Below are 65310 nucleotides of genomic sequence, written 5' to 3' on the forward strand. Positions count from 1 at the left end.
TATGGGATAGACTTGTCAGCACCTATGAAGGATCTGCTGACCTTATCAAAATCAAGAAAATTGATTTGAAAAGAGCTTATGAAAACTTCTTCTCTCTTCCTGATGAAAGTCTTGAGAGCACCTATACTCGCTTTAAAGGGCTGCTTAATGATATGACAAATGTCGGCATTACCCATGATAACTTTGAGGTATGTCATAAATTCATCGACTCTCTTCCTCTTAAGTGGCAAAACTTAAGACAAACTCTTCGTACTATGAAGAAAATCCAAGATTTTGATCTTGAAGAACTTTTTGGCACTCTTCAATTTGAAGAAAGAGCATTGGCTCAAAATATTCGAGCCTCTGCTGAGGCCAAAAGACATGATGGCCCTTCTTCTTCTTCTGTCAGCATCTCCTCTCATCCTATTTCTGACCCTATTGCTCTTGTTTCTACTGAGCCCATTGATCTCTATGATGGTGCCAGTACCTCTAATCATCCAGCATCCATTCAGACCCTCATTAATGAGCTGGATGATGAAGAAAAACAAGATTTGTTTAATGACTTCATGGGCTTTGCCCTGGTTGCTGGAAGAAGATACTCTAGAAGGTATAATAATCGCAAAACGGTTACTCCCCTCAAACCTCCTGTTGATAAATCACAGGAAGAGTGTTGGAGGTGTGGCAGGAAAGGCCACTACCCAGAAGGAATGTAGAGTCTCCTTACCCAATCCTGCTGCTCCCAAAACTAATCCTTCCAAATCTGCTGATGAATATAGGAACAAATATTATCAGCTGGAGGCTAAGGTGGCTGAAACAGAGGATGTCAAAGTACCAGCAAAAGGTCTAATCGCTGAAGAACATGATTGGGCTGACTCAGATGATTCTGATGATGACGATTATGTTGATGCCATGTGCCTTATGGCACTTGCTGACAGTGATGCTCTGACAAAGGATCAAGTCTCCTCTAGTCAGTGGGTGAACGTCACTGTTAAAAAGGTACACTCCCTTCTCTCTTCTTCTAATCAAGACAAGACCAAAATTATTGAGTCCTTGTCTTGTGATCTTCAGTTCGTAGAAAGTCTACTTGTTGAACTTCAATCTAAAATTAACTCTGCTGGAGTAGAGCTAAGTGAAAAATATGAAAAACTTGTGAAATTGAAAAATGTTCATGTTGAACTTCAATCTCATGAGTTGATGACTCGGAAACTTCAACTTGAGAATGAAACTCTCAAGGCTGAAGTTTCTAATCTAAAGAAGATTGTGACCTCCTGGTCAAAGGCTTCTAAATTTCATCATCAATGCTTGAGCGAACAAGTCCCTGCTCAAGTACAGGCGGTAATTGGTGGCAATTTTGATGTTGCTGCCTCTATCGCTGACTCCTTTAATGATGATGTAAAGCCTGAAATCTCTATTCCTCCATCCTGTTCATCTTCCATCTCTCAAGAAGATATGAAAAAGTGGTATTTTGTCAAGGGACAAAATGACTACCATGCTGAGATGGACTCAAAGGCTACAGCATCTACAAATGTTCCCTCTTCCTTAAATGCTAAAAGTACCAGTACCTCAACCAGTACTTTTGACATGTTCTCCCATCTCCCTATTGTTGGCATGATGCCACACGAAGGGAGGATTCAAAACTCTCCACCAAGAACTTTTAAAGGGGATATCTCAAGTGATGGTTATGTACCCATTGCTCCTCAGCCTCTATCCACAAAAGGTGTTGAGCCCTTTAAAAGAAGCACTATTGCTGCTCCATATGACTATGGTACCCCTCTGCGGATCAATCATGTCGATTAGCAACTCTCTGGTGCTCAATCTTCATCTCAACTTGAACCTTCCCATACAAATTCAATATCTGATCATCAAATGAACAGAAGGGTTAGGTTCGCTGATGTAAGACACCAGCAAGTACTTCCCATAAAGGCAGTACATGCTGATGCTCAAACCAATGCAGTATCTCAAGCAATGCCCTTAAAATCAAATCTAAGGCATGCATGTTACTCCTAAAAGAGAAAGACAGCCTTCTCAAAATAAATCTGACACTCCTCAGCGAGGACACTTTCCTCATCAGCAGGTAAGACATATAACTCCTCAGCGAGGACATTTGCCACATCAGCAAATGAGGTCTATCACTCCAAAAAGAGGACAAGTGCCCTCTCAGCACAGTCTCTCCTCAATATCCAACAGGGAGTATCTACCTCATAGGCAAATGAGGTCAGTCACTCCAAAACGTCAAGACAGATCCACAACTCCTAATCATGAGAATCAGTCTCAACAGGGTTCCTCTACTCCCTATCCTGCTGGAAAGCAAGCATGGACCATGATTAGAGGACATCAGTTTCCTCAAAATAATCATGGTGAATCCATACTTGGCCCTGTTCCTCAAATGCCCCCTTATAAACTTAGACAAAGGAATAAGTCCAAGTCTAAGCAAAAGAGCAAGGCCCCCTCTTCCTCCACTCCACAAATAAATGAACTTACTCAGCGAGTAAATGATCTTTCCTCTCAGCTGAGGGACTTTCTCCTTCAAAATCAAGGCAATTCCTTTGACAAAAAATGTTATCTTTGTAGCAGCAGAGGACATGTTGCCTCTGAATGTGTTTTAAACAGCCCAAGAGATGCTCCAGCGGTTGTAAGTTAACCAAACTTCTCTTCAGCTACTGAAACATCTTCCTCCTCTACTAGGATCAGTGAGAATCTTTCTACTGAACCAGTTATAAGTGACACCTCCTCTGTCACAAATGCAAGCATTACTGAATACATTGCTGCTCAGCGCTTTGAAATTCCCCATTCTCAAAGGGTTATTTCAAATGCTTGGGGGCAACCCTCAATGCTGGTTGAGTACAGCGCCCCTGATGTAGTGAGCAGCTTTGCATATCTTCATAGTAATGAAACTAGCATTATGCCCACAAATGAAGATGATACTACCCCTGTCTCTGTGGGAGATCACATTACTCTTGAGGAGGCTCTCTCTGTAGAGCCAACATCCTCCATTGAAGAACCTTCATATAATCCTGCTGATATAGAAATGGATGAACAAAGTGAACTTTAAATCCTTTCTTTTCATCCATGCAGGGCTCGCTAGGTAAAGGAGTGTGGTATTTGGACAACGGTTGTTCAAAACACATGACAGGTTCTAAGTCTCTACTGGATGACTATACTGAGGCACCTGGTCCTACAGTGGTGTTTTAGTGATAACTCCACTGGACAGACTGAAGGGTATGGTCTTCTTTCTAATGGCCTCATAAAATTCTCAAAAGTTGCTTATGTAAATGGATTAAAGCATAATCTCATCAGCATAAGTCAACTATGTGATGCTGACTACAAGGTAATCCTTGATAAACATTAAGGCACTGTAGTAAACATCAACAAGGAAGTCGTCTTGATTGCACCAAGAAAAAGGGATGTATATCTTGTATATTTCACTCCTATCAAGACTGATAGTGAGACTTGTTTCTTTGCTAAGTCAGCATCTGAGTTGAATTGGTTATGGCACAAACGTATGTCGCATGTGAATTTCAAAACCATAAACTCACTGGCCAAAAAGAACCTTGTTCGTGGCCTTCCTCCTCTGTCCTTTGAAAAAGATAGGCTTTGTGGTGCTTGTGAAAAAGGCAAATGCCATAGAGCTACTTTCAAAACCAAACAAGCCAACTCTGTTAAGGGTTGCTTTAACCTTCTACACATGGACCTTTTTGGTCCAGTAAATGTCCAAAGTTTAAAGGGTAGCAAATACACTTTAGTAATTGTAGATGAATATTCACGATATACTTGGACAATTTTTCTTACTTCTAAGAGTGATGCTGCTAATGAAATTATCAATTTCATTAAGAAAATGGAAAATCTCAACAGCATAAGGGTCAAAGAACTCAGAAGTGATCATGGCACTGAGTTTAGAAACCATACTCTTGAAACTTTTTGTGCTGATCAAGGGATCTCACAAAACTTCTCTTCCACTAGAACTCCTGAGCAAAATGGTGTTGCTGAAAGAAGAAATAGAACTCTTATAGAGGCAGCACGTACTATGCTCAGTGAGTCCTCTCTTCCCAGTAGGTTTTGGGCTGAAGCAGTCAACACTGCTTGTCACACTCAAAATCGATGTGTCATTGTCAAAAGGCGTGACAAAACAGCATATGAAGTTTTAAGAGGAAAGAAACCTCAAATCAACTACTTTCATGTATTTGGATGTCCTGTCTTTATTCTTAATAATAAGGATCATTTAGGGAAATTTGATCCTAAAGCTGATGATGGTTACTTTGTTGGATACTCTTCCATTAGCAAAGCTTTCAGATTATTCAATACTCGTATTCAAAAAGTGGATGAATCCATTCATGTCACTTTTGATGAAAGCTCATCTGCTCTTAAGGATATCCAGCCATCCTCTACTGAAGAGATCTTCAATGATTTCATTAACCCTCCTATGGAGGATGCTGACTCATTTGTTGATACTTCCTGCTCACCTTCTCTTTCTCATCATCTCTCTGAGGATAATTCAGCAGACCCTGAGCTGGAGCAAGTTGCTGCTCATATCTATACGATTGAGCCAGTTGAGCCCATCTTAAGGTCTATCCATGCAGCATCAGCCAAACCTAGATCACTGGCTGATGATGTGCAAGTTGAAGACTCTGCTAATGAAGAGTTTCATGATGCTTTAGCTAACACTGAAGACATGGTGTCTGCTGATGACCCCATCATTGATAACTTAAATCAGTCAAATGGCTCCACTGATCAAACTCCTCTTGATCCTTCCATTACCATTGATTTCTCCTCTTATTCTTCTCCTGTTGATCCCATGCAAATATCTTCCGCTGCCACTCTAAGTTCATCAAGTGTCCCATCACTTAAATGGACTTCAAGTCATCCTGCTCACCAAATCATTGGTGATCCTCAGCAGGGCATTGTGACTAGATCAGTGACTAGAAACACATGTCTATATGTTAACTTCTTGTCAATAGTCACTCCTAAGAATATTGGAGAGGCCATGGTTGACCCATCGTGGGTTACTGCCATGCAAGAAGAACTAACTCAATTCCAAAGACAGCATGTCTGGTTCTTAGTTCCTCTTCCTCCCGGCAAAGAACCCATTGGAACTAAATGGGTTTATAGAAATAAGATGGATGAAGATGGTGTTGTTATACGCAACAAGGCTAGGTTAGTAGCTCAAGGGTACCTTCAAGAAGAAGGTGTCGACTATGACGAAACCTTTGCTCCAGTGGCTAGACTTGAAGCAATACGTGTATTCCTGGCACATGCTGCTTATCGAAACTTCACTGTATATCAAATGGATGTAAAGAGTGCTTTCCTAAATGGAAAACTCGAAGAAGAAGTTTATGTGGAGCAGCCACCTGGTTTTGAAGATCTAACCAAGCCAAACCACGTCTATCGTCTTTATAAAGCATTATATGGTCTTAAACAAGCTCCCGGAGCTTGGTATGACACTCTCTCTGAGTTTCTTCTTTCTCATGAGTTTCAGCGAGGATCGATAGACAACACACTCTTTATCTATAGAAAGGGTGCTCATATTCTCTATGTACAAATATATGTCGATGACATCATATTTGGATCCTCCAGTAAGAAACTTTGCAATAAATTTAGCTCACTAATGTCTTCTCATTTTGAAATGAGTATGATGGGTGAGCTAACCTTCTTCCTTGGTTTACAAATTCGCCAGCTCACTGATGGCATCTTTATAAACCAAGAAAAGTATATACGAGACATGCTGGCCAAATTTGGTATGTCTAATATCACCACAAAGTCTACTCCCATGTCTCCGCCAAACAATCTCCATGCTGACCCTGATGGTAAGCATGTGAACCCGACTTTCTATCATGGAATGATTGGCTCACTGATGTATCTCACAGCGAGTCGTCCTGACATTATGTTTGCTACTTGCCTTTGTGCAAGGTATCAAGCATCTCCCAGGGAGTCTCACCTACTCGCGCTGTCAAGCGTATCTTTAAATATCTCAAAGGGACTTCCTCTTTAGGTCTTTGGTATCCCAAGGAGTCTAACTTTGACTTAGTTGCATACTCTGACTCTGACTATGCTGGCTGCATGTTAGATAGAAAAAGTACCAGTGGTGGATGTCAACTGTTGGGGGGCAGGCTCACTAGTTGGTCTAGTAAGAATCAGCATACAATTTCCATCTCCACTACTGAAGTAGAGTACGTGTCTGCAGCAAGTTGTTATGCACAAGTCCTTTGGATGAAAAACCAACTTGCTGACTATGACCTAAATTTTTCCAAGATCCCCATCATGTGTGATAACACTAGTGCTATTGCTATCACACATAATCCTGTCCAGCATTCCAAAACTAAGCATATTACATTAGGTATCACTTCATTCGTGATCATGTCATGAAGGGGGATGTTGAAATTTACTTCATTCCCACTGATGACCAACTTGCTGACATATTCACTAAACCTTTAGATGAAAAGAGATTCAAGGATCTTGTCAGCAAGTTGGGAATGTTAAATGGTGATTTTACAAGTTCAACAACATGATCACTCATGTTTTGCTGCCCATATTCCTCTTATGAAGATGAGCAGCGACTTCTTAAGTCAAAGTCATCAGCGAGCTCTTCCTTTTACTCGCTGATCCCTGTTGCTTTGGGAAAAAGCTATATAAAGGCAATGGAAAGCCAAAAGTTTCCATCTAGTCCAGCAGCAAACGGCTGCTGGTAAAGACGTCTAAAATCCGTTGATCCCTGATGCTTTGGGAAAAAGCATAACAAAAGTAATAGGGTGCTGAAAGTCCCTATCTAGTCCAGCAGCAAACGGCTGCTGGTAAAGACGTCTAAAATCCGTTAATCCCTGATGCTTTGGGAAAAAGCATAACAAAAGTAATAGGGTGCTGAAAGTCCCTATCTAGTCCAGCAGCAAACGGCTGCTGGTAAAGACTTATAAAATCCGTTGATGGCTGACAATTTGCCAAAAGTTGTTTAATGCTCATCAGCATTCACCCCTTCTGTCTTTGTGGTGCTGATTAAAACTTGGTAACCATTATTTCTTCAAAATTATACTCCTCAGTGGATGCCTCAATTCATCTGAGTGTATTCCACTACGTATTTTTATTAATATTATATTGTATATGTCTCAAACAGTTACCTCGATTTCCTCCCAAATGGGCTACTTGTTCACTGTACAGCCGTATACACTCGAGTGTATTCGGCGTATTGGTACATGTCTCATCAAACTACTTATTTACGTTACTCACATACGTATTTTTGATTAATAAATAAAACGTGTATTTGCACTATCATTGGTACAATATAAGCATTATTTTTAATTTTAAATATTTTAATACATCAAATATCCTCATACTACGTATGTGAGAGAAAAAGTGACAGTTCACTTTTGCAGACGTAGGGTCCACTTCCATACCATATATATTTCCATTCGTGTCTATATCCAACCTTTTACGTTTCATTCTCTCTAAACTCCTCAAATCTCTCTAAACTTCTCAAAGTTCTTCAAATCTTTCAAATCTCTCCAAAACAAATAATCTTCTTCAATATCAATTAATCATTCTTCTCAAATCTTCTTTTATAATATCTCAAATGGCTTCTCCATCTGCGCAATCTCCACATATTGAAAAGATTGATTCTGAAAGTGTTCCTGCCTATCTCACTTCCAAAGTTTATGATCCTGAAGGGATTTCATCTTCTCCTCTTGTTTCTTTCCAAGCATCCAAGCTGACAGTTAAAGCAAATAATTATCTTGGATCTCAAGGAGTACCCAAGAACGTAGAAGGGTACCACTCTATGATGGATTTCATCATGGGGTGTGACGTTAGGAGGGCTTTGTACAGAGACCCTGGTGAGATGCCTCTTCATCTTTTAAGAGAGTATTGGTGGACGTGCACATATGATAAGGTGAATGACACTATTATTGGAACGGTACTGAAGAGAAAGTACAGTATTGACATCACTGTTAACTCACTGAGGAGGGCTCTTCGCCTCCCTCAACAATCTGAAGAGCGTCCATTTGTTGGTGTTGTCCCAAGCCAAGTGTGGAAGGATTGGCTAGCCTCCATTGGATATGGTACAAATATGGAGCCTAGTACAAGCTGTGCACAACAATCCTCAAAAGAAGTTTCTGCCGGGGATATGGAGGTTGCTGTTCACCCATGTCATACAATGTCTCGGTGGGAACAGTGGCTCATTCGATCAAGCCACTGCTGGCCAGATGCAGATTATCTATGCTCTGGCACATGGACGTTTCTTGGACTTTGCTGCAGTTATTTTTGAAGATCTAAAAGGCAAGGTCACTATTAAAAATAGATCGAGTTCAGTGCCTTTTGCTCGATTTCTCTCACTTATCTTCAAAAGTGAGTTGGGAAATGAATATATCATCGCTGGAGCTAACTACATCAACTCTCCAAGGATCGCCAACACTGTCTACAAGACTCCAGCATGCGATCCTGAGCTATTTGAAGCAAGATATGCTGAGCTCACTCCTGCAATGTATCAGGTACTACTCACTGTCTATCCTGAGCAGTATGCCCCTAACCCTGCTGGAGCTGGTGTGCTAGTAATCCCCCCAGCAGCCTCCAAAACTCCCAAGAAAACCAAAAAGAAATTGCAAAAACTCTCTTCCATCTCACCTCCTACTGTTGTCCCAACACAGCAGCAGCGAGTACCAAAGGGCCCAACCACTAAGGTTAGGAAGTCCTCACGGCCCAAGGACATTAGAAACCCAGTCAGCCCATCAGCAGTCTCCCAACAGACTGCTGACGAGAATATGGGAAACAGTGAACAGCCACCTCAAACTTCTGTAGGCGAGGTTGGTGTAAATATTGGGTCAACCCAGCCCACTAGAGTTGAGTCAACCACTTCTATAATTCCTCCCTCTTCTCAGCCTTCTGAGTCGCTGAGAGCAGCCAGATCATAGGTGTTGCTAGAGTCAGCAAATTCTACGGCCGATGATGAGTTGGTGCAACAACACACTGACTCTGAGGCACCCGGTTCCCCTAACCCCTTAAATTTCTAAATTGAAGCAAGGCTGGTTGAAGGTGAAGGTGGTGCTGAAGTTGAAGCCCATACTGAGAATGTTGTTGAAGGTGGTGGTGTTGGTACGAATAATGAAGAAACAATTGTTGGTGAAAACCCGGAAGGCACAAATGACTATATGGATGAGGGTGAAGGGTTTGATGTAAAAGATGCTGGATTTGATGTGGCGGATGATGAGATGTTTGATGATGAGGAAAGTGAGTTTGAACTGGAAGAGTTCACCATCGATGAATTCCAGCTGGACTCCTCCACCCATGCTGATGAACAACTTGCAAGTGACTTGGAGGAGGATGCTGACGAGGACACTGCTGCTGCTGCTAATGATAATGCAGCAATTGTCTCTCCTGAACTGGCTGCTGCTGATAACAATGCAGCAGCCCCTATAGAAGCTCAAACAGTAGCAGCTGCTGGAATAAGCACAGAGATTATGGTTGATGCACCTGCTGGTGGGGCAACACCAGCAGTGATTGCACTTGACAATGTGCCTGCACTGGGGATGCCTTCCTTCAGCATGCCCTCTTTCTTCCCCGGCATGTTTGAAAGTCAACCTGCTCGCAAGTCTGCTGATATTCCATTGACTGCCAAAGAATTGGGCCTTGCTTACAATACCCATTCTTCTGAAAGGCTTGCCAGAATTGAAGAAACTTTGAACGATATATCCAAGGCTGCTCATCTAGCTATTGAAATCAAAGATCATGAAGATGACGCCTTGGTACGTACACTAAAAAGTTGGTATGTCAGGCAGCAGGAAAACAGTGCCAGCATCGAAAGCATTAAAGAAAAGTCCATCTCCCTAGCTGCTGATCAAGAAAAACTGCGCACTTCTCTCTCCTCTATCAAAAAAGATCAGCAGATTATTTTGGGGACAAGTCGATCGCTGTGCAAATCTGGAAATGCCACCAAAGTAATGGCTGTGAAGGCATCTACAAGCAGCACCTCAGCAGCTGCTGAAGTTAAAAAGCTTGCTAACTTGGTATCTCCACTTATCTCCCAAGTGGAAGACAACACCAAGGCCATCCGCGCCTTGGATACTCGTGTGGCCAATCTTCCTCCTCCTCAAGTATCATTCACTGAGGAAGATCGTAAGTGCCAGCAAAAGTTGGAAATAGAGGTTGCTGAAATAAAGAACCTGCTGACCCAACTTCTTAACAAAAAAGATGCACCTACAGTAGTAGTGGAGGTAGTTATCAATGATACTACCTCCAAGGGGGAGAAACTTGATGCTGCTCTCTATGATCTTGTCTCTGAAGCAGTTAAGAAGGCTGCTAATGATTTCATTGAAGAAGCTGCTGACAAGATCATCGATGAAGATGACAATACTGGTACAGCCACTGAAACTACCAATGATGAAAGAGCAATAATGGTTGTACAAGAGATGGAAAGTGACGTTGTTTCCCCTGCTGGTGCTGAGGGGGAGCAACAATTAATGGTGATTGATGCTCCCCAAGATGATACAGTTGCTGAAGAAGTGCTCAGCCCTCGTACTATTGCAGCAGGTCAGGAAGCTGCCAGACAACAAATATTAGAAAGAATGGGGGCTGAAGCAACAACGGTTCCAACCAGTAGGAGACCAAAATATTATCTCAATGCTGACAATCTCTCCATCATCTCCCCAGCAGGCAATCAATTCCAAGTGATTGACATTCTTGCTCTAACTGCTGAGGGAAAAACTCAACAAGAGGCACTGGAGGAGCTTGATAGAAGGAAGGTGAACAAAGAAAATGAAAAGAAAAACTTGGAGCTCATTGCCAGGATGGCCCTTGCTGAAAGAGATGAGATGGATGGTGAGCAGAGAATGCTGCTACTCACTGGTGGGCCTGAGGCCTTGTATAGGCAAAAACAAGCCTATGTTGAACAGCAGGTCAAGGAAAAGAGGGAGAATTTTGAACGGGAAAAAGCCAGATGGTTGGGCATCATGGATGAAAGGAAAAGGCCTGAAAAGATTGTTGCTGTGGAGGTCAGAAAAGCTGCTATGGGAACACAGACAAATCTAAAGTTCAGAAGGGAAGGTCTTCCCACTCCAGTAAAACTAATGAATGTGAAGCTGAAGAACCTTGGGGTGTCTGAATGGTTTGAAGTCTATATGCTGATTAAAGATAAGAAGGCTGCTAGCTATGATCACCTTCAAGACATGCTTAAGAGATTTTTTGAAAGGGTACTGGAGTATGAAACTAAATTCAAGGAAGATCTCCCCCTTCTGAGAACCATATTCGGCACTCCAGCAGCTGTTTCTCAGACAGCAGGCAGAAGGGTACCAAAAAGAAAGCAGTCTAGCAGACCTCTGTCTGCTGACCTCCATCCAATTCCCACCGATGCTGGCTTGAACCTAAGGCTTCCCCCGAGAGCTTACTTTGAAGAAGGAAGGGTGTTGGAGCAACCTGCTGGCATCTTCTTCAACAATTTTGCCAATGATCAACTATTCTTTCGCCTTGAAGAAATGGAAAGGGCTTTTACTGGATTTCTGGTTGGGTTAAGGAAAAGATTTGCAAAAATGGCCAGTGCCAGACCAGTAGTCAGCAGAATCGAAGAAGAGCTGATGAAGCCCCACAGGTTGAGTGATCCAGTGCTGAGGATAGCAAAGCAAGAAGAAGCATTTGAGATTGAAGCTGCTATGGCGTCCTCGAGTACTTTTCATATGTAAATTATAAATGATGTAACAATCCTTTTGTATGAAATAAAGATCCTTTCTCTTCCACTATCTCTATGTTTTCTTAAGTAATTTTCATCCAGCAAGTCTCCTCAGCAAATAGGGGGAGATTGTTAAGTCTGGGATTCGCTGAAGAAGACTTGCTCGCTGACACATGTCGTCAGCAAGTCTTTAGCAAGTCATCAGCAGACGAAGAGACGTCTTCAGCAAGTTGAATACTCCAACATGGTGGTCATGGCGGGAAGAATTCAAATCAAATGAAGACAAAAAGGTCACATGGTGGTTAACCAACTGTAATATGCCTTGAATGGCAAAGATACATGTTGGGACCAAAGCAAGGGTTCTCTCTCTCTTACCCGATTTGGTATAGAAGACAAGGGCACATGATTCAAGTACCATGAGCCAATTGGATGTCGACAACCACCATCAAGTCACAATCAAAGCAGGCTGTGTTGCCCCAAGTCTTCTCCTATATAATGCAACACAGTCACATTGTATCAAGTGTGTCAGTCACCTTGAAAGTGTGTATCACTTGTAATTGCTCAAGTTTTTAATGTGTCTAGACTTAGCAATTATCATTGTTTTTTTGTATTCTTGTAAGTCAAGTGTATAAGATCAACCATGTATTCATCGTTTAATCATTGATACATATGATTATCCTTGCATTGATGTATTACAATTGAACTTAATATTGTTCTTGTTATTTACTTGCTTGCTTACTTTCTTGTCTGTTTAATTAAAACATAAGTTGTGCATTCGTGGACCATTAATATATATTATAAATGTTTCTGAAGGATCACGAGCCAATTCTAATGTGCAAATCGTGTGAGGTGAAATGTTAGAATTGTAAAATGTACTTAATATAATTTGAAAAGATGCAAGGGTTCCATGTACTAAAATCCATCATATCTGATGTGTTCAGCAATGGTTATTAAAGACAGGACAGGCTCAAAATTTTTGAAAACGACCCAAAATAAATAAATAAATAAATACTCCCTCCGTCTCATTTTAATTGTCACGTTGACCAACTTTGACCGTAAATAATTTTGTTTGTACTATATGTTAGTTGATGAAACTTATATGGACGAAAAGTATATTAAAAATTTAATCCATTCATATATTTATGTCAAGGGTTACATGACACAAACAAAGTTATTTACGGTCAATGTGACAATTAAAATGGGACGGGAAAGAAAGTTGTTTCTTATATTACCAATACAACAAAAACAAAAAATAAACTCTGTTTGCGTGTAATCTATATCTACGCATTTCTAGTTTAGAATCATCACTGCCGGAGTTAGTCATTTCTAGTTTATTATCTTGTTACAGGTGAAAACATATTTCTCAAAACCTTATGATCCTTTTCAAAAAGCAGATGATTAACATCTCGAAGCAACAACACCCACTACAGGTTCAACATACACTGTCATAACATGGAATGACTGGATCACTTTTTATACAATCTATATGGGTCTAACCGAAACTCCGTGAATAACAAGCCCAAGACCCACATACCCATCGTCTACACAAAATTTCAGTTCGAGACTTGGAATAACACCCTTTGTAGTATCACTAGTCTGGAATTCGTATACTTGTACTTCCATCCAATCGCCGCTCTTCTGTCGTGGAATGCCTTTTACTATTTTGGGTCTAAACAATGGGTTGTGGGTGTTTTCACCAACCTTCGGTCTTATAACTGGGGTTTGTGGACTAACTAAATAGATATGCCAATACTCACTTTTATCCCAATTATCTGAACCCGCATATTTGTCTCTCACTGACACCGGCCTCTGTAAGTTTGATCTGCTCGTGTCGTCTATTTTGTAGACAAGGTAACATGCATACTTTGTTAGAGGTGATAATACTTGGTATTTTATTTCATTTTGAAATAGAGCTCTATCAATTTGGTGGATCATAAGCATTTCATCAAATCTGCAACAAACTCAGGAAAATCAACTTGTATGTGATAAAAATGCTCGAAGTAAAAACATTTTAACTGAAACAGGATTTGAGAAGTTTGAATGTTAGATGTCATCTGGTGTGTTTAATATGTTGATTACCCCGGATTTTGTTCATCTCAAATGTATACATCAATTTCTTAAACTGTAATTTTGGCATTAAAGTTAACATGAAAATTGGTGGAAAGATGTAAAAAGAACCTGATCAACCTATTATTCGCCGTTCTTGTGGGAACCTCTATAATCTGTTTGGGAGAAGAGCTCCAACTAGTTCTCCTGATCTTGTTCACTTTAAAAGCCGCTCTTGCTGATAACATTAGACATTTCTTCCCAGTTTTATCGAGAAAAAACAACTGTATCAAATAGTAATGTAGATATGTAAGTACAAATTGTCTAGTAGTGTCAACTAATATGGCTTTAGTTCCCTCTAGAACAAAGCTCATAGGCCCTCACAACGTACAGCAACATGTATGTATGGTGATTAAATCAAAAATAGAATTATGTTTTAAAAATTTTGAAAACGGAAGTGATGAATTTCATTAATATCAACTTTAATTACCTGTTGTCCATTTTTAAATAGCCGTTCGAAAAATGAACCATAGTTGATTAGGAACCCTTTGCGAAAAATTTTGTAGAGCTCCCTCTTGGTTTCCCATTCCACTCTATCCTTTGACAGCTTGATTATGTCTTGATGATCGTCTGGCAATTGTTGTTCCCAATATGTATCGCCACCTGAACTTGATAAGGGCGGTTCAATGTCCACCTCCTGCTCATCATCCAAGACTTGACTTTCTTCGTCTTCATCTGAGAATTGACTTTCTTCGTTGTCATCTGATGAGGTCGGTTCAATGTCCACCTGCTGCTCATCATCCGAGACTTGACTTTCTCCGTCTTCATCTGAGACTTGACTTTCTTCGTCGTCATCTGAACACGAGGATGGTTCAATGTCCACCTGCTTCTCATCATGTGAGACTTGACTTTTTTCGTCGTCGTCTGAACATGATAAGGGTGGTTCAATGATGTCCACCTGCTTCTCATCATCTGAGACTTGACTTTCTTCATCGTCGTCTGAACATGATAAGGGTGGTTGCATATCCACCTGTAACAAGATAATATAACCAAATTTGTCAGACTTAGTATACCATTGAAGAAAAATGTTGTAGATAGAATAGTTATTGGGTAGAGGACTTGTAAGGTAGATACATTTTCCGTGGGTTGAAACTCGATGCCTTCTAGTTCTAGCCCTATAGCATTCACTTCAAAAATAATATCAAGATCAACAGGTGTGGCCCCGTCGCTAGTAAACTGATATAATTCAATCGTGTACCAGCCATCTTCTCTCTCATCGGCAAGATGAGGAGTCCAAGCTTTTGTCTCCTCACGTAACTTGTATCTGAGCTTAACAACACGCTTGAAACCATCATCACTTGCATTGTACCTTTTTTTGAACACAAGGTTGACAATGTATGTGATATTTGGTGATAAGAATCGAGTACTGACTCGAGTTTTAAACACGAAGTCATCATCTGCAGAATATGTACCAACTGGAAATCTGCGTAATATTAAAGCAACAAATAAACATATAGCTTAATTAGCAAGCAACAACGTCGGTTAAAATGTAAATCAAGACAACAAGTGATGATCACCTTGAATTATATTCAGTCGAATACTCATAATCTTCTCCTGCCTCTCGAATCAAACATGCATCCATAGATATCAATACATAATGCTCTTCCTTTTCATTTATTGACAACCACTGTATGTGTGACAATCTCATGGGTTAAAATGTAAATCAAGAGAAGCTAGCAAATTAATGGTGACCGATTCTGTGGTCTGGACCATCTATTCATAGTAATATATGTGTTTGTGTGTGTGTGTGTGTATTATATATACCGTTTTGCCTGCATCAAGAAAGAGCCCATTGGAGAGAACTAATTTCAGTTCCTCGGATGAATTGAATCTCAGGGGTGTTCCAACAGCCTTAAGAATGTTTACATACTCCTCTGGAAGATTGAGATCAAGCCGCTTCTGAAATTGAAGAGCCATTTCAAGTCTTTCAACAACATGAGACATTGTTGGCCGCTCTTCATGAGATTTCCGCACGCATCTGAAAGCAATCTCTGAAAAAATCTCCAAACAAGTGATATCCATTGGCTGCAGGGTGAGATCTTGGAACAGAATCTCGTGTATTTTCTTATTTTTGTAGCTTTGTTTCCATGTCCGGACTAAATTACCAAGACCTTGGCTAAAGCATGGTCTTCCACATAGCACTTCAAATAAAACTATGCCGAAAGAATAAACATCTGATTCTTTCTTTAACACACCCGTCTCCAAATACACTGGATCCACATATCCAGGGGTACCTACAACATTGGTCAACAGAGCCGTGTGCTCCTGATTAGCCGGTCCTACTTTTGCCAGTCCCATGTCGGAAACTTTAGCCTTCCATTCGTCATCCAGTAGGATGTTGGAACTCTTCACGTCTCGATGAATAACTCGTTGGTGCGTGCCCTTGTCATCATGAAGGTAGCTAAGTCCCTGTGCAGCGCCGAGACATATTTTGATACGTTGTTCCCATGTGAGATCAGGGGAACTTAGATGGCGATCGAGGCTTCCATTAGATGCAAGCTCGGTAACAATTACCTTTTCGCCAGCCTCGTCACAAAATCCCAGGAGAGGGATGAGATTATCATGTGAGTATCGGAAGAGCATCATTATCTCCCTCCAAAATTCGGGATTTCCTTGTCCAGACTTGCTATCTAGTTCTAGACGCTTAATAGCAACCCGGCTTCGCCCCTTAGAGTGAGAAAGTTCTCCCCCGTAAACCTTCCCAAATCCACCAAACCCGATATGTTTGTTACTAAACTCATTGGTAACTCTTTTTATCTCCTCCAGTGAGATTCTGAGGTGTTCAAACTCTTTCATGAGAGAGTCCATCAATTCTTTGTGGATGATCAGATGACAATATAATTAATAGGAAAAATGTGAATGTTTAGAACTTAATTGAAAGGTGTGTATGTATTTTGTGTTATACTTCTCAATATATAGTGGAGAATTGAAGTAATTAATGTCTAAATTCAAACCTCTCTGTGATCTGCTGAAATTTCCTGATCACATGATTTTGTTAACTTATTTTTTTGTTTTAGTCTTTATATGTATGTATGTACACATGCACTACGTAAGTACGGTATATTGATTTCTTTTCAACTTTTTTAACTTTTGCATATCTGCGTTGGTCTTTACGGCCCCTAATTCTTTTTTTTTTATTTGAATAGCGGCCCCTAATTACTTAATTAGTGAAAACTACTCGTGTATACACAAAAAAAAAAAAAAAATGGTTTGGATTAGTAGTAAACGTCATGGCCTCTGAAGTCAGAGGTCATGGGTTCGAGCCTCATCCCATGCAAAAGTTGGAGGGCCTTTTCTACCATTTAGGTAAAAACTGAAAGCTTAGGTAGATGTAAGGTCTGCCTACATCATAACCTCCCCCATATACCGTCGAGGTATTGGGGCTCAAAACCGTGAAAGGTGGCATTGAGCAGTTTTTTCTTTTCTATCCGTGTATACACAAAAAAATATAACATTTTAATTAAAAATATTATAAAACTAATTTTTTTTTAATAAATTTATAAAAATTAAACTAGTATTATACCCCAATAAATGAAAAAATGCTTTCAAGTTTTATTTAAAATTGAAAAAGACATGTAACTTTGATTGACATGAGGCCATATGAAACGAATGACTTCTTTCAACATATTGATCCAATTTTACTAGTTTTTCTTCAGAGTATAACATCTAAATAAAATTTATATTTATTTTATAAATAATTTAAAAGTTGTAATTATGAATGTCAAATCTTTGACTAAATGCAATTCAACATAAAGAATATTTACGTGAAATATAACTATGTTATTATTTTTATCAATATAAATTTGATAAATCATATCAAAAAAAAAAAAAAAAAACACTATAACTTTAAAATTAAATAGGATTTAGGTAAATATGAATGTATCTAATTACAAGAGAAAAAATGTTAAATTAATAAATCATGTTTAATCAAACACTTTTAAAATATTCTTCAAAAAGTTGTAAAAGAAAAAATATTTTAAAAAGAGAGTTAAGAATTGAACGAATGTGATTACAATACATAAAATCTACTAAGTAAATATTTTGGTAATATTTATTAACTTTTCACCGTTGTTTCTAGTTGGTAAAAGTCATGTATAATAATTTAAAATAGATACTCATAGTTATTGTAAGAATTTATTGGTAAAAATAAAAAAATTTGATGTAAGAAAATAAAACGATTTGCAATTGGGAAGGTTTGAACCCATGCCAACAAACGAGTTAGGATTTATAAATGATGCCAAAAACAGTCTTTTTATAACTGGATAATTTCTTCTTAAAGGGTGTTTGGGAATGCGTTTTGAAGTGATTATCTGATTATTACGTTTGTAAAGCGCAAATAATCTAAAAAAGTGTTTGTATGAAAAAGTGATGATCTGCTATGATAACGCAGTTTTGAAGAAGCATGTACCTATCTGCTTTTTCCAAACGCGGTTTTGAAAACACATAATCTATTTTGAAAACGCAAAATTTGTTTTGTAATCATAATAACAAACACCCCCTAATCTTATTTACTATCTATAATCTATAATCCTTATAAAATATATTGACTTCCTATTTTAGGAAATTCAGCAATCTTTTCAATATCTTCATATTGCCCATAATTCACACATTACATCTAATTCTATATCTTCAAACACAATCAGACAAACACCATACCAAGATCTAACACACAATCTCTTTTTTTTTCTTCTTTTCTCCAGCCTATTTACACACATGTATATCGATTCTTCCCCCTATAACTGTTTAACTGCCGAAATGCGCGAGTACCAACCCTCATTTTAAAAGAAAATGATTCATGTGGATAAACATCAATATAAAGTTTTAAAATTTTGAAATATCAATTTTATTACACTGTAGTGTACATTTAGGTAACTTAAAAGTGGAAAAGGAAGAAGAGTCCAGAGAAGTTTTTTTTTCTAATCACCTCAAAAATGAAAGGAAAATTTTGAAGCAAAAACAATTACACTTTCTCCTCTTATCCTCTTAACTTCTTTCCTTTCCACAATTTTATGATTTGTTCTCTCTTTCTTATTTTTTTCTTTAAAGTAAACTATTACTTGATTTTTCCACATCTCATAGTTACTTGACCAATAACTATTGAATATGCATTAACGCCAATGAGATTTCTTTCTAATTTCTTGTTCACATATTTTATAGTTTTTATTAATTATACACTAAGTCTAGAAAATACATTTAATAAAAAAATTATTAATAGAAAAAACACATCACGTCAAAATCTGATCATTGTTTAACATTTTCTCCTTCTACATTTGAAAAATCTTATCATTGTTTGCCATATTAAACGAATTGCATAGCCATGTCAGGCTTGAGAATAACTTAATAGGTCATTGATTATCTTTATTAAAAGAATTAAGTAAATAAAGTCATTACAATTATATTGAGTCATTATCCAACTGATCTCTGGTCAAAAAATTTATAACAAGTGGTATATGTATATTAATTACATTTAGTATAGTGTTTTCATATGTAACAAACACTACGTCAATTTCTCCTCGTGTACATGGATATATATGTTCAAAAACAAACTTTTTGTTTACATTTTTTAACAAGAAATTTTATTAATGCAATTGAGCAATTGCAAATTAAGCAAAACCTATCACTTTCTCTTTAAATCACTAAACCAAAAGCTAATAGGTAAACTTTAGTTTACTTACTTACAAAGTAGTAAAGTTTTAAAAATATAAACCGTAATGAATTAGATTTGATTAAAAGACCAAAAGAAGCAAACAAAGATGACAATTTTCATAATTGGTCGAAAGCCATAAATTTCACAGTTCACATTATATTTTATATATAACTAATTTTATGCATCATTGTCATTCTTAATTATTTCTATTCTCTTTTTTTATGTTTATTTATGCTTACTAAACAGCTAATACGCTTATTGAAGATATAGTCAATAAACATGCACATAATAATTTACATATACAATGTCAAACTCGATGACCGGCGATTTTGAAATTAGGATACCCTATTACCCTTATTTTATTAATAATAAAATTCAAGCTTTTATGTTCATTAAAAAAAGACCCCTATTGGAGATTAAGAAACCTTAATTATTTGATTTTTATATGCTTTGACTTTTTCAATGCTGATGAGTACTGTATATATGGGTGTTTAATTGCTATGTTTATAATTTTTTTCTCTCAATTTTGATCGTTGGTTATGTCTAAGTGTTATGTACATCACAATTTTAGTCGGGTTATCGGGATTTCGAGCTAAATAGCTTTTAGGTTCTTTTTAGGCTGATTATAAACCCATAAACCCAATTAGAGCGTAAGGCTACTCCCATCGTTACAAAAAAGACAGAGTCGGTCGGGGCTAAATCTTATTTAATTGATAAGTGGATTTTATTTAATCTTTTTCCTAATTTTACATCTGGAATATCTGTATATCACCATCCTATGAAATGAATTAAGATTTTTGGATTTATAAACATAAAGGTATAATCATTTCATAATTGGATGTTCTGTGAGCGGTTTCTTTCCCCCAGGCCACAAAAAGAAAAAATGGAAATTCAAAAATAATAAAAATTGTAAAATGTGAGTGTGAGTGGCTAGTGGCTACTGTTCGGTCAAAGTCCATCAACTAACAAATCAAAGCAAGACATGAAATGGTACTATGGTAGTGCATGTGTGCTACTGTTCCAGAAAGCTCACATAAGTCTTGCCCTCATGCTTTGGCCCAATAGGAATCAATAGTCTTACCCCGTTATGAAATTCCACGTCCACACGGATATGAATTGGATTGTGGAGTTCTTGGCGTCAACAACTAGTCTCACAATTTTTATTTTTTATTTATTTATTGTTTCGATTTTGTCAAGAACCATACCCGAACCTAATTAAGTCGTATTTTACACATTTAAGTTCCATTTTATAGATTTGTTTGTGATCGATTATGAACATAAAAGAACAAACATAAACAAACCACTTTTCTTTCTGAATGAATATGAAGACAATTCTTTATTTGCAATTTGTTCGTGGGACGGGGTTAAGCGAAATGAAAAATACCTTAATTGTGTTCGTTCAATTCGTGTACAAGCTAGACATGAGATCACATTCACATGCAACATCTAGAGATATCTAAAGAACTCGGGTTCATGAGATGTTGAAATATATGAGATCATATTCACATGCAACATATGAAAATATCTAAAGAACTCGGGTTCATGAGATGTTGAAATATAATAATCTCATTGAATTCTTCCTTTAAGAACCTTTGTTTGACACATAGGCAAAAAAACTTAAACTTACCATCCCTATGTTTATAGCATATAATATCCGACGGAGAACTTCAAATAAGACCATGCCATATTAAAAGAGTGTATGTACTATGTAGCCTCATATTTTTAATTATTCGTTTAAGATGAAATATAATTAAACTAACTTCTTCCACTAACCCAAACACACACAATACATGATTTGACCAACCTTAATGGGCTGTTATGTTTTCAAACACGAGATGGTTTACCTCCCATTATAAAGGTATATAATGGTGCCTTTAAGAAACCGTAGAAAATCGTATAAAAAAGAAAACGAAAATTAAATAAGGTAAAATTGTAATTTGCTACAAGCACACGGGTTTTAATTGTAACTCGTTTATAACATAGCTCTAAGTAATAATGTGCAACTTTAAGCTTTTGTTAAGTCGTAAAAATGAAAGAAAACTTATAGAATTTGTTTAATTGTATAGCAGATAACCATCATACGGGAAGTATATATTGACACAGTGAGTATGGTGCTCTGACTTTTCTGGTCAAAGTGGCTATATACGCATATAAGAGTATACTCACATATGGTGAATGTTTTATGCCGAATTGGTGGGTGTGTTTATAGAGACGTTCTTAATGTGTTTAACCTGTGTGCTTGTATTCTCACAATGCATGACAAAGACAATCATGGTATGTCGTTGGATTATCGTTGTAATCTTCATGGTTTCCTTTTGAGAAAGGAAATCTATTTTCATAAAAACCAACTTGGTGGTAATGACGACTATTGGTGGTGACGACAATGCGGAGTAAATGAGTAATATGGTTTCATGAGTGTAAATGATGTAAAAAGATAATAGAAATATTTTTGAAGATAAATTTCATATTATGTAAATTAGTAAGATAAAAGTTTAACTTTAAATTAATACATTAAAGAGTGATTTCTAGTAACTCTTTTTTGTTAAGGAAAATTTAGTCATTATAATTTTATTTTATTTTTGTAACAATTTATAAAATGGAGAAAATGAAGATGGGTCTCACTCCCAACTTAGTGAAACCTCATGTCTAAATTTTTAATGTTTTTTAATAAAACTGGGGGCTATTTATATATTTTATAAAAAAAATTAGAAAAATTATACTATGAAGAACTATTTCACCTGGATGTGACAAACCCACCCTCATTTTTCTTCCGTAGAAATAAGATAAAAGAGTGAATTTGTGAATAATTGGATGGGCGGAACTATTGAAAATTGGGTTATGACCCCACCAATTCATTCATTCAGTCACCCCAGCCGATGGAAGAAGCAATTGGCCCTCCCTGCAACTGCTCAGCCATTCAAAACCCATTATTATTAGCTCAGATGAAGGTTAGTTCTCATCACCTTTTCTATTACATCTTTAAACTAGCTTTAATACTTAGGTTTTATATTATTACTTCACGCATTGTTCTTCTTATCAATATTGGTTGTTCAGTTTGGTTTGTTTTTCATTACTTACCAAAAAGCAATATATATATTTCCAGGAAATGACATGTTTTACTTTATAAATATAGTTACATAAATACAAATATAAATAAATGTACTACAACAATACAACAACAAAGCACAAAATAGCCATACAATTCAGATGAAACAATGTACAGAAAGAAAACAGTGACCTAGAACCAAAGCAATCAACAGATGTCTGGAAGTCCCTCTTCTAGAATGTCACGATAGAATTCAAAGACGACATAGTTCTCGAAAGCTCATGACTTCTCAAAAAGCAATTGATATGGGCCCTTTGTAGACTCCAAAAGTTGCCAAAATATTTCAGTTCGAGACTCGGAATAACACCCTTCGTAGTATCAGTCTGAAATTCGTATACTTGTACTTCCATCCAATTGTGGCTCCTCTGTTGTGGAAGGCTTTTTGTTTTGGGTCTATTCAATGGGTTGTCGGTGTTTTCACTAACCTTTTGTCTTATAACTGGGGTTTGCGGAGCGACTAAATAGATATGCCAAAACTCACTCTTATCCCAATCATCCGAATCCTCATATTTATCTCGTACTGCCACCGGCATCCTCTTAAAATATGATTGGTCTTTTTCTAATTTGTAGACAAGGTAACATGCATATTTTGTTAGAAGTGATAGTACTTGGTATTTTATTTTGTTTTGACATAGGGCTTCCACATGTTTTTTGATCATAAGCACTTCACCAAATCTGCAACAACTCGGAAATCAACTTGTATGTTATAAAAAAAGTTATAAACGAAAAGATAATAAGTGAAAGGATTTGAGAAGTTTGAGTGTTAGATGTCATCCCATTTTAATGTTACCCCGTACTTTATACATCAATTGCTTGAGGGGTAATTTGGCATTCAAGTTATCCAAAAAACTACTCATGAATCATAAATATTTTCTCATGAAAATCCAGGATTTAAAATTCTAGGTGGTAACCAAGTAGGTTAAAACCCCTTGTTAACTAGACAAGAGCTACAAAAATGTGTAACCTTATCTTAGCACACCCAACAAGAAATATTGTGGAAAGACATAAAAATAACCTGGAATATTCTGATTTGACCCAACTAGTTTTCGTCCAGTTCACTTTAAAAGCTGCTCAAAGCGACATCTACAGGTTTAAAATACACTGAAACAACATGGATCAACTGGATCACTATGAATATAATTTATATGGGTCTGTACTCAACTCCTTGAAGAATAAGCCCATGTAGAATCCTGTTTTCGCAATGTGTTACTTCAAGATCCCAAATAAATCCTTCCGAAGTATCAGTAGTCTGAAATTCGTGTACTTGTACTTCCATCCAAAGGTCGTTCCTCTGTTGTGGAAGGCCTTTTAATTTAGGTCTACTCAATGGTTTGTGGGGGATTTCATCAACCTTTTGTCGTATAACTGGGGTTTGCGGACTGACTAAATAGACATGCGAAAACTCACTCTTACTCTGATCTCCATATGTCTCTCTCACTGTCAACGGCAACTCAAAATCTGATTGGTCTTGTAATTTGTAGACAAGATAACATGCATATTTTGTTGAAAGTGATAATGCATGGTATTTAAAGCTGTTTAAGTACACAGGTTCCACAGTTTCTTTGATTGTAAGCATTTCTCCAAATCTGCAAACAAGTGAACAACTCAGAAAATCAACCTGTAAGTGACAAAAATGATCGTAATGGAGAAGATAATAATAAATGAAAAAAGATTTGAGAAGTCTGAATGTTAGATGTCCTCCGGCGTGTATAATCTTACTCCATTCTTCTCTTCTTTTTTTCTTTTTTTTTGTTTTTTTTTGTTTTTTTTTGTTTTGTCTCAAATGTATACATCAATCGCTTAAACTCTAATTTTGGTATTCAAGTTAACCACCCAAAAAAAAGAAAGAAAAAACTCATAAATTATATATATTTGTTCTTGTGTTAATCACAAATAAAACTTAATTCTGGCATTCAAGTTAAGCAAATAAAACTCATGTATCATATATAAATATTTCTCTCATGAAAATCCAGTGTTGAAAATCCCAAGTTCGTTAATAAGACAAAACCAACAAAAATGTTTACACTCTCTTAGCGCGCGCATAGATGGAAGAGAAAAGTTGAACATTTAACAAGAAAAATGATGGAAAGACATAAAAAGAACCTGGAATCATCTGATTGGATCCATCTAGTTTTCATGGTCTTGTTCACTTTAAAAGCTGCTCTTGCTGGTAGCATCAGACATTTCTTCCCATTTTTATCGAGTGAAAACCACTACCAATCAATTAATAAAATGTAGATATGTAAGTGCAGATAGTTTACAAGTATCATATGGCTTCAATTCGCTGGTAGGACTAAGCACATAGGCCCCACAAAAGGTTTTGAAAACGAAAAATATCATTAATAATAATTTAATATTTACGTTACCTCTCCATTAGGAACCCTTGGCGAAAAATATCATGAATTTATGTTTTAGAAGGTTTTGAAAACGAAATTGATAAATGTCATTAACATCAACTTTACCTGTCCATCATTGAATAGCCTTTCTAAAAAAGAACCATAGTTGATTAGGAACCCTTGGCGAAAAACTGAATAGAGCTCCTTCTTGGTTTTCCATTCCACTTTATCCTTTGACTGCTTCATTATTTCATGATAATCATCTGGCAATTTTTGTTCCCAATATGCGTTGTCATCTGAATATGATAAGGGTGGTTGCATATCCACCTGCTTCTCATCATCTGAGACATGACGTTCTTCCACCTATAACAAAATAATAATACTCTTAACCAAATTGGTCGGACTTAGTTTATATATTAACCAAATTGAAGAAAAATGTAGGAGGTTGAATTATTTGGTAGAGGATCTGTAACCTACATTTATGGTGGATTGAAACTCGATGCCTTCTAGTGCTAGATGCTTAGCACTTTCTTCAAATATAATATCAAGATTAACAGGTGTCCCATCGCTAATAAACTGACATAATTCAACTGCGTACCACCCATCTTCTCTCTCGTCTGCAAGGTAAGAAGTCCAAGTTTTTGTCTCCCCTTCTAACTTGTATTGAAGCTCTATAATACGCTTTGAAGCACGAGTAAATCTCCTAACCGTATGTTTATAGACAAGCTTGACCGAGTATGTAGTATTTGGTGATAAGAATTGAGTTCTAACATGAGCTTTAAATTTGCACTCATATGCAGAATATATACCCACTGGAAATCTGCAAGAAGCAACAAATAAACAGCAAACTGAAGAATGATCGATATTCATTAATCATATATGTAATCTACTAATTAATTAGGCAATGAATTAGCAAAAGAAAGAGGACAACAAATCACCTTGAAATATAATCACGCGAATATGTATAATCTTTTCCTGCCTCTCGAATCAAACATTCATCAATAGATATCAATACAGAGTGCTCTCCCTTGTCATTTATTGAAAACCACTGTATGCGTATACGTACATATTACTAGTTAGTTCAAACTCATGCACAGATTACGTCTTCCTGGGATTATCGATCTATCCGTATTTTCTACTTCCAGAATATTGTTGTTTCAATATGTGAGATAGCTATCCATCTATATACTATAACTAAAAGAGAAAGTTGGTGGTACACTTGGCACTCCTAATCCCCCTAATTAGTTTAGCTCTCTCCTTTTAAGAGTTTTTTTTTTCTTTTTTGCTTCTTAAATTGATAATTATGTTCAAAAGTTAGAACAAAATGCATTTTTGGTCCGAACTTATGCAAAGTGGCGATTTTGGTGCAATAAGTGAGACTTTTTGGCAACCTTGGTCCAAACTTAACATTCCTCTTGTTTTTCACCGTTAATGAGGCCATGTGCTAGTCACGTGCGAGATAGTTTCGTCCTTTACTGCCCACCCACCCTTGAACCTTTTTTCCCGTGTAACAAAAAATATCATGATCAAACTTTTGTTCTTCAAACAAATCTCAAAAACCTCATTTTTTATAATATATATTACGATGGTTAATACCTTATTTTTTATCATAATTGCTCATGATGAGAAGGACGCACATTATAGTATTGTATCATCAACAACTACATATTATTCGATTAAAATTTTACCATTAACTTTTACATAGACTTTTAAAATATATTTGTGTGAAAAATTTATTAAGGGTATTATAATTAAAAGTTAAAAATAATAATGTGATAATATAGTTAAATTAACATGTTATTCTCAAAATTAAATATTATTCAAACAAATTAAAATAAAAGTAAAAGAAAAAAAAAAGTAACTCTCAATGCTGTCTTTCACATGTTTTGGGTCCCAATACCGTCTTTGACGGTGTATAGGGGAGGTTGTGATGTAGACAGCCTTACCCCTGCCAAAGGTAGAGAGACTGCTTCCAGGTTCTACCAAAGGTAAAAAAGGACCTCCAACTTTGTTGGGCATGAGGATCGAACCCATGACCTCTGTCTCCGGAGGCAAGGGCTCCAACCACTGATCCATTCAGTTGATTTAAACAAATTAAAATAAAAGTGTAACATCAAAAAGGTAATATTCTAATGCAAATATAGATTAGTTTTAAGTTTATTGTCATATCCTTTTAAAATTTGAACAAACATATATCCAAGATTTATCAAACAAAAAAGAAAAACTAAAATCATTTATTGATTTACTAATACATGGAAATAACTAAATAACATATTACCCAAAGGTATTGGGATAATATTTGTAAGATTTTATAGTCAATTTTATTAGAAAGTTTTTTTTCTATTTTATTATTATAACTGGTCCTAATACCCATACGATGTACGGTAGCTATATAAATTGTATCATAAAGAAATTCGAATATGTCTCATACATGATTCCCGAGTATAAAATAAATTATGGTTAAAGTAAATCGATGATTGAAGCTAAATTATAGTAATAAACCGTAATGATAAATATAATATATGTTTAGTTAAAGTTTTGAATTTACTTTAAATTATAATATCTTTTGTATTAATAAGCCAAGAGTTAGAGTTTAATAATAAGTCAAATAAGGAAATTGAATTTTTATACAACTAAAAAAGTTAATTTAACAAATAAATAAATTAAAAAGACACGTGTCGATTAAGGATTATATCACGTATCGTTTCTAGAACAAGAACATGTCAATCATGTTTTAGTTTAATGGTAGATGGCCAATGGTGAACAATATTATAAAGGTTAAATAAACTTTTAGGAATTTTTTCGTCAGTCAAAATTAATCTTCTATAATAACCAATATTGCCAATAAATATAACAATTTTATTGTCATATTCAAAAATATAATAAATTAAAATCTTACGTATAATCAACCAAAAGTCTTACACAATTGTGTGAAAATTAAGTATTTACTTTTTTAATAACTAAACAATAATAACAATTTGAACAAAATTAAATTTAAAAAGGGTGAAAGAATGTATATGACATCAACAAAGTAAATTAATGTTTCTATCTTAAAAACTTAATATTAATAATACAGCATAACCTCTATAAATAAATAGTGGTAGGACCGCGATATTTTATTAATTTAACGATTTATTAATGTGTAAATTTACAATACTTTTCTTAAGTTGAGACTTGAGAAATTTATAAATTTTTCGAGGTATTAATTTATCGAGTATTAGTTTATATAGGTTCTACTATATATATAATAGATCTAATAATTAAATAAAATATCATTCATTAATAACCATTGATTAATATCAATCATCCAAAATGATTCTCATAGTTCTCGATAAATATTATTCAACCATATATACTTTATATATACTTACTGTTTTGCCTGCATCAAGGAAAACGCCATTGGGGAAAAGTAATCTGAGTTCCTCAAGAGAATTGTGTCTCAGAGGTGTTGTAACAACCTTAAGTATGTTTACATACTCCTTTGGTAGCTTGAGATCAAGGCACTGTTGAAATTCAAGTGCCATTTCAAGTTTTTCAACAACATGAGACATTGTTGGCCGCTTTTCACGAGATCCCTGCACACATTGGAACGCAATATCGGAAAATGTTTCCAAAGAAGTCATCTCCATTGGTGGGGTCAGATCTTGGAACATAATCGTGTGTATTTTCTTATTTTTGTAGCTTTGTTTCCATGTAGGCACTAAATTACGATTGCTAAAGCATAGTCTTCCACATAACACTTCAAATAAAACAACACCGAAAGAATAAACATCTGATTCTTTTGTTAAGACACCCTGATGCAAATAAACTGGATCAAGATATCCAAGGGTACCTACAACGTTGGTGAAAAGAGCCGTGTGCTCCTGATTAGCGGGTCCAAGTTTTGAGAGTCCCATGTCAGAAACTTTAGCCTTCCATTCGTCATTAAGTAGGATGTTGGAACTCTTCACATCTCGATGAATAACTCGTTGGTGTATTCCCTTGTCATCATGAAGGAACCTAAGTCCCTTTGCAGCGCCAAGGCATATTTTGATACGTTGTTCCCACGTTAGATCAGGGGAACTTAGATGTTGATCGAGGCTTCCATTAGATGCAAGCTCGTACACAATTATCTTTTCACCAGCCTCGTCACAAAATCCCAGGAGAGAGATGAGATTTTCATGCGAGTATCGGGTGAGCATCACTATCTCCTTCCAGAACTCGGAATCGCCTTGTCCGAATTTGCGATCTAGACGCTTAATAGCAACAAGGCTTCTCCCCTTAGAGTGCGAAAGTTCCCCTTCATAAACCTCCCCAAATCCACCAGACCCGATAGGTTTGTTATTAAAATTATTGGTAACTTTTTTTATCTCCTCCAGTGAGATTTTAAGATGTTCAAACTCTTTCATGAAAGACTCCATTAATTCTGTGGATCATCAAATGATGATTTGTAAGAATATGAAATCAAGTGTTCCAATGAATGGAATTTTTAGAACTTAAAATGTGTATGTATTTACTATTTAGTGTTTTAGATCTCAATATGTAGTTGAGAAATAATTACTAAAGTCAAACCTCTCTGTTTTGAATGTCAGGTGAAATGTCCTGATCACATAATTTTATAAAAATAAAATAATCAATTCCAGCTGTTTTATAGACTGATAAGAAGATGCTAACATATGATGAAGTTCGGATGCGATGGCAGAAGTCAGCTCCCCATGTATGTCTTCAATTACATAGTATTATATTCCACCTGTTATATATCATTTTTGTATAGACTTTCATTATGTATGCCCAAAGTCAAACCTCCATGTCGGTGTGTTTTTGTGTCTCATCTCAGTTGATAAGCTCTCATCACATAGTTTTATCATAAATATTCAATATTAGCTTTAGTGGTAATCAGTTTTATGAGTGACCTTTTTTTAACATTATTTGCTCGCTCTTAAAGCCGTACTCTAAGAAGTCTCATGTGCAGAATTTGAAAAAAGATGTCAACTTAACCTTCTGTGTGCCTTTCTGTTATGATCTGAATATGAAATATTGCCTAAAGTAAAACCTCCATGTGTTTGAGTGGCAGGTGAAATGTCCTGATCAGATGCTTCTATAAATTTAAAAAAACATCGATAGCAGGTGTTTTATAGACTTAAGGATTTGTGGGTGGTTATCAAGTATGTTTAATACTTTAACTAATCTTGGAGTTACAGCAAGAAGGCCCTTTAATCAGTATTTTGAAAAACCTTATGTGCAGATCACTTGAAAGAAGATGCTAACTTAATTAGCTTACATATGATGATTGATGAAGTTGAGTAACATATGAGCCGAAATTCAAATGCAAAGGGATCAAGAAGTGAGTTTAAACCTTGATCTGGTGCCTAACGTATCCATGAAAATGCTCACAGGAGGTATAAATCCTTCCACGAAAATGCTCACAGGAGGTATAAATCCGTTTCCATGTTCAATTTCTAGCTTATTAGTGATAGTGTTGTCATAAAAATAAGAGTTCATGTTGTTGAGCTGATAGCAACAAATTATGTTATATCTATTGATATTGAGATGTTGTAACCATGTTAATATGGTTAACCCGAAAATTGATTTGAAGTTAAATTACGAAGGAAGAATTTTATTAGTAAATAAAGTTATGCACTTTTGGTGTTTGATAAAATGTCTAAATGGAAGATTGTATTGGTTTGGCAATTTAAACCTTCCGTTGATTCATAATAGTTAAGCGATTGGATTTTCACAAAATATATGTTGCCATGTATGATGTTTTTATAGCTCAATATCAAGTTAAGTAGGCTAAAAGTGTCAAGATATGGTTACAAGCTCATAACCATACAATATTTAGTCAACAAAATAAAACCTGTGTATGTTATAGGAGGACTATGACCAACAACAAAATGTAAATTACAAATAGAGTTCCGATCCTCAAAGAAAACCTGGTAAATATTGTAGTTAAATAGAAGCAAAGTTATTGTGTTTACTGTTAGTTCATTTCATTCTTGCCCAATCATCAACAAGAGAATCTATTTGGGTCTAAGTTCAATGCCTTGCACTTCAATCCCTTCAAACGTCTTGTCGTAACTAGACAATTTAAGATGGATATTAATCCTTGTGGTGGTACTATAACATTCCCATACTTGTACTTCCATCCAACCATCGCTCCTCTGTTGTGGAAGGCCTTTTATTATGGGTCTATTCATTGGGCAGTGAGTATCATTAACCGTTCTTGCAATAATAACTGGGGTTTGAGGAGAACTTAAATAGATATAGCAAATTTTTCTTGAACGAGAAATTTTATCTTTCACACGTGCAGGAGGAGGCTGAACCATGTAGTTGCCTTCTTGTTTGTAGACAAGGTAACCTGCATATGTTGTATCAGGGGACAGATGTCTGGATTCAATTTCACATAATATTTCAAATTTTTCTGAAGGATCATGAGCCACTTCAAATCTGAGACAAGTCAATCAAATCGTGTGAGATAATATGTTAGAATTGTAAACTGTATTTGAAATGATTTGAAGAGATGCAATGGTTCCATGTACTAAAATCCATCTCATGTGTTTGGCAATGATTGTTAATCATGCTCAAAATTTCCGACAACGAAAAAAAAAAGAGTTATTTCTTACATTTCTCTCATTTGGATGCAGGGACAAATAGCACAATCTGATGATTCATAGACGGATCGAACAGTAGCAAAAATGTTAGCTCGGGTGGATTTATGGGGTGGTTGGTCAGCAGATAAGGTATATGTCCTCGTAATCGGTATGTTTTCTTATCTTATATTCGTATGTAGCACATTTTTGTTTGGTGTTCTTCATTGTTCTTTATCTATGTACTTTATGCACATGCCATTTGAGCTGTTAAATGGGTACTGGTCGAGTTAACAAACTCAAAGCTCAACAAGCCAAAAATCCAAGTGGATTGGTCAAGGAAAATCAAAATATAGACATGTCTAAAAGCATAAAGGCTGGTAAATAGGAAAATAGTTAACCTTGTTTCTGCTAGAGACTTCCAGCTCCAGTCATCGTTGTCGTCCAAAATAGCTCTTGCTGATAGCATTAGACATTTCTTCCCATCTTTGGCAAGAGAAAACCACTGTCAAACAATCTTAAATTGTAAGTACTAATCATTCAACAATAATGGATTGATCCCCTTTTAACAGTATATATACGAAAGTGTAGTCTGATTAAAAGTTATAAATTCTGGTACTGTAAAGCGTTGAGATTATGGAGTAAAAAGTAAAAATGGTGAAATCCCAACACCAGAAACTATAGATTCTCCAAGAACTTGGCTTTCACTTCTAGCGTGGAAGAAAGGGCAACGAGTTCTATAGAACGAATTGGGCAAAAACCATGTTTAGTGCCAGGGGAGAGTTCTACAATTGGTTATATATAATAAAATGGCTCTTATTAAGTACACCTCTTCACCGTTGTTGATTCGGATTCCTTTGCGAAGAATAGAGTAGAGTTCCTTCTTAGTTGCATATTGCACGCCATCTTTTGACCATTCGACTATGTCCTGATAATCTTTTGGCAATTTTTGTTCCCAAAATGTTTCTGAATCATCTGTTTTGGGCTGCAAATCCTCCATCTCATTATCTAAAACCTCATGCTCCACCTATCAAACATAATTACCAAATTAGACTTTGATATGCAACAAAATATCGATCATATTCTTTAAATGTATTCTAATAATTGGAACCATGAAATTTATCCCCGAGAAGTAATTAGTGGGTACTTTTGCATTGTTAATTCAAGTGTTTGAAACATTGACAACATTGAGTCGATGGACATTAGTTGATGTGGTACCGGAATTAGGGTTCCCACCATTACCTTCTATATATATTATATATATAAGATGATGTAAATTGGTACACTCGTATTTGACTATTGGTCAACTACTTACTTTCTCCAGGGGTCGAAATTCGATGCCTTCTACTATAATATTTTGACAGTGCTCGATATAAAAACGGATTTTAAGATCCATATTTTTGTTTTCGCTAGTAAACTGAAACAATTCAACAGTTAACCATCCATCTTCCCTCTCGTCTAAAAGAAATGAATAACATTTTCTCCCCCCTTCTAACTTGTATTCAAGGCCGATATATCCTTCATCTGGATCCATATTTTTCAGCACAAGGTTCACAGTGTATGTGATCTGCGATGACAAGAATTCAGTTTTAACGTGTGTTCTGAATTCTCGAACATTTGGTTTATAACTTCCAACGGCAAATCTGCACGAAGAAGCTAATGGTGCGTTTAGTTTACGTAGTGCTGTATACACTATTACACTCTATAAAAATCGACATAATCTAGATTCTAGATTAATAAAAATGGAAGACATATGAAAGATCACCTTGAATTATGTTCATGCACATATATAGAATCACTTGCAATCCGAGTCAAACATTCTGCTATAGATATCAGTGCACAATGCTCCCCTTTCATATTTATTGAAAACCACTGCATGTCCATTAAACAAAAGTGAATGATATATCTATAATAATTAATAATTATTAGTCAATCAATATGAAATTCTCATTTTAATCTTTTATACTATTATATATTACGCCACTACTGATAATATTATAACTATCAGTTACTCCGTCCGTCCCTTCAAATGTGTCATAGTTTGAATTTCCAAAGTCTTTTTTTATAAACTTTGACCACAAATATATATATTTTTGTGTTATATAAAATTTGATGAAAATTATACTAATGAAAACACGTTTAAAACACAATCACTCAATATAACTTTCATCAAGTATTATCTAACACAAATAAAATCATTAAAGGTCAAAGTTAGAAAACTTGGACTTTGAAAATTCAAAATGTGACACTTTTAATGGGACGAAGGGAGTATTTTTTATTTATGTTTTTACTCAGCCAGTACAATGTATTATTTAATCTAGTAATTAAACACATGTACTTACCGTTTTACCGCCATTAAGGAGGGTCCCTTTGAACAGAAGCTCCTTCAGTTGTTCTTTAGATGTATACTTTAGAGAAGGTGCGGCGGCCCGAATTATCTCCATGTACATTTCCATGTACCCCTCTGGCACTTTTAGATCATAAACCTCTTAATCAAGATTATGAATATGAGATGATATACACACTATCAATCACAAAATCAAATACTTAATTCGTTCTATTTTGAATGTCCTGGTCTAAATGTTAAAGTTTTTGTTTAAAAAAACTTTGATGTAAATATCTATCTTTGCATTTTATACTACTTGATGCAATCAATGAAAAACATATTTAAAACAAAAATATTTACGATTAAAGTTAAGAAAGAAAAAACAAAAAAAAAACCAAAAATATCAAAATTAGAACATTTATATTGTGACGGATTAAGTAATAATTTAGTCTTGTATTGATTAGCTAGCTAAGCTTAATAAATAAAAGAAGGATCAATATATAAAAACCCACCTGATGCAGCCAAAGAAAACGCGGCCAGTTGATTAGTTCGTTATGGGATGGTTCAAAAGTATACGTTGATGATTTTATTGCGTAATAAAGAAAAACAAAGAATTATTTTTTGTGAGCCTAAACAACTTGGTCGAATTCTGATATACCAACTTCCAGATACACAAGCTAGTTTAAATAGAGGAGGTCCAGGAGGAAATTAACTAAAAGATCATGGCCGGCCGGGCATCCCCATTAATTCTCCACTCATGTGAAGCCGTCTTCGAAGATGTTAAAAGTTGGGGACTGTGGCTCATAAATAAAATATACATGTAGGCCCCTAAAATAGTAAACCAATGATAAAATTAAAAAAAAAAAAAAAAAAAAGCGTAATCTTATGATGGTAAATGCATGTCTATGACACTCATAAGAAAATATGACAAAATAACATAACACACTTTACATGTTTAAGCAAATATGTGTCCTTCTAGCATTTATTTATAGTATATAACTATAAAATGAAATATCTATTTAAGTTCTTTAATATATATATATATATATATTTTAACGTTCGTGTCACGGGACGGTTAGCCGTTACATCCATACGGGCAAACAGTCATTAGCGACCGATCCACGAAGTCAAGGACCACAGGGGATGAAAAACCCACCAATTTAACCACTACAGAAGACACGATGTTAAATTGGAGGTAAAACCTCACCTGCTCAGACTCAAACCCTGGTCTCCTAGGATCCAAGCATCATTGCAGGAATTCAGAATGCCGCTGAGGTTTTAACCCATTGGCTGATATATTTCTTTCAACATAATTAAAATAAAAAGTTGGATATTATCTATTTATATTATAAAAAAAATAGCCTCATGTTTAAAGTTACATGATGTCTAAAATATTCTTAATGATTATATTACACTATTAATCCTTTATATTTTAGGATATCTCTATTACCCTTTACATAAAATACTTTTACATCAATTATCTACACCACTCGACACGACTTCTACCACCAACAGTCGTTCTTGACTACTACATCGTCGCCGTCACAAATACCGTCGCATTTCGTGGGTTCCATGCTAGTTCATTATTATATATGTACATATTAAAAACCTATGTAGATTTACAAGTTCTTAATGCATAAAATGTACAATGTCTTAGAGCGCATAATAATTTTAATAATTTTTATTTTGACCCCCTAAATTTTATATCTTTTAACGTTTGTCCCACATCAAAGTTTTCGTTTTTATTTTCTTGACACTAAACTTTTGAATATTCATGTTTTCATCAAATAATTTTCAAACAGTTACGGTTTTACTATTAAACTTTTGTTTTTTTATTATTTAATAATTTTCATTATTGTTACGTAAACATGAATAAACAATAACTATATTAATGTCTTTTATTATATAATAATTTTGAAAGGTGTGAATCATTGCTTGCAACAGAGGATCTAGATTCAAACCTATTTTACTAGAGAATTTTATTTATGAAATTCTTTTAAATGTCTTTCCTATGTCTCGAACTGATCGAGACCTTCGATATATAAAACGGGTATTCAACCACTGAGCTATAATGAGAAATAGAATCGACTAAATCGACTAAGTAATACTAGACTTATTCATAACATAAATTAAGCAAACAAATAAATAGTCAAACTTAAAACACATTAGCAGCCACGTGCAGGACGCCTATGTAGCAATTGATAATGAATAACGATTCTTCAACACATAAATGGCAAGCAATGAAATGAATGCATATGGCAGCTGTAGAATAAAGCTTAGATGATGACCTAAGTTATCGTAGATCTCAAAATTGAGAGATGTATACCTAGTGGTGGTCGGAGGTGGCTGCCTTGCAATGGATGAGGTAGCTGATCGACACATATTGTAATCTTATATGTTAGGAAGTTCCCTAAATAGTTACTTTCATACATTTCATGTACGAGTACCTCTTAATTAACAGTGCATCTTGATTGTTCATAGTTTTGTTGGCTACATATTTGATGTGTTTCCCATGGGAGTGTTGGATGCAATTATGCCCCTGTCACCAGTAATTTTTGTTTGTTCATTGTCTAGTGTTTGTTTGATGAATGTTTAAGGTTAGATATATTTGGGGTTGTGAGTTTTTGATGATATTGAAGATGAAGATAGATGATGATAGGTGTATACGTGGGCCTTAAAAGAAAAACTATAACCGGCTAATTATAGTCCACATCAGCGAAAATAGTTCACGACCCCAATAATGAAAGTATCAAAGTTTGAGTACTTTCCCGACCGTTCACTTCTCCATTAATCTTGATAGATAGACATCGACTGGGATGATGAAACGTGAGGGACATACAAGAGACTAGAGACCATATAACAACACATTGTAATCATTAAAAAGACCTATCTTTAATTAGTTATCAGGTAATTTGTACACGAGTTAATTTGTTTGAGGCAACGGTTTCTGTTTTCTTAGGAGTACTATGACCAACAGTAAAATGTTAATTTACAAATAGAGTCTCAAAGTAATGTAGACATGTAGTTCATTACAAAAGTAGATAGAAGCAAACTTATTGTGTTTACACTTAGTTTATTCTTGCCGATCATCAACAAGAGAATCTATTATTTGGGTCTAAGTTCAATGCCTTGAACTTCAATCCCTTCAAACGTGTTGTCGTAACTAGACAATTTAAGATGCATATCAATCGTTTTGGTGGTAGTACAAAATTCCCATATTTGTACTTCCATCCAACCATCGCTCCTCTGCTGTGGAAGGCCTTTTATTTTGGGTCTATTCATTGGGCAGTGAGTATGATTACCCGTTCTTGTAATAATAACCGGCGTCTGAGGAGAACTTAAATAGATATAGCAAATTTCTCTTGAACGAGATTTTTTATCTTTCACACGTGCAGGAGGAGGCTGAACCTTGTAGTTGTTTTCTTGTTTGTAGACAAGGTATCCTGCATATGTTGTTTCAGGGGACAGATGTCTGGATTCAATTTGACAAATTATATTAAATCTTTCTGAAGGATCATAAGCCACTTCAAATCTGAGACAAGTCAAATCGTGTGAGATATAATGTTAGAATTGTAAAATGTACATAAAATGATTGGATGATATGCAAGTGATTGGTCATGGAAAATATGAAAAACAATTAACCTTGTTTCGGGTAAAGACTTCCAGCTCCAGGTGTCATTGTCGTCCAAAGTGGCTCTTGCTGATAGCATAAGACATTTCTTCCCGTCTTTGGCAAGAGAAATCCACTATCAAACAAATTACAAATCGATAAGTACGGATCATTTAACAAAAGTGGATTGCTTCCCTTTGAACCATATACATGTACTAGTCACATCCCCGCACGACGTGACGGTGGAGGCAATGAAGGCGGTGGCGGTAAAGGTGGAGTTATTAGTGTAAAGTATTTGATGTAAAAGTGAGTACTGTAGTTCTTTTAAGGATTGAAGGATGTATATTGTAAATAATTTCATTAAGGATATTATAAATATATATGTTAAGATATATAAATATATTGAACAAAAGATAGAGGCACTTTGGGGTTTATCTAACTTTTTAGTTAGATATAGATAGATATATAGGTTCTACACGCGAGATTCACATGAGCAGGGCATATATCTTTATGTTAATTTAACATAAACAAGCAAGAAAAAGTCAAAGGACCCAATGCATAGTTAAACAAACGGAAAGGATTAGAAATGAAGATGGAAACAAGGTTAAGGTTTAATCTGGTAAATTCTTATAAAACGAATCATTCTTTCATTTTCAGATTTCCAACCCGTTAAATTTTATATTACCTTTTAAATTTTAACTTTTTTAAACTCTCATACTAAATATAACCAATATATCCTAAATTATTTCCCCCCTTATCTACCTTACTACTCATCTTATTTATTTATAAATTTTAAATATTCCCGCCTAATGTATTTATAACAATACCTTAAGGCCTTTGCTTATAGGAGAGTCCTCCTTGCGTCCAAACCACTTAAGACGATGGACACTATAGGCATAGAGCGTCTTGTTGCTTGCGTCCTTCAACTTAGTCCTCCCGAGGACTCCTCAAGACTCTCCATTGTGGGGTAACATGTGGGTCAGTTGCACTTTATTTTAATTTTATATATGTGTGTATTTGTGTGTGTGAGATAAATTATAAAATAATTGATGATGTGATGAAGAAGTTCCAGGAAGCTTGTCTTATAGGCAGGGGGTCCTGAGAGGAGTCCTGCTGGCGTGGCAGTGAAGAAGCTGAAGGACTCTAGTCCTTATAAGCACAAGCCTAATAAAATTATTTATAATATATAAACTTAAAAAAACTAAACTACCGCTTTTTATATTTATTATTTTTACATTAATAATAATCATATTGTTACCAGTCACATGTCACCGCCGTCAAATTGCGTGATAACCCTCTAGTTAATTCTAATACCGAAAAGTGTTGGATATTATGGAGTTAAAAGTAAAAATATTAAAATTTACCGTGTTTTGAGGGTGAGGAGTTTTACAATTAGTTATACCGATAGATATAATCGCTCTTATCAAATTTACCTTTTCACCATTGTTGATTAGGAACCCTTTGCGAAGAACAGAGTAGAGTTCCTTCTTAGTTGCATAACGCACGGCATAATTTGACCACTCGACTATGTCTTTATAATCTTTTGGCAATTTTTGCTCCCAAAATGTTTCTGAATCATCTGTTATGAGCTGCAAATTCTCTATCTCACTATTTAACACCTCATGTACCACCTATCAAACATAATTACCAAATTATTATGTAGAACAACATATCATAGATGATGATAGTATATAAGTATATTATAGCTAGTATTTGTAAACTACTTACTTTCTCCAGGGGTCGGAATTCGATACCTTCTACAATAATATTTCGACAGTGCTTGATGTAAAAAAGAATTTTAAGGTCAAATTTTTTGTTTTCGCTAGTAAACTGAAATAATTCAACACTCAACCATCCATCGTCTCTCTCGTCCGAAAGAAATGAATAACATTTTGATCTCCCCCCTGCTAACTTGTATTCAAGACCGATATATCCTTCATCTGGATCCATATTTTTCAGCACAAGGTTCACAGTGTATGTGATCTGTGGTGACAAGAATTCAGTTTTGACATGTGCTCTGAATTCCTTAACATTTGGTTTATAACTTCCAATTGCAAATCTGCACAAAAAAGCAGCAAAGATCCAAGAATGGTACATTACTTTATGTATTGTTTATTTATACTTTATGAAATCGATCATTTCATAATTTGAGAACTTTAAAAAAAAAAAAAAAAAGAGGATATAAGATCACCTTGAATCATGTTCATGCACATAATTAGATGTTTCACTTGCAATCTGAGTCAAACATTCTGCTATTGAAATCAATTCACAATGCTCTCCTTTCATATTTAAGGAAAACCACTGTCCATTAAACAAATTCAAGTTACATTGGCTGATGTCAATGTTCAAAATCAAAAAAAAAAAAAAAAAGGGTTCAGCTAATGTTTGATAAAACTTATGAATGACGATTCATAGAGCACAAGTACATACACTGATGTACGAAAATGTTCATTATTCATGATGATTTTGAGTTATGAAAAATGATTCATAATGATTGTTTTATTTGTTTAATTTTAATATACTTGTTTTATTTGAAGTAGAACCATATTTTGTATTAATCATATGAATTTTTCATGTGTTAGTAAAATTAGACATCTATCAGTTAAAACTAATTAGTAATTAATTAAGATATGTAATTACCGTTTTACCACCATTAAGGAGGGTCCCTTTGAATAGAAGCTCCTTTAGCACTTCTTCGGATGTATAGTTCAGAGGAGGTACGGCGGCCATAATTATCTCCTCGTACACCTTCATGTACTCCTCTGGCAGTTTTAGATTATATTTTTCTTGAAATTTGAGTGCACTCTCCAACTTTTCCACAACAATAGACATCATAGGCCGCCCATGACGAGAATCGTGCAAACATTGAAACGCAACGTCTGAAAATAGTTCTAATGAAGTCGGATGCATTCCAGGGATGAGATGTTGGAAAATAATTTCATCTAACTTCTTCTCAGTGTATCTTTGTTTGCACGTGCGCACGAAAACCTCATCATGCCGACCATTGCTACATCGATAGCATAATCTCCCGCAGAGAACTTCAAATAAGACTACGCCGAAAGAGTATACGTCTGATTCTTTTGTGAGGGTGGATCCCTGTATAAATAGCGGATCACAGTAGCCTGGAGTACCCACGGCGTTGGTGAAAATAATTGAGTGCTGCTGATTTGCAGGGCCCATTTTTGACAATCCAAAGTCAGCAACTTTAGCAGTCATATTCTCATCAAGTAGAATATTGGCACTTTTTATATCACAATGGAGTACTCGTTGGTATGTCCCTCTAGGATCATGTAGGTAACTTAGACCCTTTGCAGCCCCTAGGCATATCTTAATACGTTGTGTCCATGTAAGACCGGAATTACTTAAGTACCTATCAAGACTTCCCTTAGGTGCGTATTCGTATATAAGGACCTTCTCGCGTTCCTCATCACAAAACCCCAAGAGAGAAATGAGATTTGGATGCCTGTACCGGGAAAGAAACATTATCTCTTTCAGGAATTCGGGGTCTCCTTGCCCAAATTGACGATTCAGACGCTTGATAGCGACAATGCTTTTCCCAGTAGAAAGTGACACCTCCCCTTCATACACTGCCCCAAATCCACCGGATCCAATAACCTTGTTACCAAAATTATTAGTAGCTTTTTTAATCTCTTCAAGTCGGATTCTAAGATGTTCAAACTCATTCATGAAAGATGATGCCATTATTATTTTCAATATCAGGCTAGCTTTAATTAAGTCTCACGACCAAGCTCGCTCACTGTATATTGAATATGACTTAACTGAGTTGAATATGTGACTTTACAAAGAACTTTAAATTAGAGGACAAAATGATATAGTATTTAACTTATTTAAAGAAAGTGGAAAGCTAATATACTTATTATTATTCAATTAATGTTGACAGGGCTATTTATAGCCTTACAAAGCACTTGCATACGAATAGAAAAAAACTAGCTAGTAGTAATAAAGAAACCGTTTTTCTATAAGAATTGGTCCTTTTTGCCCCACGTTCATGATCCTAACTATCGTTTCGGTCAAACTACTCTAATACCAACTCGATGATATAGCATACGTACCAAAAACATTAAATAAACCATAGAATATAGATTTGTGTGCTGTGCGAGATACGGCGGTGTGACAACGGCGGGTGGTGGTGTCGACTATAACGATGACGGTGGTGGTATGATTATTAATGTAAAAATAATTAATGTAAGAGAGGTATAGTAGTGTATTTATTTTCATGGTTGAAAGATGTATATTTTAAATGATTTCATTGAGGGTACGTATTATATTTATATTAGATAAAAATATTTAAAGGAGGGAAATGGTTTGGGTTTATCAATTTTTTTTTTAAATATTAATTAGAAATATTAAATGATTTATAAGATTTGTATAGATTAAGTAATGTGTAAATTAATGCCTAATTAGTCTTTATATATCCCAACCATGCAAACGTGACAAATAAAGATTGAGCCTCATTATTCCATGCAAACAATCAACGAACTACTCACGAGTCACGACCAATGAACCGCGAGCCGCGAACAAACCCGGTAAAACGCCAACAATACTGATGTACCTATACCGTACAAGCCAAAAACACAAATCAAATTAAAGGTCGGAAAAAAGTATTTAATTAACCAATCGTTATTAGTCATGAAAAAGATTTGGTGAAATGTAAAGAAAAAAAAACTCTTTGTATATGAAAATAATGTGTTGTTAAAAAACTTTAAATAATAATAATTAATTAAATATTACTCTCCCAATATAAATGTCTTATTTTGACTTTAGATTTCTTTCTTTCAAAACTTTAACCGTAAATTGTTTAATGAGTGTTATACAGTAATTGAATGTATTGTATTGATAGATTGAGTTTTAAACGTATTTTTTATCGATATAACTTTAATTAGGTATTATATATATTATACAAACAAAAATACTTATGGTCAAAATTAGAGAAGATTGACTCAACAAGTTAAATTTAGACATTTAAATTGGGACATAGGGAGTATGTAAGTTAATTTTATAAACCAATAATAATGTACAAAAATAAAGATTGACTAACAATAACGTATAAAAATAAAGATTTTTTAGTAGTGTTCAGTTTTTCTTATTTTAAAACCACCTTATATAAATGGTAAATGATATTCGTATCACGATTTTTGATGTATGTAGCACAACGTACAAGTTTTACAGCTGACTGTACAAACCAGTATTGCTCAGTTGTGGACCTGTGGTAAATCTATCAAAATGAGTGGTACTAATATCACTTCCATGTATAAATAAATAGTTGATCTAAAAAAAGAGAAATATATAAATAAATAAATATCAAACTGATGCATGTAGCCAAAGAATACGTACCTTGGCAGTTGATGATTAGTTTGTTAAAGGAAGCTTCGAAGTTATAGTATCCATTTTTAGTGGACTTGATCAATAGTCGTACGTATGGTTGATGGTTGTTACTGTACCATTTATTGATAACACTAACTGATGTGTCGGAAATGTCAACTATGGTGACTGACGCATGTGTTAGAAAGGGACTGATGTGATTAAAATTACCTTTTCACCCCTCAATTTTAGCGTTTGAAATTTTCTTTTTTATTAAATTTATATCTCCAGTTCTTGCCTCTTCAATTCTTCTCTCTACTGATTTATAAAACATGGATGAGGATCCTACATTCGAGTCTTTGGTTGTACCCATTTTTGGCCTAACGGAATTTAAACGAAAATGATAAATGCCCCTAAAAAGTTAACCTAATAATCTTTTTAATAATTTTAAATTACATGTGTTATTCATTTATTCTCTATCTTAACATAAACAATTGATTTATACACATATCATGATCAAATTTTTAGGAGAATAATTAGCTTATTTTTTTTAGAAGTATTTATAATTCTTTCAAATTATATTCAATAACTTTATATGTGACAATTAGAGCCCCCTAATGAGTGATGTATTCACTAACAAATACGGTCCACGTTATTGGGTGTAGACCGCATGTAAGCATATTGGGTTTCTATTCTAGCAAATTGTGGTAGCTACCACAATTTGAAAACCGTTTATTTTTTTTTATACTTGTAACAGCTAGAATAATTATTAAAAAAAAAATGAAATTTCAACCTCCTTTTCTATACTTCTAACATTTTTCAAAAAATCCAACCTCTTTCACAATTTATCCTCTGTTTAACTCACTCATTTCATTCATTCAATCAAACTTTAGAAACACACTTTCCATATCAATTCAGATTTCAAAGTCACCATTACTCAAGAAATGATTCGTTGAGTTAAAACTTTTGAATAGAGACTCATTCAAATATTTATTGACACAATATTATATATTTTTGAATTGCCATTCCAATGACTATTCACGTGACCACATTTCTAATCAATATATTCACTTGCTTAATTTGACTCATTTCAAACTTATTAACTCCGTAACATTGACCGGCCCAAACGACAGGTGTTTCATATACTTACATAGATCTGTCAACATTTAAAAATGTAGGTGCAAGTTATCTTATAATCATGTCATTGTATGTGCTTATGATATAAATTATTGTATATGGGTAACTGGGATTATGGGTCTGTTCAAAATATTTTTTTAAAATTAATTTATCATTTGTTAGTACTACAAGTCAAATAAAAATGAGATATTAGTCAATGTAGTTGTCTTTAAACTTACCAAAAAATTTTATATCAATAATAAAACTTATAAAGATGTAGTTGTGTAACAATCTAGTCGTTATTGTTACATTACGCTGATACAAAGCTAGTGGAAATTTTGTGCTATGGGTTGCTTGATTTCAACTCTGGTTTCGTCAGTTGCAATATTATTTTGTATAAATCATATGAATTTTTAGTTGCTAGTAAAATTAAACGTCTGTGAGTTAAAACTAATAAGTAATTAAGATATGTTTTTTTTTAAAGGTAAGTAATTAAGATATGTAATTACCGTTTTACCACCATGAAGGAATGTCCCTTTGAATAGAAGCTCCTTTAGTTCTTCAGATGTATAGTTTAGAAGAGGTACGGCGGCCCTAATTATCTCCTTAATTGTATACCTTCACGTACCCCTCTGACAGTTTTAGATCATATTTCTCTTGAAATTTGAGTGCACTCTCCAACTTTTCCACTAACAATAGACATCATATATAGGCCGCCCATTATGACAAGAATCGTGCAAACGTTGAAACGCAACATTTGAAAATAACTCTGAAGTCGGATGCATTTTGGACATTAGATGTTAGGAAAATAATCTCATCTAACCTCTTCTTAGTGTACCTTTGTTTCCACATGGGCACGAACAAAAAAATTCAAAAAAAAAAAAAAAAAAGGTTTGTAAGGTTTTGTCTTTTTTAAGTATGTAGCAGATCTCCTACAGGCTATTGCATAACAATTACATTAACACCTAAGTAAATGGATTCGGCCCAAGATGACCAGCATGGAAGCTCATCGTGATATGTTTCATTTAATTACTTGAAAAGCCCACACATCATCGTCGGCTCAAATTACAACAATCTTCCGTTCCCCTAAATAAAAGCTTGTAATTTCCATGTTTTTTTTTTATAAATATTATACATCAACCTTTTACTTGAGAAATCTTGATAAGTACAGTTATGTATAGGTCCACATGCATGTTATGAAATTCACAACATACTCCGTAAATAACATTCCTGTACGTTGTGGAATGCCTTTTATTTTGGGTCTAAACAATATATGGGTTGTGGGTGTTTTCATCAACCTTTGGTCTTATATATGACTGGGGTTTGCGGATCAACTAAATAGATAGTATAACAAAAGTCTGTCCTCCCCCTATCAACATCCAAATGTTCTCTCACTGACAAGGTAACATTATGCATATCTTGTTCAAAGTGATACTGTAATACTCGGTATTTTATTTCCCCTTTTGCATTAGATCGAGGTCCCTTAATTTTTTTTTATTATAAGCACTTCACCAAATCTGCAACAACTCAAAAATTCAAATTGTATGTGATATAAATGTTGAAAAAGGAAAAGATAAAAACAGAAGAGAAAAAAAAAATATATTTGAGATGTTTAAACGGGCGTGTTTAATGTTTGTCCATGTATACTTTGTTTATCTCAAATGTACGCATCAATTGCTTAAAGTGTAATTTTGGCATTCAAGTAACCAAAAAAAAAAAAAAATCATAAAAAATTTTGTCATGAAAATCCAGGGTGGAAATCCATGAGTAACCAACTGGTTAAACCCCTTGTTAACAAGACTTGACGTTCTTTCACCTATATATATAACAATAATATTAACCAAATTGGCGGAAAACTTGCTGTGGATTTGTAAATGCAGTTGAGGAAAAATGTAGTAGATTGAATAGTTATCTGGAAGTGGATTTGTAAGCTAGTTACATTTTCCATGGGTTGAAACTCGATGCCTTCTAGTTCTAGCCCTATAGCATTCACTTCAAAAATAATGTCAAGATTAATAGGTGTCCCGTCGCTAGTATACTGATATAATTCAATCGTGTACCACCCATATTCTCTGTGATGAGCAAGGTAAGAAGTCCAAGTTTTTGTGTCCCCATCTAACTTGTATTTTAAGCTATGAACTAAATAGTTTGAGCTGAAAAACCAGTCTTGTAGACAAGGTTGATAGTGTATGTGATATTTGGTGATAAGAATTGAGTTCTGACACGGGTTTTAAAATAGGCCGGACCTGCAGTGTATTAATGATATATATAATCTATTCATTAATTGATCAATCTGTTAGAATATAGCTTATCAACAACAGGCCATGGGGGTAAGTACTAAGTAGCAACACGAAGAGGATAAGAAGTCACCTTGAATTATATCGAGTTGAATACTCATAATCTTTTCCTTCCTCTCGAATCAAACATTCATCAATAGATAATCAATACAGAGTGTTCTCCCTTGTCATTTATTGAAAACCACTATATGCATTTGTACATGTTACTGGATAATTATTATAACACAAGGAATGAATCAAGGTATCCAAGGGCCTACAACATTGGTGAGAAGAGCTGTGTGCTCTTGATTAGCAGGTCCTAGTTTTGACAGTCCCATGTCGGAAACTTTAGCATTCAATTCCATTGGTCATCTAGTAGGGTGTTCGAACTCTTTACATCATGAAGGTAGTGAAGTCCCTGCATGTGCAGCGCCAGCGCCAAGGCATATTTTGATACGTTGTTCCCATGTGATCAGATCAGGGGAACTTAGATAGCGATCGAGACTTCCATTAGATGCAAGCTCATACACAAGTATCTTTTCACCAGCCTTGTCACAAAATCCCAAGAGGGAGATGAGATTTTCATGCGAGTAACGGGAGAGCATTATTATCTCCCTCCAGAACTCAGGATCTCCTTGTCCAAATCCACCAGACCCGATAGGTTTGTTACTAAAATTATTGGTAACTCTTTTAATTTCCTTCGGTGGGATCTTAAGTTGTTCAAACTCTTTCACGAAAGATTCCATTAATTAGTTCTTTTTGTTGGAATTAATATGATTCGTATTATAAATATAATGAAAACATGATAATAATAATATGTACCCGACGATCCATAGGACCATGTGAGAGCAAGAACGTTTGCCATTGATTGTCAGGTTCCCAAAACGAGATGATTGTGTTTAGATGGGATATGAGTTTTAGGAGAGAAAATGCACACACAAAAGGTGGAAGATTAGGGTTGAAATGGTTGGAAATGACTCCATATTTATAGAGAGAGCATTTACAACTTTAGCTCCTGGTGTTTAATATGTGCAATATATAAGTCCCCGTAGTTTCAATCATCTATGAGAAACCCTATAATATGTCTTTAAGAGTAAACACACCCATCGTATATTTACTAGACATAAGGATTTCAGTTATCGTCAATTATCATATCACAAATGATAAACGATCGGTGACAGTCACATTTAACGTGGTTCCAACACTTTTGTATGTCAACCTAGATATATAGTGTTGGCTGTTGCATTTATAGTTTGAGATGTATTACAATCATATGTGCTGCAGGATGAAATATCATTGTTTGTATAAACTTTCAAAATATGTAGTTGGGACAGGAAGCCCAAAGTCAAACCTCCATGTGGGTGAGTTTTTGTGAATCATCTCGCCGGTTGAGATGCCCTCATACACAATGCGGATGAAACAGGGTACAGAAAGAAAGAAAACAGATCGAGACTAAGAACCAAAACAATCAACAAATTGTAATCGACTGATGCCTGGAAGCCCTTCTTCTAGAAAAATGTCACGGTAAAATTATATTGTAATTATTAAAGACATATTTCTTGAAAGCTTATATATGACCTCTGAAAAAGCAAATAATTTGAGTATCTCGAAGCAACACCCACATACAGGTTTTACATACATGGGCACAATCACGATTAACTGGAGGGATCACTTTTAATTGAATATATATAATCTAGCTATATGGGTCTAATCTCAACTCCTTGAAGAATAAGCCCTTCTAGGTCCCCAGAGTAGCAAGTCAGTCGTAGAACCGGGATAAATCCATCCGTAGTGTCAGTGGTATGAAATTCATATACTTGTACTTCCATCCAAGCGTCGCTCCTTTGTTGTGGAAGGCCTTTTATTTTGGGTTTAAACAATGGTTTGTGGGTGATTTCATCAACCTTTTGTCTTATAACTGGGATTTGTGGACTGACTAAATAGACATACTGCTTGTCATCTGTACTACGCACTCTCACTTCCACCGGCGCCATCTGTAAATTTGATCGGTCTTCTGGTAATTTGTAGACAAGGTAACATGCATACTTTGTTTGAGGTGATAATGCTTGGTATTTTATTTTGTTTTGAATCACAGCTACCGGAAATCCCTTAATTACTTTGATCATTAGCACTTTACCAAATCTGCAGCAACTCAAAAAATCAACAACTTGTATGTCATAAAAAACTGCTCTAAACAGAAAAGATAACACTAACTGGAAAAGGATTTGAGAAGTTGAATATTCAACAAGAACAATGGTGGAAAGACGGAAAAAAAAAAGAACCTGGAATTTTCTGATTGGACCCAACTAGTTTTCTTGATCTTGCGCACACGAAAAGCCGCTCTTGCTGATATCATTAGACATTTCTTCCCATTTTTATCGAGGAAATACCACTGTCAATCAATTAATAATGTGCAAGATATGTAAGTACAAATTGCTTACAAGTATCATATATATATATGGCTTTGATCGATCAATATATTCCCTCGCACAACAATAGTTGATTAATTAGGAATTAATTACTGTGTTTTAAAAGGTTTTGAAAACGAAAGTGATGAAATTTATTTATATCAACTACATATATACCTTTCTGTTATTGAAAAGCCTTTTAAAAAATGAACCATCGACGATTAAGAATCGTTGACGAAAAATTGAGTAAAGCTCCTTGATTTTCCATTTCACTCTATCCTTTATGTCGCCATCTGAATCTGATACGGGTGGTGGTTGTATATCATGATCGTCTGAGGCTTGACCTTCTTCCACCTATAATAACAAATTAAATTAAAACCAAATTGGGCGGACTTAATATATGGTAGAGGATTAATTTGTAAGCTAAGCTAGATACATTTTCCATGGATTGGAACTCGATGCCTTCTACTACTCGACCAGAATAAAGCTTGGCTTCAAAACTAATATCAAGATTAACAGGTGTCCCGTCGCTAGTAAACTGATATAATTCAACCGCGTACCACCCATTTCCTCTGTGATCACCAAGGTAAGTAGTCCAAGTTTTTGTTTCCCCATGAATATGATCATCTAACTTGTATTCAATTTCTATCACATCCTCCGAATGAAAAGGACCTGAACTAAACCAATTTTTGTAGACAAGGTTGATAGTGTATGTGATGTTTGGTGTTAAGAATTGAGTCCTGACACGAGTTTTAAATTTGCGATCTAGTGTAGAATATGTACCCACTGGAAATCTGCATCAAGCAACAAATTAACACCAAACTGATCGAAGAAGCATGATACACATACTACGTTAATCATATACTCGTATATATAATCTACTCATTAACTTATTAGTCAATGAATTAATTAGAACATAGCTTAGCTAGCAACAACTTAACCAACGGTGGTAAGTGGTAACTAAGTAGCAAATTAAAGGATCGGACAACAAGTCACCTTGAATTATACTTAGTCGAAAATTCATAATCTTTTCCTGCCTCTCGAATCAAACATTCATCCATTGATATCAATACAGAGTGCTCTCCCTTGTCATTTATTGAAAACCACTGTATACACATGTACATTACTAGTTAGTTAAAACTCATTGATTAGTAAGATAATATTAGCCCACAATCCACATAGAAGGCACATCAGATATTTTATGACATGCATGATATTGCCAGTTAAAATCCAATTAAGAAAGAGGTATTTTCATTAAGTTATAGTTTTGTTTTATTAGGACTAACCCCTATATAATCTATGTAGTTAAGTACCGAAATTTGAGTAAAAAAAAAAAAGAAACTGCTTTTATTTTCTACCTAAATGTTAGAAAAGACCCTCCAACCTTTGCATGAGATGAGGATCTAACCCATAACTTCTGTCTCCAGAGGCCAGGGTGTTTACCCCTGATCCAAACCATGTTGCTTAGTTAAGTACCAAACCATGTTGTTTAGTTAAGTATACCGAAAGACTATTTCAGATTTTGATAGTCTTAATATTATGCAAAATGGTCAAATGTGTCAAATATATAATGATTGATGCTTAACACTTAATAGAAATTTCATAAGTAAAAGTTTTAAAATATCAATATATAATAGTTTAGCGATAGTAACTTTTAATTATGTTTTGTTTAAGTTTTAACGAAATTTTTTGTTTAAAATACGGAAGAAAAAAAAAACAGGAAAACTGAAATCCCACCGAAATTTCAGTATTTGAACTGAAATATCACTGAAAATTTCAGATCGAAATTAGGAACAAAAATTTGAAACAAAATCCCACCAAATGACCGAATAGACCCAATATAAAATTCTATTGAGATCCCATCGAAAATGACTACTTTTATTTTAAAATATCAAAAATGACTACTAATATGTCAAATTATCATAATTACATCAATAATAATAATAATAATAATAATAATAATAATAATGTTGTAATAATAATGTTGTAATATATTGTTGGAAAATATTTTTCTTCATTTTTATTATATATTTTAAATATCTACTAAAATCAAAATTTGAAATATTCTACAATATCTAAAATCAAATAAATAGATTTGAATATCTTTTTAAATAATTTTTATTAACAAAAAATTCAAATAAATGTGGTTAACCCAGGAATAAAATGAAGCCTGGAGATTTTCATGATAGTCTAAGAGGTAGTCTTTAAATAGGTTAAGTAATGGTTTAGTTACTAATAGATTAAACTCATGCGTTGCATAGTGAATAATTATTGACGTAAAAATCTGTAAAAAATAAATATTGCATTTTTCAAAATTTAAAATATAAGACTATAATATTGAAACAACTATTTATTTAAATGTAAACTTACTTATTAAAAGCAGTTGTATCTTAAATAAATATTCTCTCCGTCCCACTAAACTTGTCCACTTTTATATTTTCAAAGTCAAATTTTACGAACTTTGACCATAAAAATTTTTGTTTGTGTTATATAATATTTGATGAAAGTTATATGAATTGATTGTGTTTTAGATGGATGTTTCATTGGTATAACTTTTATCGACTAATATATATCATAAATAAAAATATTTATGTTCAAATTTCGTAAAGTTTGACTTTGAAAATATAAAAGTGGAAAAGTTTAATGGGACGGAGAGAGTATATTTTAATATTAATCAATAGAATTGTTTCTAAACAATATCTAGATAATGTAACCATGTAACAATAAATTAAATCAAGCAATAAAATATATAAAAAATATACTTCACAAATAAACTATCAACATAAATTCAATTTCAATACTTCCAACATGAATGGTTAATCTTTAAAAAATAAATAGTTTATTAAATTTGAGTAAGAGATTAAATTTGTATTTAATAATTAAAAGGTAAAATAAAATTTTCTAAATTTAAAAGATGAAAAGAAATAAAATCACTATATCATATTTAACTTAGTACTAAAATAAGTTGATATAATTGATATGTAATTATTACTTTAAATAATAACTTAAATAAGTAAATAAATAAGTTTAAAACTTGAAAATTTTATTCTTTATATAATCCTTAGTTTATATATTTGACTAATTATTTCCTTTAAATAATGTCATAAAATACTAAAAAGAGAAAAAAAAAATAATAAATAAGCAAAAAGCTTAGTTTACTCTTAAAGACTTAAGTCACACTAATCCTAATTTATCTACACTAAATATAATTAAAGAGATCGAATACATTAAATATATATAGATAAATATTAAATATAAAGAATTTAAATAAATTGAAAAATTACAAAGAAATAAGCACAAAATTTATTGTAATAACTAATTATATACATGACATGAAAAATACAAAATATTTAAAAATTTTACAATTAATTAAAAATTATATTTGTCATCTAAATAAATGTGCCACATAGGATACATTGTGTGGAAAAAACTAATAAGATTGTAAAACTATAATTAAAATAAAGTATATAACTTTATTTGATGGCAAGAAAACAAACAACACTTGACAACATCAGTTTAATAACACAAATATTAAAAGGAAAATTTACATATATATCCTACTTAAAAGACATAATTACATATTTATCCACAGTGTAAATTTTTAATGCATAAATATAATGTTTATAAAGCATTCTTTTAATAGATATGTAATTATATCTTAAAAGTGATATGTATATATATATATATATATAAATCTCCCATCTTAAAAACCTCTCGAAATAAAGGAGCATAATTTTTTCATTAATGTATAACTTCGGCATAACAATACTTTTGAATCTATTACAACTGTTTTTTTCAAATAACTAATGTATTTGAAAAAAAAAAATCATGAGTATATCCATAGCTTTATATTTTATATTTATTTATATTATATTATATTTTAAATTTATAATCTTCATATGATTTTGGTTATATCATCGTGTCCAGCAAATTAGATGAGAAACAATATCTATTAGAGACATAATTAAATATTTTATTTATTTTATAATACACATAGCATGAAAAAAAATATCAAATATTTAAATCATTACAACTAAGCAAATATCCTATATGTCACTTAAATAATAATGTCACACAAGATATTTTATATCCTCTTTTAGTTATATACTCTTAACTAGTGTTCAGACCCGTCCAATGGAAGGGTAGTTTTAAAATATATTAATCAAATCTTAAAAAATTAGAATTCAAGTATATTAAATAGATATCGAATAAAATTAAATTTCTTAAAGAATATATATAAAACGAATCAAATAAGTCAAAAAGTTGAAGAAGTATGTCTATAATTAGAACGGAAATTAACTAATTGAAAACATGTATTCAAAAATAGAGAATTCGTAGAATGAACTATATAAAGTAAATGACTTATGTGAAGTTCAAATCGTCACAGATTTGGATGACTTCTTTGTAAACTACGTTCATTGTACAATTGGTTGGGCGTCCATCTTCAACACAAATTTTGTTGTATAACTTAAGACAAACACAAACAACAATTTTAGACTATAATTACGAAAACTAAAGAAAAAAACATATGAAAATTAACTCCATATAAATATTGAATCTAGTTAACCCCCTTTTTTTCAACTTTAGTTTAAAAAAAAAAATTTAATTAAAGAAGAAAATATATGAAAATTATCTCCACATTAATATTGAATCTAGTTAACCATTTTTTTCCTCAACTTTAGTTAAAAAAAATTAAAACTAAAAAAGGAAACATATGAAAATTAATTCCATATAAATATTGAATCTAGTTAACCCTTTTTTTTCAACTTTAGTTTAAATAAAATTTTTAGTTTGTTATATCTAAACTTAAGACAAACACAAACAACAATTTTTAATTATTTGTTATATCTAAATTGGTGATGGAAAACCAAAAAGTGTAAATTAATTATTTTTAAGTGTAAATTGGTGATGGAAAACCAAAACAGTATAATTAATTATTTTAAATTGAGTTAAAGTGTAAATTGGTGATGAAAAATTAAAAAGTGTAAGTTAATTATTTTTAAATTGGGTTAAAGTGTAAATTGATGATGGAAAACCAAAAAGTGTAAATTAATTATTTTAGATTGGGGTTAAAGTGTAAATTGGTAATAGAAAACCAAAAAGTGTAAATTAATTTAGATTAATATTTAAAAAATTAGAGGATTAATAAGGAGAGAGGATTAGACTCTAGAAGAGAAATTAGGGGTGCCAAGTGTACCCCCAACCTCTTCTTTTGGTTATAGTATAGATTACAGAGATATAGATTTACATCAAATTAAAAAACATCATTATCAAGGTTTAAACTTTGTTATTTTCCCCAAAAAATCAACACCCTACCAAGTATAACACTACATTGGCTTTGGTAATGATTATTATGTGCAATTATTTTAGTCTAACTGATCTCTTAAATATTCTAGAAAAAAAATATGATATACTATATTGGCACATGAACTAGTCATTGTACCCGTTGACACGCACATTGCTTCGAAACACGTTATATATACAGAAAAGTTTTGGGTATAATTAGGAATATATCGTACAATCTCTATACTAAATAAAAGACAATTGTCTTTCAAAAGTATTTTTAGAAAAATTGTGATGTGCCAAGTCTACATTTTTTTAAAAAAGGTCTTTATTTTAATATGATGTCACAAATAATTTAAAATATTTTTAATTAAAAATAGCTCACTAAATACTTATTTAAAGTTTATGTTATTAAATTTTTTTATAATTATTATGTTTTGCAATCCATCATCTCCATATCGATTTATAATTAATAACAAAAATTACATGCATATTTTATAGTTTTATAATTTTAATTAAACAACCGGGTTGAACCCGGGTAAATTCGCTAGTTAATGTAATACAAGAACATTTATGTCAATTATTCAAATAAAAAAAACCAAACATATAAAACATAACGTCTAAGAATAATAAAAACCTAACATGTATAATATTAATGCAATAATGGTAAGACCATAACGATGATGAAATTTATTAAATATTAAGCGAGTGTCGGTTATTTTTATTTGGTACAATACAAACGTGTTGTGTATATATTGTGGGTGATATGCCATCAAGGTATTATTGGCGTTGTGGGTTAGCCACTAGCACATTCTAAATGGAAGTAAGCTAATATTAATCCATATAAGCATCGGTGGATCCAATGTAGGAGGGGACCTAGCCCTAGCAATATAAACTTGATAATTTGAAATGGATTACTAGTTCCTTGAAATCAACCCAAAAACAAAAAAGGAACCAGCCCAAAAAACAAAAAAGGAAAAAACCGTAGAAAAAATGTAACATGCGTTAGTTGTATAAAATGTTTTATACTTTTTCATTTCCGATATTCTAGAAAATGGAAAGAGGTTTTTATTTTTAGGAAACAAATGAAAATTTTAAAAATGCATTCAAAATTAGAAAATGATATTTTCATTTTTCATATTAAAAAACATGTTCTAGTATACTTGGTTAAGTGAGAGGTTGGAGGTGAGGAGTCGACGCGGGGTGAAGGGGGCGGGCGTGAGGGGTGACCGGCGGCGTAGGGGGAGAGTTAATAAATTATGAAATTTTCAAAATTTAGGAAATGAAAAACGAACGTTTAGTTAGGAAAACACCCCTTGTTTTTCATTTTTGTTTTTCAAGAAAACATGAAAAACAGAAAACAAGTTTAAATCGTATTTTTCAAAAATTGTTTTCCAAGAAAATAAAACGTTGTTTTCAATTTTGTTATGGAAAATTAGAAAACACTTTTTTTATTGTTTTCCAATTTTCATTTTTTAAATTTTGAAAACCGTAAATTATATTAAATCTCCCTCTTCGCCGCCGGCCATGCCGTGACACCCCTCGCTCCCACCTACGTCACCTCCCGCCCCCGCCCCACCCTAACCTCCCACGTAACCAAGCATATTAGAACATGCATGTCTTAATATGGAAAATGATCAAAACTAACATCTTTTTAGTTTTGAATGCATTTTTATAATTTTCATTTGTTTTTAGAAGATTAATTCTTGTTATAAAGTTTTATGCCCCGCGCTGTAGAATTCCTGGATTGTTTATAACATGGCATTGCTAGTTAACACTTAAAATCCAACTAAGAAAGGATGTTATCACTTCGTTATAGTAAAAGATAGAAGATATAGATATACCGTTTTGTCTGCATCAAGTAAGACCCCTTTGGAGAGAACTAATTTCAGTTCCTCAACAGATTTGTATTTGAGAGATGTTGCAACATTCTTATTAAGTATGATTACATACTCCTTTGGCAGTTTGAGGCCACGGTACTGCTCAAACAGAAGCGCCATTTCAAGTTGTTCAACAACACGAGACATTGTTGGCCGCTTTTCACGAGACTCCTCCACACATTGGAACGCGATATCGGAGAATGCTTCCAAAGAAGTCATCTCCATTGGTTGGGTGAGACCTTGGAAGATAATCTCGTGCGTCTTCTTATTTATGTAGCTTTTCTTCCATGTAGCCACTGAAAAACCATTTCTATTGCATAGTTTTCCACACAACACTTCCAATAAAACAACGCCGAAAGAATAAACATCTGATTCTTTCGTTAAGACACTCGTCTCCGCATAAACTGGATCAACATACCCAAGGGTACCTACAACTTCCGTGAAAAGAGCCGTGTGCTCCTGATTAGCCGGTCCTACTTTTGCCAGTCCCATGTCAGAAACCTTAGCCTTCCATTCGTCATCCAGCAGGATGTTGGCACTCTTCAAGTCTCGATGTATAACTCGTTGGTGCGTGCCCTTGTCATCATGAAGGTAGCTAAGTCCCTTGGCGGCGTCAAGGCATATCTTGATACGTCGTTCCCACGTAAGATCACGGGAACTAAGATGGCTTTCGAGGCTTCCATTAGATGCAAGCTCGGTAACAATTACCTTTTCACCATCCTCGTCACAAAATCCCAGGAGAGGGATGAGATTTTCATGTGAGTATCGGAAGAGCATCATTATCTCCCTCCAGAACTCAGGTTCTCCTTGCCCAAACTTACGGTCTAGACGTTTAATAGCAACATGGCTTCGCCCCTTAGAGTGAGAAAGTTCCCCCTCGTAAACGTTCCCAAATCCACCAGACCCGATAGGTTTGTTCCTAAAATTATTGGTAACTCGTTTTATCTCTTTGAGTGGGATTCTAAGATGTTCAAACTCTTTCAGGAAAGGGTCCATTAATTAATTCTTTGTGGATGATCAAATTAATGATGATTAATTATAAGAAAAAATGAAATCAAGTGTTCCAATGAATGGAATGTTTAGAACTTGAAAGGTGTACGTGTATGTATTTAGTACGTGTACGTTATCATAGAGCTAAAACCTCCTTGTTTTGAATGTGACGTGAAATGCCTCGATGATCACATGATTTTTCAACAATATATATAGATCTTTTATTTTATCCCCTCAATATTCAGTCAAAGAAGGCGGGTTGGAGGGAATTTACGATGAGACGACCATTCAGAAGAGAAAAAATTAGTGGCGGAGGTACATTGGGGTGAAGGTGGGTAAGGCCCACCGCCAAATAAACATATAACAGGTCATACATTTTATGTCCAGTTTTTGTGTATTTATTATATAAGTTTTGGCCCATTATATACTAATTTTAGCCCAGTTCTGTAAGCTTTTACTTGTAAAATACAATTGCCTACTACATGTTTTTACATCCTTACTCTTTTTTTTTTTTTTTTTTTTTTGTTATATAAGTTTTGATTGTAGTCAGAAGTATTTTAGCACCTGTTGTGGTCTCTTTATTTATTTCTTGATCCGTATACATGCATTCTGAACTTTTTATTGTATAAAGGTTAGTCACATATATTGAAAAGAACTCGGAACAAAAATTAATTACATGCTATAATATATTAGCTTCATTAAAGTGATCACAATTTAATTAAAGTTTGTTTTAGAAAAAAAATAATAGGTCAGTGGTCACAATTTACTGTGTGTATCATTTCAAACCTTGTATCTATCACGTCAACATGTGAATCTGAGAGAAGACTTTTTTTTGACCGTGGAAGGTAAGTGCGGCTAATCTTGTATAAGCATACTAGACTCAACATATATAGCCATATGTACAATTAAGATGAAACAGGGTACAGAAAGAAAAAAGAGACCAAGAACCAAAACAATCAACATGTCTGGAAGTCCTTCCTCAAGAATGTCACTATTAAATCAATTGCAGTAGTTATAGACTTTTTCTCAAAAGCTTATGAAGCATCTCGAAGCAACACCCATGGGTTTAGCAGACACAGGAACAACATTGCATCTATTAACAGGATCAGTTTGAACATAATCTATATGGGTCTAATCTATATGGGTGTTTTCATCAACCTTGGGTCTTGCAACTGGGGTTTGCGGACTAACCTAATAGATATACCAATGCTTACAATAAGTCCAATAACTATCCGAACACACACTTGTAGCTGTCACTTTAAATGGTATCTTAAACTTTGATTGGTCTTTTGGTAATCTGTATACAAGATAACATGCATACTTCGTTCGACGAGATAATACTTGGTATCTTATTTTGCCTTGAAATAGAGTTCCAAGGACTTCACCGATCCGAAGAATTTTATCAAATCTGCAACACAGAAAATCAACTTGTATGTGATAAACATGCTGGAGATGAAAATGATTCAAAAAATAAAAATAAAAATATTGTATACATGGATCAATTGCTTGAACTATAATTTTGGCATTCAATTAGTTAAACCAAAAATAAATAAATAAAACTCATGAGTCATTAATATTTTTCTCATGAAAATCCAGGGTTAATAATCTCTAGGTGGTAACCAAGTAGGTTAAGACCTCTTGTTAACAAGACAAGACCAACAAAAATGGTGGAAAGACATGAAAAAAAAAGAACCTGGAACGTTGTGAGTGGAACCAACTAATTTGCTTGATGAACTTGTTCACTTCAAAAGCCGCTCTTGCTGATACCATTAGACATTTCTTCCCATTTTTATCGAGAAAAAACCACTGTCAATCGATTAATAATTTAGAAGATATGTAAGTACAATTAAAACTAGCTGGTAGAATTGAACAAAGCTCATATATATATAGTCCCCCACAACAGCAACATATATGGTAATTAAATTAGTGATGAAAGGTGTTGAAAACGATAATGATGATCCAATATCAAGTTTACCTGCTGTCCGTTATTGAATAGCCTTTTAAAAACAGAACCATAGCTGTTGATTAGGAACCCATGGCAAAAAATTGAGTAGAGCTCCTTCTTGGTTTTCCATTTCACTCTATCCTTTGACAGCTTTATTATATCTTGATAATCATCTGGCAGTTTTTGTTCCCAATATGTGTCGTCATCTGAATCTGATATCGTTGGTTGCATATCCACCTGCTTCTCATCATCTGAGACATGACGTTGTTCTTCCACCTATAATTATAACCAAATTGGTTGGACTTGGTTTATACATTAACCAGCCATTGAGGAAAAATGCTGTAGATTCATTAAATAGTTATCTGGTAGCGGATTTGTAAGCTAGCTAGATACATTTTCCGCAGGCTGAAACTCGATTCCTTCTAGATATACAAACTTTTCACCACTTTCAAAAATAATATCAAGATCAACAGGTGTCCCGTCGCTAGTAAACTGATAATTCAATCGAGAGCCAGTTTTTTTTAGTATCAGCAAGGTAAGAAGTCCAAGTTTTTGCCTCCCCACCTAACTTGTATTTGAGATGTATAACGTCCATAAACCTAAGATTTGCATTATGCTTTTTGAAGACAAGGTTGACAGTGTATGTGATATTTGGAGATAAGAATTGAGTTCTGACATGAGCTTTCAATCTTAAATGCTCTACAAAAATTGGACCCACTTGAAATCTGCATGACGAAATTAAAAAACAAATAAACACCAAATTGAAGAATGATACATATATTCAATGAATTAGAACATAGCTTAAGTAGCAACAACGGGGGTAACTAGTTAGCAAAAGGATGAGGACAACAAGTCGATCACCTTGAATTATATTCAGTCGAATACGCATAATGTTTTCCAGCCTCTCGAATCAAACATGCATCCATAGATATCAATACACAGTGTTCTCCCTTGTCATTTAATGAAAACCACTGTATGCATATATAAATTACTAGTTAGTAAATTAATCCTCATGGATTGAATCAAGAGAAGCAATCGGTGACAGTATCAATATGTGTATGTGTGTGTGTACCGTTTTGCCTGCATCCAGGAAGACCCCTTTGGAGAGAACTAATTTGAGTTCCTCAACAGAATTGTATCTGAGAGGTGTTGCAACAGCCATAAGTACATTCACATACTCCTTTGGCAGTTTGAGATCATGGTGCTGCTCAAATAGAAGCGCGGTTTCAAGTTTTTCAACAACATGAGACATTGTTGGCCGTTTTTCACGAGATTCTTGCACACATTGGAACGCAATATTTGAAAATGTTTCCAAACAAGTCATCTCCATTGGTTGGGTCGGACCTTGGAAGATAATCTCGTGTAATTTCTTATTTATGTAGCTTTGTTTCCATGTGGGCACTAGATTACCATTGCTAAAACATGGTCTTCCACATAATACTTCAAATAAAACCACGCCGAAAGAATAAACATCCGATTCTTTTGTTAAGAAACCCTTGTGCAAATAAACTGGATCAAGATATCCAATGGTACCTACAGCATTGGTGAAAAGAGCCGTGTGCTCCTGATTAGCAGGTCCTAGTTTTGCCAGTCCCATGTCAGAAACTTTGGCCTTCCATTAGGATGTTGGAACTCTTTACATCTCGATGAATAACTCGTTGTTGTGTGCCCTTGTCATCATGGAGGTAGCTAAGCCCCTGTGCAGCGCCAAGGCATATCTTGATACGTTGTTCCCACATTATATCAGGGGAACTTAAATAGCAGTCGAGACTTCCATTAGATGCAAGCTCATACACGATTACCTTTTCACCGGCCTCGTCACAAAATCCCAGAAGAGAGATGAGATTTTCATGTGAGTAACGGGAGAGCATCATTATCTCCCTCCAAAACTCAGGATCTCCTTGTCCAAATTTACGATCCAGACGCTTAATAGCAACAAGGCTTTTCCCCTTAAAGTGAGAAAGTTCTCCTTGGTAAACCTTCCCAAACCCACCAGACCCGATAGGTTTGTTACTAAAATTATTGGTAACTTCTTTTATCTCTTCCAGTGGGATTTTAAGATGTTCAAACTCTTTCATGAAAGAGTCCATTAATTATTTGTGGATGATGAGAAGACAATTAATAAGAAGAAAAATTAATTTAAGTGTTCCAAATAATGAATATATGTTTAGATTTGAACTTGAACGGTGAGTGAATATATATTTAGTGGTATAAGTAGATCTCAAAACTCCTTGTTTCGAGTGTCATGTGAAATGCCTCGATGATCACATAATAATTTTATAGTAATAGATCTTCTATGCCCCAAATATTCAGTCAAAGAATGTGGACTGGAGGGAGTTTTACGATGCGATTTGCAGTAAACGTATGTTTAAACTAATAATAAACCAAACAGATCGATGAAATCTTTTGTTATGTTTAAACTATTGCTACAAGTCATAAACTAAAATTTAACACATAAGCAAAATATTAGTTGGCAATTTCATAAGATATCTACATAAGAAAAAACTATCATTTTTTAGTTATACAGAGAAACTCGCATAAATTTTGGTTTTAGCCCATAAACTTTTCTTTATGTATAGAATGGTTTATATAGTTTTATGTTTTTACTTTTAGCCCCTAAATATATTATTGTAACATTTTTATTTGTTTGATATATTTTGTTTAAGAGTAGTACTTTTTTTATTTTTAGTAAAATGTTATGGTTTTAGTTTATATAATTTGTGTTATTATGTATTAAAAATAAATGGAATAAAATAAAATAATATGAAAATTGAGAAAGTTTAATGAAATTTGGTGAAACTGTTGCCATAATTTTGGTGAAGTTTGGTGTAAAATGAGATGAAAGGTTTTTATTGATGAGACAATTTGATAAAATATGGTGTTGGTGAAACCACTCCCTCCCCGTAATAGTATTGTAATGTAATGTGATAAAATGTAATGTAATTTCATATCATAACAATAATAATATAATCATTAGTATACTAAAATAAACTCAATATATCCATACAAATATTCTTATGAGACAGGGCGCAGAAAGAATGCAGAGACCAAGAATCAAAACAATCAAACACATTGTAATCAAGACATGCCTGGAAGTTGATCACCTCATGGTAGAAATCAATTGCAATTAAAGACATATTTATCAAATGCATATTACCTTTCAAAATAGAGATGATTTGAACTGGATGGATCACTTTGAATATGTATAATCTATATGGGTCTAAACGCAACTCCTTGAATAATAAGCCCGCGTAGACTTTGATCGCCGCCACAACGTTCCAGTCGGAGACTCGGAATAACTCCCTCAGTAGTATCAGTAGTCTGAAATTCGTATACTTGTACTTCCATCCAATCGTCGCTCCTCTGTTGTGGAAAGCCTTTCTTTTTCCGTCTAATCAATGGGGTGCGGGTGTTTTCACCAACCTTTGGTTTTATAACTGGGGTTAGCGGACTAACTAAATAGATATACCAAGTCCGTTTAGTATGCCCACTATCTGAAACATTATAGTTCCAACTCACTGACACCGGAATCTCAAAATCCGGATCTTTATCAGGTACTTTGTAGACAAGGTAACATGCATATTTTGTTCTAAGTGACAGTCCTTGGTAATTTATTTTGCTTTGGAATAGAGCCCCTTCAATTTTTTTGATCGTAAGCACTTCGCCAAATCTGCAACAATTCAGAGAATCAACTTGTATGTGATTAAAGAAAAAAAAATGCTCTAACAAAACTGGTAGAACAAATTTTACCCATACTTTGTTTATCTCAAATGTATACATCAATTGCGTTGAACGGTAAATTATGGCATGACCCAATTAGTTAACCAAGAAAAACTCATGAATCATAAGCATTTTTCACATGAAAATCCGTAGGGCACGAGCATATATGGAAAAGAAAAATGGTGAAAAGGCATAGTAATAAAGGACCTGGAATCATCTGATTGATCCCAATTAGTTTTTGTGATGTTCTTCGCTTTAAAAGCCGCTCTTGCTGATAGCATTAGACATTTCTTCCCATTCTTATCGAGGGAATAAAACCACTGTTAATCAATTAACAAAATGTAGATATGTAAGTACAAATTGTACGTCTAGAACTAGTATGAATGAATATGGCCCTAACAAAACTGGCAGAACAAATTAAGCTCAGAGGCCCGGCCACAACAGCGCAACATATATGTATGGTAATTACATTAATGATGGAATCATTATGTTTTGTAAACGAAAAGGATGAATATCAAGTTTACCTGCTGTCCATTATTGAATAGCCTTTTAAAAACAGAACCAGAGTTGATTAGGAACCCTTCCACTATATCCTTTGACTGCACAATTATGCCTAGAATATCAATTCCCAAATCTATATCATAGTAGCTGGTGTCATCCACCTGCATCTCATCATCTGAGACTTGATGTTCTTCCACCTGTATAACACAATAATAATAGTCAGACTTAGTTTATATTGTAAACCAGATAGCCATTGAAGAAATATGTAGTAGATTCATTGAATAGTTATTTGGTAGAGAACTTGTAAGCTATATACATTTTCCGTGGGTTGAAACTCAATGCCTTCTACTGCTAGAAATTTATCATTTTCTTCAAAAATAATATCAAGATCAACAGGTGTCCCGTCGCTAGCAAACTGATACAGCACAATCCTGTACCAGCCATCATCTTTACTCTTATGGGCAAGGTAAGAAGTCCAAGTTTTTGTCTCCCCATCTAACTTGTATTTGAGCTTTACAAAGTGCTTCCATTTCATATTAACTGATTCTGAATTACCCCCTTGGAATTTGCAGACAAGGTTGACAGCGTATGTGATATTTGGTGATAAGTATTGAGTTCTCACACGAGTTCTAAAGTTTCCCCGATCTAAATGATAAGCACGCACAAATCTGCATGAAGCAACAAGTAAACGGAATCTTAAAGAGCAATGTATATATATATATAATCTACTTATTTAATTTACCAATGAATTAGAACATAGCTTAGCTAACAGCAACAGGTGGTAAGTAGCAAAAGGATGAGGACAACAATTCACCTTGACTTAAGTTGACTCGTATACTCATAACTTTTCTCTGCCTCTCGAATCAAACATTCACGGATAAATATCAACACAGAGTGTTCTCCCTTGTCATTTATTGAAAACCACTGTATGCATATATATGTACATTACTAGTTCGTTGAAACTCATGGATTAAATCAAGAGAAGAGAATATACGGTGACTGTCTATCTGTGTGGGTCGACTGTCTATTTGTGTATTTGTGTGTGTATATATATATATGCGTATCAGTGTGTGCGTGTGTGTATATATTTACCGTGTTGCCTGCATCAAGAAAAACCCCATTGGAGAGAAGTAATTTCAGTTCCTCAAGAGAATTATACCTCAGGTTCAGAGGTGTTTCAACAGCCTTAAGAATGTTTACATACTCCTCTGGCAGCTTGAGTTCATGGCGCTGCTTAATCAGAAGTGCCAATCGAAGTCTTTCAACAACATGAGACATCGTTGGCCGGTTTTCATGAGATTCTTGCACACATTGGAACGCAATATCAGAAAATGTTTCCATAGAATACATCTCCATTGTTTTGGTCAGATTTTGGACGATATTCTCGTGTATTTTCTTATTTCTGTAGCTTTGTTTCCATGTTTGCACTAAGTTACCATTACCATTGCTAATAAAGCATGGTCTTCCACACAATACTTCAAATAAAACAACGCCGAAAGAATAGACATCTGATTCTTTTGTTAAGACACCCTTTTGCAGATAAACCGGATCAAGGTATCCAAGGGTACCTACAACATTGGTGACAAGAGCCGTGTATTCCTGATTCGCAGGTCCTAGTTTTGACAGTCCCATGTCAGAAACTTTAGCATTCCATTCACTATCTAGTAGGATGTTGGAACTCTTTATATCTCGATGAATAACTCGTTGGTGTGTGCCCTTGTCTTCATGAAGGTAGCGAAGTCCCTCTGCAGCGCCAAGGCATATCTTGATACGTTGTTCCCACGTGAGATCAGGGGAACTTAGATAGCCATCGAGACTTCCATTAGATGCAAGCTCGTACACAATTATCTTTTCACCAGCCTCGTCACAAAATCCCAGGAGGGAGATGAGATTTTCATGTGAATAACGGGAGAGCATTATTATCTCCCTCCAGAACTCAGGATCTCCTTGCCCAAACTTACGGTCTAGACGTTTAATAGCAACAAGGCTTCGCCCCTTGGAGTGAGAAAGTTCACCTTGGTAAACCTTCCCAAACCCACCAGACCCGATAGGTTCGTTACTAAAATCATTGGTAACTTTTTTTATCTCTTCCAGTGGTATTTTAAGATGTTCAAACTCTTTCGTGAAAGAGTCCATTAATTATTTGTGGATGATGAGAAGACAATTAATAGAAAGAATAATTAAGTTTAAGTGTTCCAAATAATAATTGTTTAGATTTGAATTCTGAACGGTGAGTGTATGTATTTGGTGTTATAGATCTCAAACCTCCTTGTTTCGAGTGTGTCACGTGAAATGCCTCGATGATCACATGATTATATAATAGATCTTCTATCCCCCAAATATTCAGTCAAAGAATGTGGACTGGAGGGAGTTTTACGATGTGATTTGCAGTAAACGTATGTTTAAACTAATAATAAACCAAACAGATGAAATCTTTTGTTATGTTTAAACTTTATAGTAATAGTACAAGTAATAAACTAAAAAGATGGAATCTTTTGTTAATAAACCAGAACTATGACATTTTCATTTCATTTATGTCTATCTATATCATCTAT

At 34.3% G+C, this 65310-nt stretch overlaps 6 protein-coding genes and 1 long non-coding RNA gene across 8 annotated transcripts; 1 reads left to right on the top strand and 6 right to left on the bottom strand.

Moving 5' to 3' along the window:
- Positions 1-22102: 22102 nt before the first annotated feature.
- On the top strand, positions 22103-31935 carry LOC122600875. Of its 2 annotated transcripts, none has more exons than XR_006324104.1 (3): positions 22103-22318; positions 30037-30223; positions 31436-31935. It is a non-coding gene; the product is annotated as an uncharacterized LOC122600875 (long non-coding RNA). The 2 variants fall into 2 exon arrangements; XR_006324105.1 differs by lacking the exon at positions 22103-22318 and adding an exon at positions 29472-29508.
- Positions 22539-29276, bottom strand: LOC122600874. The gene is made up of 7 exons (XM_043773653.1): positions 28184-29276; positions 25751-25860; positions 25290-25632; positions 24939-25175; positions 24580-24689; positions 23492-24062; positions 22539-23151 (listed from the first exon to the last, which is right to left on the bottom strand). The coding sequence occupies exons 1-6, from the start codon at positions 29210-29212 to the stop codon at positions 23618-23620; spliced, it is 2274 nt and encodes a 757-aa protein (XP_043629588.1). The 5' UTR covers positions 29213-29276; the 3' UTR covers positions 22539-23151; positions 23492-23617.
- Positions 31936-36731: 4796 nt separating the features above from the next.
- On the bottom strand, positions 36732-39609 carry LOC122602006 (putative F-box protein PP2-B8). The gene is made up of 5 exons (XM_043774743.1): positions 39506-39609; positions 39043-39373; positions 38748-38945; positions 37347-37450; positions 36732-37236 (listed from the first exon to the last, which is right to left on the bottom strand). The coding sequence occupies exons 1-5, from the start codon at positions 39598-39600 to the stop codon at positions 36810-36812; spliced, it is 1155 nt and encodes a 384-aa protein (XP_043630678.1). The 5' UTR covers positions 39601-39609; the 3' UTR covers positions 36732-36809.
- Positions 39610-39933: 324 nt separating this feature from the next.
- On the bottom strand, positions 39934-41016 carry LOC122601715 (putative receptor-like protein kinase At5g39000). Its single transcript, XM_043774456.1, has one exon. The coding sequence runs from the start codon at positions 41014-41016 to the stop codon at positions 39934-39936; it is 1083 nt and encodes a 360-aa protein (XP_043630391.1).
- Positions 41017-46426: 5410 nt separating this feature from the next.
- Positions 46427-46774, bottom strand: LOC122601717 (L-type lectin-domain containing receptor kinase IV.1-like). The gene has a single exon (XM_043774457.1). It carries the CDS (start codon positions 46772-46774, stop codon positions 46427-46429), a length of 348 nt encoding a protein of 115 aa, XP_043630392.1.
- A 760-nt stretch (positions 46775-47534) lies between these two features.
- LOC122600723 lies at positions 47535-56736 on the bottom strand. Its single transcript, XM_043773477.1, has 6 exons — positions 55564-56736; positions 49433-49542; positions 48873-49230; positions 48614-48790; positions 48311-48420; positions 47535-48170 (listed from the first exon to the last, which is right to left on the bottom strand). The coding sequence occupies exons 1-6, from the start codon at positions 56593-56595 to the stop codon at positions 47726-47728; spliced, it is 2232 nt and encodes a 743-aa protein (XP_043629412.1). The 5' UTR covers positions 56596-56736; the 3' UTR covers positions 47535-47725.
- A 3396-nt stretch (positions 56737-60132) lies between these two features.
- LOC122601718 (probable receptor-like protein kinase At5g59700) lies at positions 60133-60624 on the bottom strand. Its single transcript, XM_043774458.1, has one exon. The coding sequence runs from the start codon at positions 60622-60624 to the stop codon at positions 60133-60135; it is 492 nt and encodes a 163-aa protein (XP_043630393.1).
- Between the last annotated feature and the right edge of the window lie 4686 nt (positions 60625-65310).

Source organism: Erigeron canadensis, chromosome 5 (genome assembly GCF_010389155.1).
Source record: "Erigeron canadensis isolate Cc75 chromosome 5, C_canadensis_v1, whole genome shotgun sequence".
Classification (NCBI taxonomy): Eukaryota; Viridiplantae; Streptophyta; class Magnoliopsida; order Asterales; family Asteraceae; genus Erigeron; species Erigeron canadensis.

Coding starts and splice junctions, on each gene's coding strand:
- LOC122600874 (XM_043773653.1), bottom strand. CDS start 29,212: ATGGAGTCTTTCATGAAAGAGTTTGAACATCTTAAAATCTCACTGGAG. Junction 25,633..25,750: donor TCGCGTGATTATATTTCAAG/GTGATTTGTTGT, acceptor TGCTTCTTGCAG/ATTTCCAGTGGGTATATATT. Junction 24,690..24,938: donor GGCTATTCAATGATGGACAG/GTAAAGTTGATG, acceptor ATTGATTGGTAG/TGGTTTTCACTCGATAAAAA.
- LOC122601718 (XM_043774458.1), bottom strand. CDS start 60,624: ATGGACTCTTTCATGAAAGAGTTTGAACATCTTAAAATCCCACTGGAA.
- LOC122600723 (XM_043773477.1), bottom strand. CDS start 56,595: ATGGACCCTTTCCTGAAAGAGTTTGAACATCTTAGAATCCCACTCAAA. Junction 49,543..55,563: donor TACTTGATGCAGACAAAACG/GTATATCTATAT, acceptor ATGTGTATACAG/TGGTTTTCAATAAATGACAA. Junction 48,791..48,872: donor AGTTCCAATCCATGGAAAAT/GTATCTAGCTTA, acceptor TTGTTATTATAG/GTGGAAGAAGGTCAAGCCTC.
- LOC122602006 (XM_043774743.1), bottom strand. CDS start 39,600: ATGAAAGGAGAGCATTGTGAATTGATTTCAATAGCAGAATGTTTGACT. Junction 38,946..39,042: donor AATTCCGACCCCTGGAGAAA/GTAAGTAGTTTA, acceptor TATGTTTGATAG/GTGGTACATGAGGTGTTAAA. Junction 37,237..37,346: donor AAGTCTTTACCCGAAACAAG/GTTAATTGTTTT, acceptor GACTTGTCTCAG/ATTTGAAGTGGCTTATGATC.
- LOC122601715 (XM_043774456.1), bottom strand. CDS start 41,016: ATGGCATCATCTTTCATGAATGAGTTTGAACATCTTAGAATCCGACTT.
- LOC122601717 (XM_043774457.1), bottom strand. CDS start 46,774: ATGGAATCTTTCGTGAAAGAGTTTGAACAACTTAAGATCCCACCGAAG.